This window comes from Anabrus simplex, chromosome 4, assembly GCF_040414725.1.
Source record: "Anabrus simplex isolate iqAnaSimp1 chromosome 4, ASM4041472v1, whole genome shotgun sequence".
In the NCBI taxonomy this organism is placed as follows: Eukaryota; Metazoa; Arthropoda; class Insecta; order Orthoptera; family Tettigoniidae; genus Anabrus; species Anabrus simplex.
In genome coordinates, this window is record NC_090268.1 from 198,136,429 (window position 1) to 198,208,517 (window position 72,089).

Sequence of the window (72,089 nt, forward strand, 5' to 3'; positions counted from 1 at the left end):
TCTACCTAGTGATGTAGTTACGCGGTTTGGGTCTCGTAGCTGCCAGCTTGCATTCGGGAGATAGTGGGTTCGAACCCCATTGTCGGCAGCCAAGAAGATGGGTTTCCGTAGTTTACCATTTTACACGAGGCTAATGCTGGGGCTCTACCTTAACCCTTTATAAGGCGGTGGGAATTATTTTCCCACCTCGGTTTTTTGCCACTTATGGGCGCTGGGAGTTTATTTCCCATGTATTGATGTGCGCTGCACTCTTGGGAATGTTTGTGGAACCATTCTGATCTCCTTGAAATCTTTAGTTTCTTTGGAAAACATCTGAAAAGCGATATTGTGCCAGCGCAACGCCTGATGTGAACAAGATTTATGAAGTGAAAATAGGGTAAAAATCGACATTTTATAAGTCTATATACTATTTACATGAATTTTCCTTGTTTACTGTGCATTTTTCTCATTTGGTCTGAGATTATTTACTTCGTTTTACCAACTGAAGAGTTCTGAGATATAAATTTCTTTCACACTGTATGTGAGAATATGCCTCCCCTAGCCCACATAGGTGTCCGAAATATTTTTGCTAAATTAAAAGTGAACTAACTGAACTGAAATTGTGTCCGTAGGTGGGAAATATGTTCCCACTTCTGAATGGCAGACAGCAGGTGGTGGGAAGTATGTTCCCATCTTATTACTCACCTCGTGAGCACTGGATTGTTTTTTTCTGTCAAATTGTATTATTTAGCACTTATAGAGCCTGTAAATAAAGTTATTTAGAAAGGAAAGTGTTTTATTGAGTACTGCCTTATAAAGGGTTAAGCAGCACGATTTGTCCTGGACGATTTGCGACAAAAATAAGTATAACGTTACGAAAATGTCGCGAAATTTGGGCTGGGAAGACTTAAGAATACGGAGACAAGATCCTTGACTATGCTGAATAGAGGCCTTGTGAGGGATGGGAAGATTGGAAGGGATAGGCAAACGAAAGGGAAGAAAGCGGCCGTGGCCTTAAGTTAGGTACCATCTCAGCATTTGCCTCGAGAAAATCTGAGGGAATCACGGAAAATCATTTCGAGGGTGCTGAGGTGGTAATCGAATCCCTTCTACTCAGCTCACCTCCCACGGCCCCGTTCCAGTCCTTGCACCACTTTTCAAAATTTCCTGACAGAGCTGGTAATCAAACCCGGGCCTCCTGAAGTGGCAGCTAATCACAATAACCATTACAACGCAGAGACGGACGGATATAGCTTCTGTCATACTAAAAATATCAAAATATGATTCAGTATTGCTATAAAGTCTCGTAGCTCTATCCAATTACTCAAACCAAACAAAAGCATATCTTCCTGGCGTTGCACTTTCCAGTTTGTGTGCTGTAATTAAGAAAACGAAACCAATTTCTCGTGACTACTGCTGATATAAGAATTTATATGCCTGTCTCAAGATCATGTTTACTGAAGATGTATGAACATGGGATGTCAGCCAGTAAACAGACACACATTAATTAACTTTGGCTATTTGAATAAACCATTAATATTGGCTGGAGGAGAAAAAAAAAGCGGATTTACTACGTGAAAATCATACCAATTGCATGTTTCAGACAAGCAACTTGTTGTAATAAGTTGTTTATCTTGGCAGCCAAAAGGAATTTACTCCGATAATGACACGAATATTTCGGGTAGGACATTCATTGGTTTGACAAGTTTTCACATGCACTGCCTCTTCGGACAATGTGTATGTATGTTCAGTCTTCAGCCCTAAGACTGGTTGGATCCTCAACAGCTCTGCCATCAGCTGTCAAATATGGCCTAGGCATCAGTGAAGATGCGTACTAGGGAAATGAGGAGTGAGGTAGTTTCCCGTTGCTTTCCTCACCGAGCCAGAAGTTGCTATTACATATCAGTCTGCTAAGCCCACTGAAATGCATGCACCAACCAGCCTTATGAGCAACATTTTCACACCATTCTGGCTGCAGAAGGAATGGCATTACTAGCATCGCTCCTACCTCAGCCACTTTCTTATCGTCAAAGCCAAGGATAAGGCAGTGACAGATCAATGGAAGTAACAAAATTGCTCTAGCCCATACCAGAAGACATAGTGCACTGTAAACACTAGGTCCTGCCAGCAACGGCATCTTCGGACAATAAGCTACAATAAAATGTTTCTAAAGAGTGGAAATAAAGTTGTTAAAGTTGTCAGCTGTGACCGACATTCAGGGTTACCACTGTAGCAATATTTTAATAACATAATATGACTGTGTTGTGTTGGCTACGTTGTTTGCGTCACGCAGCTGTTAGCTTGCACTCGGGGGATGGTGGGTTCGAACCGCTACTGTGGGCAGGCGTGAACATGATTTCCCGTGGTTTCCCATTTCCACACCAGATAAATGATATAGTTTTTCCTTAATTTAATCCACGGTCGCTTCGTTCCCCGTTCTAGCCCTTTCCTACCCGTCTGTGTCGGTCATACGTAAATCAAACGGAATAATAATGCCTCCTTTGTGGTGTAATGATTAATGTGATTAGCTACCACCCCTGGAGGCCCGGGTTCGATTCCCGGCTCTGCTACGGAATTTTAAAAGTTGTACGAGGGCAGGAACGGGTTCCAATCAGCCTCGGGAGGCCAACTGAGTTGACGGGGATTCGATTCCCCCCTCAGTCATCCTTGAAGAGGTTTTCCGTGGTTTCCCACTTTTCCTAATTGCAAATTCCGGAATGGTACCTACGGCTTCTTCCTTGTCTGTCACTTCCAATCCTACAACCCCCCACTCCCACCAAGGACGCCGTTCAGCATAGTATGCGAGGTCGCCTGGGTTATGTACTAGACCTCCTCCCCAGTTGTATACCCCGACCCAAAGTCTCGCGCTTCAGGACATTGCCCTTGAGGCAGTAGAGGCTGTATCCCTCGCTGAGTCCGAGGAAAAAATCAACCCTGGACGGTAAACAGATTAAGAAAGGAAAACAGAAAAAAGAAAGAAAGAAAGAAAGAAAGAATAAATAAATAAATAAATAAATAAATAAATAAATAAATAAATAAATAAATAAATAAATAAATAAATAAATAAATAAATAAATAAATAAATAAATATCAAGTTTTTCCGAACGATTGGCCCTGTCGCTAGGGTGCACAGCTGTTAGCTTGATTTCGGTACATATTGGGTTCGAACCCCACTGTCGGCAGCCCAGAAGATGGTTTTCCTTGGTTTCCCATTTTCACATCAGGCCAATGATGGGGCTGTACTTTAATTAAGGCAACGGCTGCTTCCTTCCCACTCCTAGCTCTTTCCTATCCCTTCGCCATAATACCTATCTGGGTCAGTGCGACTTAAAGCAACTAAAAACCAAATGCTCATATTTATTGATTTGAAGAAGGAATACGACTCTCTCGACCAGGAACCACTAGAGAACGTTCTGGAAGGGACTGGGTCGGTTGACACGTCCAGAAACATGTTCAAACAGAAGCTCATCAACACAGTGTCGAAAGTGCAATCCATGGAACCGTTTATGATCAAAATAGGCCTCAGATGAGGTGACGGACTGTGCCACTCTTCTTCAACTGTGTCCTGGAAGGTTCATTGGAGAGCGGAGGAAAATGTTGAGCCAAAAGGAAACAAACGGAGATCGGTTCTTGGTCCCAAATCCAAAGTGGTGTACATGGACTCCCTGGCCTTTGCGGATGATTTTTGCAAACGACATTGATTTTGCTTTTTACGTGCCGCTAACTAAGTTTTGACGGTTTTCGGAGGTGCCGGAATTTTGTCGCGCGTGAGTTATTTTACGTGCCAGTAAATCTACCGACACGAGGCTGACGTATTTCGGCACCTTCAAATACCATCAGACTGAGCCAGGATCGAACCTGCCAAGTTTGGGTCAGAAGGCCAGCGCCTCAATCGTCTGAGCCACTCAGCCCAGTTGATTCAGCGATCAATAAGATCAATAGCATGAGAGAAATAGCCGAGGGAATAGGAATGTAGATTTCCTTTGAGAAAATATGACGAACATCAGTAATGGACCAGACTGGAAAATCTCTCAGTAGGCCTATGGGAAGATTAGACGAGTGAAAAATTTTAGATACCTATCTGGATGAGGTATTTATAGACTAATGGCGTGTGTCAAAACTCACGGGCTGAAAACTCACGACTACAAACTGGTAGCTAAAGTAAACATTCTAATCAGTCTCAAATTCACGACTCCGGACAGCAGGTGCTTACGATGATCGCAGGAGGGATGAGGTGCGTGGTGACTCACGCTTCCCTTTTTAGTCGCATCTTACGACAGGCAGGGGATAATGGTTGGTGAATGAAACAGACCGAGGTGTATTATTTTTACTGCTAATAAAATATTTTTCTCTTGTCTTAAAGCTAATGTAATGTTTTTTTTTTCCCCTTTCACATAAATTTATAATAATGAAGTGTGGCCTCCGGAGAGGTCAGGTGCAGGTCTTTAGAGTTGACGCCGTATAGGCGACCTGTATGTTTGTGAGGGTGAGGCCTTACATAAGATGAAGTCTAATGCTGAAGACGGCACGAATTCCCAGTCCCCGAACCATGGGAATTAACCAATGAAAGTTATAATGCCCGACCCGGCCGGGAATCGAACCCCAGACCTCTTGGACCAAAGGCCAACACTCTAACCACTTAGCCATGGAGCCGGCTTAGATGAGGTAATCCATCAGAATTGGTTAGAAGAGAAAGCTATTACTGTCAAGATACAAAAGTTAGATCGGGCATACCATTTCACGAAGAGCACGTACAACAAGAGGACAATGAGTATAGGAGCCAAGTTCAGGCACTACAACACAGTTGTTCAAAACGGAGGGATTATATACATCACAAACCTTGACCATGAATAGATAAGGATAAGTCAGTTAACTCGAGAAAAGGGAACACAGGATATTAATGAAGATCCTAGTAACAGATGGACAGGTACGATTGAGATCTAATGAAGAAATGTACAACAAGACAGACCCAATCACAGCATCGATTAAGAAGAAGTGACTGCTATTCTACGGACACATTTTCAAGATGTCAGATGACCAAATAAGAATAAGAATGTGGACTTTCATCAAACCAAAGTTAACAAAGCCGAGGTGGTTCCAGGAAAGTGGGGGTTACCAACGCCAGGAGAACAAGATAGACACTGAAATAAAACTGGTTGTTATCTCGTAGTCCATAGACACTCATCTCGATACCAAATAGTAATTATTTATTATTATTTAATGCCTGCCTCTGTGGTGTAGTGGTTAGTGTGATTAGCTGCGAGCCCCGGAGTCTCGGGTTCGATTTCCGCTTCTGCCATGAAATTTCAAAAGTGGTTCAAAGACTGGTCCGCCTCTGTGGTGTAGTGGTTAGTGTGATTAGCTGCCACCGCCGGAGGCCCGGGTTAGATTCCCGGCTCTGCCACGAAATTTGAAAAGTGGTACGAGGGCTGGAACGGGGTCCACTCAGCCTCAGAAGGTCAACTGAGTAGAGGTGGGTTCGATTCCCATCTCAGCCATCCTCGAAGTTGTTTTCCGTGGTTTCCCACTTCTCCTTCAGGCAAATGCCGGGATGGTACCTAACTTAAGGCCACGGCCGCTTCCTTCCCTCTTCCTTGCCTGTCCCTTCCAATCTTCCCATCCTCCACAAAGCCCCTGTTCAGCATAGCAGGTGATGCCTGGGCGAGGTACTGGTCATTCTTCCCAGTTGTATCTCCGACCCAGAGTCTGAAGCTCCAGGACACTGCCCTTGAGGTGGTAGAGGTGGGATCCCTCGCTGAGTCCGAGGGAATATCCGACCCTGCAGGCTAAACAGATAAAGAAGAAGGTACGAAGACTGGAACGGGGTACATTCAACGTAGCGAGGTCAAATGAGTAATTGGGGAGAGGGGTCGATTGCCACCTCAGCCATCCTCGAAGTGGTTTTCGGTGGTTCCCCACTTCTTCTCCAGGAAAATGCCGGGGTGGTACCTAAGAGAAGGCCACAGCCGCTTCCTTCTCACTGCCTTGCCTATCCTTTCCAATCTTTGCATCCTCCACAAGGCCTGAGAGAAGTACTGGTCCTCCTACTCAGTTGAAACCCCGAACGAATGTCTCACGCTGCAAGACACTGCCCTTAAGGCGGTAGAGGTAGGATCCCTCGGCTGAGTCAAAGGGATGGTAAATGGATCACATTAATAAATAAATAAATAAATAAATAAATAAATAAATAAATAAATAAATAAATAAATAAATTAATTAATTAATTAATAATACAAAGATACCGGGTGGACCAGAAAAAATATTGCAGTTGAGGGAGTTATCGTTATATAGAGGATTTAGCACTAAGCCATTCTCATTTCGATAGGTATATAGGAAACCATCCTATAGGTGTGCTACATAAATTACCTCACAAATAATCACATTTAACTCCGAAAAACCAGATTTGGGTTCAGAAAACACGAAGCATACACAAAAATTAGAAGCTTACCTCATGGTCAATTGGCAGTAGTGAACTGTACGCTATTATTTGCTATGTTAACTCGCTTTTGTTCTGTTTGATCAAACTTGTTTTTCATATTAGCAAAGAACTACAATATTCACAGTATTTATTATTGTTAGCATTGCTCAACACTACCGCAAACATTAGAAATGACTGGGTTTCTTTCACATTATTTACAGACAGGAAAACACACAAAGAACTTATCGCATCGAGAGTCGTCAAATTATTCTGCAGAACACAACCAAAATTCTAAATAAAAATCGTTAGTGCTTTACAAGAAGCAATAGCGTCTGCCTGAAATAGCGTCGGTTCAGTTAGATTTCTGCTTTTCAAGTGACGCCGACATGTTTTCCTGACTCTTTCACGGTTCGCACTAGTGTAATACTGGGAGGAAAGTACGTCAGCAGGGTGTGAAAAAAAAACAGCCGTAATAGAGAGATTGTCCACCTCTGTGGTGTAGTGGTTAGTGTGATTAGCCGCCACCACCGGAGGCATCGGGAGGTCAACTGAGTGGAGAGTGTGGGCAGGGGAGGGGAGGGGGTCGACTTCCACCTCAGCCATCTTCGTAGTGGCTTTCCGTGGTTTCCTACTTCTCTTGCAGGCAAATGCCGGGATGGTACCTAACTTAAGGCCACGGCCGCTTCCTTCCCTCTCCATTGTCTATCCCTTCCAATCTTCCCATCCCCCACCAGGCCCCTGTTCAGCATAGCAGGTGAGGCCGCCTGGGTGAGATACTGGACCTCCTCCCCAGTTTTATCCTCCCGACCCAAAATCTCACGCTCCAGGATACTGTCCTTGAGGTGGTAGAGGTGGGATCCCTTGCTGAGACAGAGAGAAAAACCAACCCTGGACGGTAAACGGATTAAGTAAAGAAGGAGAAAATAGAGAGATTTATCGTTATTCAGGGTATCATTAAATCGAGATGAATTTTATATTGAATTAATGGATGGTGCCGGAATATTTTACTGTTATAAATTCGGTAATCGCTGTACGGATATTTCACTTTAATAATTATAATAATTTCGTGTGGCTATTTCTAGCCGGGTGCAGCCCTTGTAAAGCAGATCCTCCGATGAGGGTGGGCGGCATCTGCCATGTGCAGGTAACTGCGTGTTATTGTGGAGGAGGATAGTGCTATGTGTGGTGTGTGAGTTGCAGGGATGTTGGGGACAGCACAAACACCCAGTCCCCGAGCCAAGGGAATTAACCATTTAAGGTTAACATCTCCGACCCAGCCGGGAATCGAACACGGTGCCCTCTGAACCGAAGAGCGCTGCGCTGACCATTCAGCCAAGGAGCCGGACCATTTCACTTTAATAATAAAACCAAACCCCATGGCGCAACAGCCCCGAAGGCCTGCAGTTATGAGGTATCGTGTAGTCAGCACGACGAATCCTGTCGGCCGTTAATCTTGGCTTTCTATACCGTGCCACTATCTCACTGTCAGATAGCTCCTCAATTCTAATCACGTAAGCTGAATGGACTTCGAACCAGCTCTCAGAACCAGAACTGCGGCATCTACCTTCCTCTTGTTACTTATAAAATTCTCTCCAAAGCCTAACCACTACAGCCATAGAACAACTTGACTCACAAATAGGTGAATATCAAGCCGGCTTCCGAAAATCCAGATCCTGCGCAGAACAGATCCAAAATCTAAGTATGATTATCGCCTACCTGAAACTCAGGGCCAGGTCATTTGTCATCACTTTTGTAGATTTCCAGAAGGCGTATGACTCGATTGACCGCACAATCCTTTTCGAAGTTCTCCTAGAATTTGGCCTAGACAACAAGACAAGGCAGATCATCCAAAGTACACTCACTGGTACGTCTTCCAAAGTGAAATTCAGATCTGAGATTTCTGAAGCCTTTCAAATCCGAGCAGGAGTTTGGCAGGAGGATGGACTATCACCATTACTCTTCATTTGTGCTCTCGAGAGGGTTATCCGGGAATGGAGACGTGTTCTCCAATCTAAAGGAATTTCTATTGGAGTTCAAATAGGCCGAACTCGTAATGATATCAGTATTGACTGCTTGCTTTTGCAGATGACCTCGCTTTCCTTACTTCATCTCCTGAACTAGGTACTCAACAATCAATTACCTGCATGAATGCGCAGTTAAGATTGGCATTAGAATCTTCTATACCAGAACCCCCTTCATTTCTAACATCATACATGCTCCATCACAACTTCTGACTACATACGTGAGAATCTTGAAAGTAGAAAGATACAAGTATCTTGGTGAATGGGTTAAATCCAACAATATTGAGAAGTTTGAAACAGCCTTCTGGCTCATTCAAAACATATATAACAAAAAGTCCTTTTCTCGAAATGCAAAAATTCGACTTTATCAAACAGTAATTAGAACTGAAGCATTATATGCAGCAGAATGTTTAACACTTCGAGTCTTTTTGAAAAAGTGGCAATTAAAGAAAGGAGGATTATCGGAAAAATTCTTGGTCCCAGCCTCAAAGATGGTGGTTACAGACTTCGGAGCAACTTAGAAATATACACCCACACCGAAGGTAATCCGGTCAAGAAGGATAACTTTTTACGCCCACCACTTCAGATTGTCAGCTGAAAGAATCTATAAACATCTGTTATCCTACTTCAGTCCGGCTCCATGGCTAAATGGTTAGCGTGCTGGCCTTTAGCAACAGGGGTCCCGGGTTCGATTCCCGGCAGGGTGGGGAATTTTAACCATCGTTGGTTAATTTCACTGGCACGGGGGCTGGGCGTATGTGTCGTCTTCATCATCATTTCATAATAATAACAATAATAATAATAATAATAATCATCATCATCATCATCACGACGTGCAGGTCGCCTACGGGAGTCAAATCAAAAGACCTGCATTTGGCGAGTCGAACATGTCCTCGGACACTCCCGGCGCTAAAAGCCATACACTATTTCATTTCATCCTACTTCAGAAGTCTCAAAACGTTTCCTCCTTGGCTGGTGGAGATTTAAAGTATGGAATCTCAGAAACAGGCATTCACTTCCGCGCACCACTTAAACACAAACTTAGACAGCTTCACCAAGAAGTCCCAACTCCACTGAAGCATGTCCATTCTGATGCACGGAAGAAAGCACACTCCGAAAGGATGAAAACTTGGTGGACCCGTAAGAAGACAAACAGATGAGATCTCGCGGCCCTTAGTGGCCCTAGAGATTAATAATAATAATAATAATAATAATAATAATAATAATAATAATAATAATAATAATAATAATAATAATAATAATAATAATAATAATAATCTTTCTTTTTTAACACGTTTCCCCTCAACGGTTAGTTTTTCCCTCGGACTGAGAGGAGAGATCCCATCTCTACCGCCACAAGGCCAGTGTCCTGGAGCATGAGACTTTGGGTCGGGGATACAACTGGGGATGAGTACCAGTACCTACCCCAGGCGGCCTCACCTGCTAATCTGAACAGAGGCCTTTGGAAAGGGGGGGGGGATGAAGATTGGAAGGGATAGACAAGGAAGAAGGAAGGAAGTGGCCGTGGCCTTAAGTTAGGTACCAACCCGGCATTTGCCTGGAGGAGAAGTAGGAAACCACGGAATACCACTTCCAGGATGGCTGAGGTGGGAATCGAACCCATCTCTACTCAGTTGACATCCCGAGGCTGAGTGGGCCCCGTTCCAGCCCTCGTACTACTTTTCAAATTTCGTGGCAGAGCCGGGAATCGAACCTGGGCCTCCGGGGGGTGGTAGCTAATCACGCTAACCACTACACCACAGAGGCGGACAATCATAATAACAATAATCGTTGTTATTAAAAAGTCCTCCTATTGGCCCCACCAATCGCACTTAGGTGCGATAAAATGATAGTGATTAGAAAAAAACGATACACTTTTGGCGATACACAGTTGTTGATTGGTTTAGGTTCAGATATTCTTCTATCATATTTATCATTCGACCTATGAGTTAAATAGTCATTCACAATGCCTGATTTTGCAACAGGCTTTCGAAAAGATTCGATAAAAGTAAAGGTCATCCAGTATTCTAACGCCCATCTTCGCGTGAGATCTTTTCTTCACAATTTTGAATAGTATACCTGTGGAGAGTTGGCAGCACTGTGGTCAAGGCTGAGCTGTTATGAATGGGTGAAGGTGACTTAACACTGACAGGCTACATATGAGTGGAGAGTGTTAGTTATGCACGCTCGTATATCTTTTTAGTATTTACAACGTTCAACAAAAGAGTGCTTTAAACGAATTAGCACGCCCTTAAGCTCTTTTAAAAACATAGCATTTACAAGACAAAGATAAACCTTTTAGTTCGTTTGTCGCATTGCGTAAATCTCGCCAGTAAGCAATGCGGTCATCCACGTGGATCATATTCAAAATCAAGTTCTGCTTCAAGCTGGTGCAACAGAGAAACTTTCACGAATAACACAAATTTAATATACTGTATTATACGTCCACCTCTGTGGTGTGGTGGTATTATGGTTAGCTCCCATTCCCGGAGGCCCGGGTTCGATTTCCGGATCTGCCTCGGGTGGTCAAATGAGCAGAGCGGGTCCGATTCCCACCTCGTCCATCCTCGAAGTGATTTTCCGTGTTTTTTCACTTCATCTCCGGTAAAATGCCGGCATGGTACCTGACTTAAGGCCACGGCCGCTTCCCCCCTCTTCCTTGCCTATCCCTTACAATCTTCCCATCCGCCACAAGGCACCTGTTCAGTCTAGCAGGTGAGATCGCCTGGGCGAGGTACTGATCCTCCTCCCAAGTTTTATCCCCGACCAAATGTCTCACGCTCCAAGACACTGCAAATGAGGTGGTAGAGGTGGTAACCCTCGCTGAGTCCGAGGGAAAATAACCCTGGAGAGTAAACGGATTACATAATAATAATTGTACCCCGGGGTACACCTTCTCCGGCCAGATAAACTGCGCGCCTTCTGCAAAAGCCATCTATGTAATCTAACTTGAACTGAGGTATTACCAGATATTTTGGTTTTCAGCTGTTAGATGTCTACCATAGCTTTAATTGCTCCATCTTGCGGGGTAAACTACAATTACTCCATGAAGAAATTTGTAATGATGATGTTTTTCAACCTGGTTCTTAGGACTGTATTTTTATGTATCACAAGTTGTCTACACTTCTGCTGGTTCCTTCTTCAATTGTAATCGATCTTTCAGAAATTTGTAAATATTTTCTCTAGCCAATCAAAATTGGGGGTATGTACAGGAATCCAGCCTAAAAAGTAAAGAGTTCTGGTATCTTTCCCTAAAAATACTATAAAAGCTGGGAGCTTTAGGGGCGTATTGCCTTCTTGAGTGCGGCGTGTTCTAACGGAGGCAGGGGCCGCGGGCGGTGTTCGGAAGGCAAAGAAAGGTAGTGGCAGAATTTCCATAAACATTTGGTAGCTCCTGCAGATAGCTTGAGGGGAAGGTTTCAACTTCTTTTACTTCATATAAATTTCTAAATCTAGTGGTTTAAGTGTAGTATTTTTTGGCCAGTCTGAGGGCTCAGTTCTATTCTCTACTGGGAAATATGTAATGAAGGGAACAAAGAGTGATTACCCTCTGTTGGTTCCCATTCAACATGGCATAGGGTGACCAAAGTTTTAATACATACATACATCATCATTATAGACCGTTATGCCTTTCAGCGTTCAGTCTGGAAGCCTCTGAGAATTTACTAAACGTCGCCACAATCCTCCATTTGCAACTAGTGTTGTAGCCTCATTTAGTTCTATACCCCTTTAAATCGTTAGAAACCGAGTCTAACCATCGTCGTCTTGGTCTCCCTCTACTTCTCTTACCCTCCATAACAGAGTCCATTTTTCTCCTAGGTAACCTATCCTCCTCCATTCGCATCACATGACCCCAAAACCGTAGCCGGTTTATGCGTACAGCTTCATCCATCGAGTTCATTCCTAAATTAGCCTTTATCTCCTCATTCCGAGTACCCTCCTGCCATTGTTCCCACCTGTTTGTACCAGCAATCATTCTTGCTACTTTCATGTCTGTTACTTCTAACTTATGAATAAGATATCCTGAGTCCACCCAGCTTTTGCTCCCGTAAAGCAAAGTTGGTCTGAAAACAGACAGATGTAAAGATAGTTTCGTCTGGGAGCTGACTTCCTTCTTACAGAATACTGCTTATCGCAACTGCGAGCTCACTGCATTAGCTTTACTACACCTTGATTCAGTCTCACTTACTATATTACCATCCTGGGAGAACACACAACCTAAATCTTGAAATTATCGACCTCTTCTAGCTTTGTATCACCAATCCGACATTCAGTTCTGTTGAATTTCTTACCTACTGACATCAATTTAGTCTTCGAGAGGCTAATTTTCATACCATACTCATTGCACCTATTTTCAAGTTCCAAGATATTAGACTGCAGGCTTTCGGCACAGTCTGCCATTAAGACCAAGTCGTCAGCATAGGCCAAACTGCTTACTACATTTCCACCTAACTGAATCCCTCCCTGCCATTTTATACCTTTTAGCAGATGATCCATGTAAACTACGAACAGCAAAGGTGAAAGATTACAGCCTTGTCTAACCCCTGTAAGTACCCTGAACGAAGAACTCATTCTACCATCAATTCTCACTGAAGCCCAATTGTCAACATAAATGCCTTTGATTGATTTTAATGATCTACCTTTTAATTCCATAGTCCCCCAGTATAGTGAACATCTTTTCCCTCGGTACCCTGTCATATGCTTTCTCTAGATCTACGAAACATAAACACAACTGTCTATTCTTCTCGTAGCATTTTTCTATTACCTGGCGTGTACTGAAAATCTGATCCTGACAGCCTCTCTGTGGTCTGAAACCACACTGGTTTTCATCCAACTTCCTCTCAACGATTGATCGCACCCTCCCTTCCAAGATGCCAGTGACTACTTTGCCTGGTATACTAATCAATGAGATACCTCGATAGTTGTTGCAATCCTTCCTGTTCCCTTGCTTGTAGATAGGTGCATTTACTGCTTTTGTCCAATCTGAAGGTACCTTACCAACACTCCACGCTAATTTTACTACTCTATGAAGCCATTTCATCCCTGCCTTCCCACCATACTTCACCATTTCAGGTCTAATTTTATCTATTCCTGCTGCCTTATGACAATGGAGTTTTTTTTACCATCCTTTCCACTTCCTCAAGCATAATTTCACCAACATCATTTTCCTCCTCCCCATGAGCTTGGCTGTTTGCAACACCACCAGGATGATTTCCTTTTATACGGTGCACTGTAGATTAAAGATGACGGATGACAGCTAACGAAAGAGGGCAGCTGACGAAATTGCCCGCATGATAGCAGCACGGTGCTCTGCTGTAGTTTAAAGATGGCAGATGACAGGTGACGAAATTGCTCGCATGATAGCAGCACGGTGCTCTGTTGATTAAGAGGGCAGCACGGTGCTCTCTGGATTAAAGATGGTGGATGACAGCTGACGAAAGAGAGCAGCACGGTGCTCTCTGGATTAAAGATGGTGGATGACAGCTGAAAAGCACGTGGAATTTGTTTCCAAACAAGAGCACGTGGAATTTGCCGCAACCACATTTCAAAGGTAAGTAGCTAAAGAGGGCAACACGGTGCTCTGGATTAAAGATGGCGGGTGGTAGCTGTCAAATAAGCATGTAGCATTGTTTCCAAACAAGAGCACGTGGAATTTGCCGCCACCACATTTCAACTAGAGAGTGCAGCACGGTGCTCTCTTGATTAAAGATGGTGGATGGTAGCTGTCAAAAAAGCACGTGGCTTTGCTTCCAAACAAGAGCACGTGGAATTTGCCGCCAAGACATTTCAAAGGTATCTAGCTAAAGAGGGCAACACTGTGCTCTGTTGATTAAAGATGGCGGATGACGGCTGTCAAAAAAGCGCGTGAGTTTGTTTCCAAACAAGAGCACGTAGAATTTGCCGCCACCACATAGAGGGCAGCACGGTGCTCTCTTGATTAAAGATGGCTGCTGTCACGTGGAATTGCCTGCCACCACATTTCAAAGGTATCTAGCTAAAGAGGGCAGCACGGTGCTCTCTGGATTAAAGATGGCGGATGATAGCTGTCAAAAAAACGCATGGGTTTGTTTCCAAACAACAGAATGTAGAATTTGCCGCCACCACATTTCAAAGGTATCTAGCTAAAGAGGACAACACGGTGCTCTGTAGATTAAAGATGGCGGATGACAGCTGACGAAAGAGGGCAGCACGGCGCTCTCTTGATTAAAGATATCGGATGACAGCTGCACGTGGCTTTGTTTACCGATTCAAATCTCGCGCTAGTTAGGTTAAGTTGGTAGCACTAAGGTTTGAGGCTCGTCAAGATGGCAGTACTGAGGTTAGCGATGCGTTGTTGTCGATGACAGCTGTCAAAAAGCACGTGGCTTTGTTTACCAATTCAAATTTCCCGCGAGTGGCGGAGTGGGCCCCTGGGAAGGCCTCCCGGGTGGTGGTGGTGGTGGTGGTGGTGGTGGTGGTGGTGGTGGTGGAGGAGGCCCCTGGGAGCCGGTGGCGGTGGCGGCCGCCGAACCATCCAATTATACTACTTACACAGCAAGCGACAAAGTCGCGGAACACGTGTATCGCGACAAGTCTCAGGGATGTCCTGCGACATTTTTTTTCCGTGTTTGGGACTGTCGCGATACAGATGTTGAATGTCGCAGTTCTCCCATTCGAAATGGGATACATGATACAAATGTTGCGCAACATGATGTAGTCTGGACGTTTCGCGAGACTACGCCCCGAGACACGCCGATGCCAGTGTGCAGATTGCCGCCACATGTTGGTGTTGTGTTGTGTTTCGTGTTCTGTTGTTGTGCGATGGAAACTACTAAAAAAAAATTGAGGATTTACACACCCTCCCTTGTCTTTGGAATATTACGTCTACCGAGTATAAAAATAGAGACAAAAGGAGGGAAGCAATGGAGTCTCCGGCTAAAAAGTTCACTATGTCCATTCACGGGATGTAGAAAAAGATTCACAACATTACATCACAATTTAGGCGAGAGCACAAAAACTTACGGAATCCAAGAAAAGTGGCTCTTCCCCCAAGAAGTCTAACTGGTTTGGTTGACTGCCTTTAATGTTTTTACTGCAAGGGATGGAATCGAGAGGAAGCAGAAACACTGACGGCGATGAAGGCGGGGATAGTCAGACAAGTAATGAGGTAAGTACATTTTATTTTCTTAAAACAATTACATATTATTATTTACTACCGGTACACGTTCACATTTAGTAACACTCATTACAAAATAGCTAATGTTCGGAAAATTGAAGTACAAATTTAATAAGAATAAAAATTAGTTTGTATTCCTATACAAATGTAATGTAAATATCATAACGGTGCTTTCATAGATTGTTTTGCCAAGGTAACGCTCCTTCTGGAGACAAAATGATCTCTAATGTTATGTACTTGGGCGAGTGCACGTACAGATATGTTTTATAAAGTTATCAAACCATTTTCTAATTCAGATCTCCATTGTCCATGTTCCAAATTACCATCTGCATCTTCCAGATCAGGGGTTTCCAATTTGTAAGGGCTCGAGGGCCATATTGGAAACCTTAGTCATGATCGCGGGCCGCACTTGAATAATGGGCCAATTTTCGTAAAAATTCTGCATATAGTAGGCCAACAGAAGTACCATTGTGAAAAAAATAATGTGCATAATTCAACTGAAATAAAGGTTTGATAATTTTAATTACTTGGGTAAAACATTATTTTACAATTGCATAAAAGAGTGAAATTTGGAGACAGGCTGAGTGGCTCGGATGTTTGAGGCGTTGGCCTTCTGAAGTTGGTAGGTTCGATGCTAGGTCATTCCGAAGGTGCTCAAATACGTCAGCATCGTGTCGACTGATTTACTGGCACCTAAAAGAACTCCTGCGCGACAAAATTCTGGCACTTCGGCGTCTCCAAAAAATATGAAAAGTAGTTAGTGGGACGTAAAAACCAATCATTATTATCTGAAATTTAGATTTTAAATTTTGAAACATAAAAAAATTATCCATTGAGATCAAGTGAATTTTTTTTAAAGAGGAAATAATATTAAAGAATGAACTAGTTCGGACTTGGGTCTATAACGAATATAAAAGTTAATACATTTTTGAACGACCTATATAATATTATTTTGTAACTATTGCCAACGGCCGTAGCCGTGTTGAAACACCGGATCCCGTGAGATATCCGAAGTTAAGCAACGTTGGGCGTGGTCAGGAGTTGGATGGGTTGCCACGCGCTGTTGGTGGGGGTAAGGGAATGGAGGAGCGGAAAGGAACTGGTCACCCTACCGCACGTAAACTCCGGCTCAGGAACACCTCTGCGGAGGTTCGGACCTGCCTTCGGGCAGAATAACCCTTACCTGATCTTCACATTATTTATTAAAATATTCTCGGGCCACATGCGCCCGCGGGCCGCCATTTGGAGACCCTTCTTCCAGATCAAATGATCCTTCTTCTTAAAAGGTTGTGTATGTAAATGATAGTTAAAACCACTTCTTCCACTTTATCAGGGTGAAGAGCAATAGGTTTCAAAAGTACTCAAATTTGAAACTATAATACACAATATATTTTCAATAATTCGTCGCGCTCAACATAACCTGTAATTAAAAATCCTTTCTACTGGTGACACACACAATCGAGCTGGATAAGGTTTCATTACATGGCTGATTAATGAAAAAGCATCATCTGCGACAAATACATGCGGGACAGAGTTCGACCTACTTGGCAAAGCTTTTTCTGAGGGATATGTAATTTATTTTCCACCACTTATAAAGAGGTGTAGATTTTAAAACACCGCCATCCGATATTCGGCCTTGACATCCTACATCTGCATACATATATAGGATTGTAATTGGCATCACCATCTCCAAAAAGCATTATCTGAAATTTCCTTTGCAATTATAATGCACTATTTTCTGGAGCCACAATCTGAACGTGTTTGCCGTCCATACTACATAAACAATGAGGAAAATCCCATCTTGCTGAGAATTGCCCCGCTTCTTCTGTCCGTTCTGATTCAGTTTTTGGGATCTGAAAAACAAGAAACACAATGCAATACAATAAATAAAATATAATAAAAGAACAATAACATTAAATTATTACAAAATAAAATTGAAATTAATAAATTGAAATAATGTGTTTGTCCCCAGGAGGTCAACAACGACGAGGAAGAACAGGGATATCAAGCAGCAGAAGAAACTGTTCCACCTCAAGAAGAATTTAGAAGTCCACCGATACCCAAAAGAAAGAACAGCGTTGATTAAAATTACATCGCGAAGGAAACTGTTAACTGCATTAACACGTTAACAGAGGTGGTTACTCGAAGAGATGAATTTTCTGTTTACGGTGAGCATATTGCTTATAAACTGAGAAACTGCGGAAAGAGTCCAGTAGAAATTTAATTAGCTCATCGTGAAATTGATGATATAATTATTAAATTGCAAATGGGAAAGCAGAGCACAGACCAGTCAACTTGGGCAACACTGGACTTATTAACCCATCCAATCAATAGTTCATCATCAACAACCCGTAGCATAAATAGCAATCACTCAGTCTAGTCAGGTTCCTTTTCACCATCTTCCGAAAGTGTCTCTACCCCAGATTCAGATGCGATGGAACAAGACCAAAACAATACAGATTTTTTTAACCGCTTTTAAATGATGAAATACCACTAAACTTGTTACCAATATTGCGTAAGTTGGGAGAAATATTTCATTCATTATCATGTTAATTAGTTATCATGTTTAGCATTGATTTTTCATTAGCGCGGACAGAATTGAGTCGATTTATTGTTACCAATATTGTGTTATTCTGGATACATATTTATAGTTTCATTATTAAATATAAATTACGTATATAGTAGGTAAATAAATATTTTATTATATCTTACCTTTACAAATCTTTTAGAGAAGTAATTAGGGCCTCACAGACTTCCAGAACGATATGTGAAATAGATTATTTTGAAATTCGACAGGTAAATGATTCACCACTAGCAAGGAACCGCAGAGTGACAGCAAGCCTCACAGAAGGTGGAATGGTATCTCGAAATACATTATGATTCTTTGAAATTTTTCCTCCAACCATTTGCAAAAGGATTTCAAAATCGGCTGAGTTTACCCTTAAAAAATTACGATATCCCATGCCATCTTCTAGTTTCAATCTTTGAAGATTAATGCCGACGGCAATACCTCCTGGAAAAAGGTTTTCCTCCAGTACCGCTTTTTAAAGTTTTTTCTTTGTACGGACAATACGTAGTTTAAGCACATAAAGCAATTTCTTGCGCCACTTCGCGCCGATTCCTGTGGTGCAACTGGCTCTATAGATGTGGACGCGAGACATTGTATCGCGACAGTCTAGGGACAGTGTCTCGCAACTGTCCCCATACAATATCACGCGACTTTGTCGCTAGGTGTGTACTAGCCTTTACACAGCGGGGCCGGGGCAATTTAGCCCAGTCAGTTTTATTTTTCTCTTATCATTCTCCTGCTGGATGACTGTGTTATGCTGAGTTCTTCTGGACTGGTATGAAGATTTTATTTCAGTATAGTCCGACCTTGGCTGAATGGTCAACGTAGTCGCCTTCGGTTCAAAGGGCCCCGGGTTTGATTCCCGAATCGGGAACCTTATGTTTGTACCGTCCCCAACATTTCTGTAACTCGCACACCACACACAACATTACCTCCACTAAAATTATACGCAGTTCCTCAGATCTAGGTAAAATTTTCCTCACCTGTCCGAGACTCGAACCCGGGAAAGAGGCAGGTACGCTGTCCTTACACCGCGGGGCCGGAGTAATTTAGCCCAGTCAGTTTTATTTTTCTTGCGATCGTTCTCCTGCTGGATGACTCTGTTACGCTGAGTTCTTCTGGACTGGTACGAAGATTTTACTTCCATATAGTCCGGATCCTTGGCTTAATTGTCCTCTTCGGACGGTCTGCCTTACAAGGGCTGCACAAAGCGAGCCGAACATGTCCTCGGATACTCCCGGCACTAAAAGCCAGACGATAAATAAATAAAATGAACTTCAGTATATGCAGGTAATGTCACCACTCCACGTTTCCTTCCACGATCACCAAGCTTCCCACACCTGCAGCACTCATCCTCCCCGGCAAGCCACGACTGTTCAGGCGTCAGGTATTTGTGGTATGACACCATGGTTATTGGTTCGAGACCGGTTAGCGGAAAAATATGTTCACCCTCGGAATTTTGGCCGGCAGCGTATGAGAGGTGGTGATACACAAATTCTAATCACCTGATTACATTTCAAAAAGTCGGGGTTCAATTACAAACCCCTTCGCGGTGTTCATATGTAGTAAGGGTATATTACGCTGTTGACGGTGATTTGTCCGTCGGATGGAGACGTTAATTCTCCACCGGACCCCTGGGTGTTATTCGACAGGTGTAGACTATGAGCCGACACCGGGTTTCGCCACGTCATTACTCACCCCCATCAGAAAGGTCTGCACCGCGCGTCGCCAGAGGTTACAGGAATACTTTACCACCTACTCCACCTCTACCATGTTTCACTGTCGGAGTCAGGTTTTTGCTCCGCTACTGCTGGTTTGGCTTTCGCCACATAATTACTCTGCCATCCCACTCAAATAATCAAAACTCATTTTCGTCATTTAATATTATGGAATAACAGAAAGCTTATGATTAGTTAGCATGTTGCTTAACGAATGCTAATCGTCCCTGTTTTTTCATCCTTCTTTCTCCGAGGGATTCGGTCTCCCCATCCGTTTAAAAAGAATGATACTGCGAATAGTCTGAGGAACCAACTTGATACCGTAATCCCTTTCAACAATGACTACCAAATGGATAACGACTAACAGACTGCGCTCATGAGGTTGGCATTATTATTATTAAGTTATGATTATATTACGGTATTATCATCATTATTATTATTATTTCTTAATCCGTTTACCCTCCAGGGTTGGCTTTTTCCCCTCGGACTCAACGAGAAATCCCACCTCTGCCGCTTCAAGGGCAGTGTCCTGGAGCGTGAGATTTTGGGTCGGGATACAACTGGAGAGGGGGACCAGTAGCTCGCCCAGGCTCTCCCACCTGCTATCATGAACAGGGCTTTGTGGGTGGATGAGAAGTTTGGAATGGATAGACAAGAAAGAGGGAAGTAAGCGGCCGTAGCCTTAATTTAGGTACCTTCACGGCATTTGCATGGAAGAGAAGTAAGAAACCACAGGAAATCACTTCGAGGATGGCTGAGGAGGGAATCGAACTCCCCTCTAATCAGTTGACCTCCCGAGGCTGAGTGGATCCCGTGGCACACTTCGTGGCAGAGCCGTGAATCGAACCCTGGCCTCCGGGGGTGGCAGCTAATCACACTAACCACTACACCACAGGGACGGACAATATGTATTTATTATTCGCTAATTGGCCAACTAAGGACCTCGATGTTTCATTATACATCCTGGCATTTATTAAATTTCGTTCTATCCAGCAGGTTTTCATTAGTTACCTGTGTCGAGCACGGTGGTGCAATCCAAAAATATCCGAACATGAAACTGATAAGAAACATGTCTGTCTGTTAGGTCATCAGCCCGGAGGCTGGTTGGTTTCTCAAATAGCACCACCAAAGGCTATGCAGTTATAGGGAAACTGCAAAAACCAATAGCAGAGCCCAAATGAGGCGTACTAAGCAAGATGAGGAGTGAGGTAGTTTGCCATTGCTTTCCTCACTGGACCAGAAGGTGCCACTGCAGCACGACTGATCCTATGAGCAACGCCTTTCATAACACTCAGACACTAGTTGTGCTCCAAATGTCATTACTCAGCACCCCCAGCAGCTTCCATATTGTCATAGCCATGGATGAGACTGGGACTTCGGTGGAAGCTACACTTTGCTCTGGCCTGTGCCACAAGAAATATGTAGGCGAAATACAGTAGCTACTGGGTCTCAAACTATCCGAGAAGTCATTAAAGTATGAAGGCTTTCACGGCCGGTGTCAATATAATAAAATTCTTCCGGGCTGTTATGCCGTGGTCCACTCCTCTCGCTTCTCCCAGACGTTTCGACTACTGCTGCGGTAGTCATCTTCTGTGGCATCGTGTTGATACGCTCTCCTGTATCCCGCTGGCGACAATTTTATTATATCCGAGAAGTGTAGGTAGCTGCATATATGACAGACACCTTAAAATAAACAATTCTTAAGTTTACTAGTAGTCGCCAGCGGGATACAGGAGAGCGTATCTACACGACGCCACAGAAGATGACTACCGCAGCAGTAGTCGAAACGTCTGGGAGAAGCGAGAGGAGTGGACCACGGCATAACAGCCCGGAAGAATTTTATTATATCCGAGAAGTGTAGGTAGCTGCATATATGACAAAATAAACAATTCTTAAGTTTACTAGCAGGGAGCCCGTACTTCGTTACTTGAAGGGTGTAATTATTATTAACTTTAATTGAAAGATGTTTTAGATTACTTCGACGACCAGTGGCTGGACAATCTACAAATGCCACTTGAACTGTGGAATTATCATGGAAAACGACACCGAACAAACAATGCCGTTGAACGATGGTATTCTAAGTTCAACCGTCTAATAAAAAGACCTCATCCTCACTTCAAGGAGCTGGTATCTTGTTTGTTAAAAGAACCTGGAACATCTGATTTTCAAGTAACCAGGATGGATGTGAATCTCGACGGTTCAAAGAGAGGAAAATAAAATATTGAATTTTAAGAAAAAAAAGGGCTAGTCCGACTCCTTGGCTGAATGGTCAGCGTTGAGGCCTTCGTTTCAGAAGGTGCCGTGTTCGATTCCCGACCGGATCGGAGATTTTTATCGCGTGTGATTAATTCTCCTGGCTCGGGGACTGGTTGTTCGTGTTTGTCCCAACACTCTCCTCGTCATATTCACACAACACACTACACTATCAACCACCACAGGAACACGCAATAGGGCATCCGGCCGTAAAACAGGGCCAAATCCACATGTGCGATACGGTTCGCTCCTGCGACTCCACACCGATTTTTTCAGAACACTTACGTCATCAAAATGGACTGAAACCTGCGGCAAAATAACAATTTATTTAACGTGGCACTGACATAGATAGGCCTTATGGCGACAACGGAATAGGAAAGGCCTAGGAATTGGAAGGAAGCGGCCGTGGCCTTAATTAAGGTACAGCCCCGATATTTGCCTGGTGTGAAAATGGGAAACCACGGAAAACCATCTACAGAGCTGCCGACAGTGGGACTCGAACCCACTATCTCCCGGATGCAAGCTCACAGCTGTGCGCCCCTAACCGTATGGCTAACTCGCCCGGTGCTACTTCTTTCAGCATTCTTCTGTTGAATGTTCAAAATCCTCTGTCATTATTGTTTGTTATTGTTAATGTTCGAGATTACATTCCAGTGCTTCCGTACGGTCTGGGAAACGTTTCTCCGAAGTATATCAATTTCCTACGGCGTCTAAAAATGGCTTAATTTTCTGGACCTCTGTCGTTCATGGAGTCGCTGTGGTCTTCCAGCGTTTGAGAACCACAAGTCCCACGTAAGTGAATCACGAACAGCTGAGAGAATGCCTCATAATCGTATCCTGTTTACGGTTTTCAGGTCTTGTGTGGCTTTGTGGTTAGATCCCCTGTTACCTGCTTGTTTGCTTTGGGCTCCAGTAATTGGAGTAGCGAGATGGGTATAGCAGGTATCGTTGGGAGGAGATCAGCGCTGGTCTCGACAGAATGCATGGCATGCTACCTATAGCTGCCCCTACCTCCAGGGTAAAAAGTACTGCCCTATTAAAGAAAAAAGAGGTTGATAAACATCTCGAACTGGTGACTAAATAGACAATGCAGTGTCGACCTAAATAACGACCTTGAATACTTGACTGCTTCATATCAGTGACGTGCGACTGAACAGGTTAACTCAACGCAATATAGCTACTAGCTCTGTACACTGGAGACAGGTGGGTTCGAGTCCCTGCCTCTCTCAAAGCCGTGACTGGAGGTCTGCAAATCACCTATGGTTCATTCCACGTTAAGAAAACAGTATTGCTCTTATGACAACAGAGTTGCCATATTGAACGGCTCTGCGCAACACAATCACGGGGCAACGGCGGCACATAAATCGGTGAAATTCATTATTTAACAAGCGGAATAAACTAAGCCGCAAATTATTTGTATGAACTGACTCCAACTTGGCAGGTTCGATCCTGGCTCAGTCCGGTGGTATTTAAAGGTGCTCAAATACGTTAGCCTCGTACCGGTAGATTTACTGGCACGAAAAAGAACTCCTTCGGGACTAAATTCCGGCACCTCAGCGTCTCCGAAATCCGTAAAAGTAGTTAATGGGACGTAAAGCATCAATTATTATTAAATTTCCCTAGGCAACGCGGGTACTACTGTGCTGTCGTCTCGCTTAACAGAAGACAATAGTAAAAATTAAATGCGGTCTTAACTGTTGATAGATACTTGTGACGCCTATATATAAAGTCCTCTCTCTCCTTCAAACGAGCTGAATTCCCTTTCTTTTCGTACTGGCAATCCCCGTCTCTCAACAAACGATACAAAGTTCTTCTTTTGAACTCGGGAAGGTCTTTATCATTATTCACAGACTGTAGGACTTGCTTCAATGTTGGAGGTTGGTTTTTAAGGAAAAACTCGTGCACCTTACGCCTTACACCACTGCGAACAAAATCATTGAACTTGACTGACCTGCTGTCTTTTCGTGGTGCTTTACGTTCTTTTGTTTTAATCGGAGAAGCCAAACGTCCTGTAGTGGCTGCTGACCGCACTTTATAAACAGTCCTCTCAGAAATGCCTGTTGCTTCAGCAGTTTCTTTAACCACCCAGCTAAGACTTTTATCTGGATTCTTTCGAGAAAGGTAATTTAGTATATTAAGCACAGTTGCTTTTGTTTCTTCCTATCTTTTCCTGCTTATTTTTATGGACGTTCTCACCCATAATGCAAACAAATCACTATTAATGATCACTATTAATGTTAAAAGAAAGAAATCGCACACGTAGGCTAATCACATAACACTCACTGAACAGAATACAATTAGGCCTCTACACTGATATAAAGGCTGATTTTTTTTCTATTTGCTTTACATCGCACTGACACAGATAGGTCATATGGCGACGGTGGGATAGGAAAGGCCTAGAAGTTGGAAGGAAGCGGACGTGGCCTTAATTATGGTACAGCCCCGGCATTTGCCTGGTGTGAAAATGGGAAACCACGGAAAACCATCTTCAAGGCTGCCGACAGTGGGACTCGAACCCACTATCTCCCGATTACTGGATACTGGCCGCACTTAAGCGACTGCAGCTATCGAGCTCGGTAAAGGCTGAAAAACGCACGCAACAAATAAATACCGTAAACGACATCTCTACAAAGGAAATCAAGGTATTAATGTTAAAAGGAAGAAATCACACAAGTAGGCTAATTAATCACATAACACTCACTCAACACAAGACAAGAACGCACTGATTTACAGCCTAAAAACACACATGCAATAAGGAAACATTGTACGTGACTTCACTACAGAAGTAAACTGCCCGCGGTTCACAGATGCTTGTACCAGAACAACATAGAAGGCAAATGAAGCGAGGCAACGAAGCGTTGGCTGTTCCCGCCGTTGTAATTCCTCCCTACGAATGTATTTATAAAAAATAAAATGTTATATAGTTATTTTAATATCTTAAGGGCAAAAATGCCTCATCCCTTTTATCTATCATTCATAATACATTACGAAGTACAGTACACTATCCCTTAATCACGAGGAATTATGGGTGTCTCAGAGGGGATATGTTCACTCGTTGTAGGTCCGTAAGAGCAATACTGTTTTCTTAACGTGGAATGAACCATAGTTCATTCCCTCACTCTCCTTTGACCCTCATACGGTGGACCGCATGACACGTTAGTAGACACCAAACTTTAATTTGCACCGTCTTTCACATCGTTACAAAAATTCACCATTATTGTTTTGTTTGTCAGGGGCGTACGCAGAGGGGAGGGGTGATGGTGAGATAAATCACCCCGCCCCCGAAGGTTTGAAGTTTAGAGCTTGTGATTAATTGTGGTAACCATGTAAGTGAAGATTTTAAGCAGCTCGTTGTTTTGCTTTTTATTTGACCTACGTATTTACCAACAGTGTGTTGATGCTTCCCTTGAAATATATATATATATATATTGAACCATACTGTTCATGGGACAATTGTATTGATTTTAGTATTGAATATTGGGATTACACAAGGCCACCCACGAAGCCATTGTCTTATAGTATATTTCATAAAGGAGTCCAGAAGAAGCGTTCTTGTGTGAAGTGAGCTAGAGCGTCATTATGAGAAATCTCCAGAACCTCATTAAAGGGAGTTATGTCCCAAGCCAAGCCTCTTGATGAAGATTGGGGACGCTTCCTAGATCCCGGCAAAACTTATATTAGGAGGGAAGAAAGAATTAAATTAATATCTTTGGTTACGGAAGAGTTGCTTTGGATTTTATACAAGAATTGCAACCTGCATAATTTCTGCTTAATTTTGATATGCATTAGGGCTGCATTCATGAATGCATTCATTAAATGGAGTACTTGGCGGGAGTTGCGCGGGGGAACGGCAAGTCGCGGGCGCGCGTATCTTGCACGCGATCAAGCGGCGTGATGACGCTAAAACTGGATTATAAAAATAAGGCCGCCTGGCATATCAGTCTCATTCTTTGACCGGAAGGCCGCTTGAACGAGTCGTCATACTGCGTGTTGGTACTGAGAACAACGCTTTGTCGTCGAGCTGCACATACTACGAGTACTACTGTATCTGCGAGGAAGTAAGTAATCAACTTGATTATTCAGCTGCATTTAAGATTTTACCTGTGAGGATATGCTATGGGGAGATGAGGTACTGCCTGTAAGAGACGAATGAACTAGTAGCTTCATATTTCTGTGAGGTCAAGGTTTTACTGACGAAATGCTAGAATATATATTGGCTCAGGATAGTAATTCAAAACGACATGTTGTCCGAGTGACGGGATGAAATAACAGTGACTAAAAGTAGTGAAGAAACTGTGTACCAGGTTTAAAACTCTGAACGAGACTTGGTCAATGTGACGTGTGAGACACGATAGTAGTGGAAACAGGCATCGAGTTTGGATAGTCTGTAATGAATGAATTTGTTTTCAGTTACCCCAGCATCAAGTCAGAACGAGTGTTTGACATCATCATTGCGAGGAAGCCACAACCAGGAGCTGAAGCCAACACGACAACGGGCATCGATCCAGGAACGTTGGGAGCACCTGATCAGCGCGACGCCGAAGGGGACATCTTCCAGCCACATAGGGAGCTGTACGAAGGAGCCACACAAGAAAGAATGTCTCCAAGTGGTCAACAGTATCTGATGCAAGCGCCGCAGTCTATCATGATGTGGTAAACTCAGTGGTCCACAGGGAGGGCCGCTTCGTCATGTCATCGATAACATAAGGTCAGAGCTTTCCAATTCTGTTCCAAGCATGTCATTTAAATTTAGATAGGAATATGGGGGCCGTCAGTCAACAGATTAGTTATGGTAGGAAATTTTCTTGGTAATGATGAGCTAGGCCTCAAGCTCGAACCCCGTACATTAGGGTAGATGATATTTTGTAGATTCCTTGTTAGCGTGTTTATATTTCATTTCGATTGTATTATTTTTACGTACGTGTGATTTTTATGGGTCTGATCGAACTCCTTTGGTCATAGTAGGTTAGTCTAACAGACAGGCACTTTTTATTATATCGCATTTAGGCATTTGTCTCTGCAGACGTAGATGTGTATAGTTGTGACCAGGATGTAACCCGTAATTCACCCAGCTTCACTGATAGAGCGAGCGAGTCCGAATATTTGAGAGATATGAGCCCATGAGAGGCAGAAGTAAGATTTGCGATTGATATGAGAGAGCCCAGCACAGTTGAGAGTATATTGGATCTATTGGAGATGCCTAGTATGGCCATGTGACTATCGCTTAATGATTAGTGTTTTGTAGCACCAAGGTTGAGCCCGTGAGAGGCGGAAGTAAGATTTGCGATATTGCTGGTGATATTGAGACGAGGGCAAATCGCCCAGGTGTATTTAAAAGAGTACTTTTTAGCAGCCAGATTACGTGAGGTGTTTTTCTTTTGAAAGGCGAGATTTTTTTAGCCTACAGACCAGATGAGCTCGTAAATTATGTGGACTGTCGCTGGTGAAGTGGTTGGAGGGAGAGGGTCGTTAAGCCTGACGTCACAGTCTTGAAAATTGGTGATATTGTCGTCTGCAGCTTGTCAAGTGTGCCAAGCGGAAGAAACGACCTTCATGTTTTGAAGGCAGGAAGAGATCTTTTTTATGTTCTATTTGTTCTACGTTAATTTTTAACACTGGCCCGCTTGATATTGACACCCGTGGATATGTTGGTTGTGTCCTTTTTATATAGTTTGCATATGATTCTTTTACGCCTTACTCGTCATGGGACTAGGGTTCGTGACCGAGCCAGGTCATTGTACATTCTGTGTTGATATTTGTTAGCACCGGGGTTCGACGGTACGAGGCATAGTAAATTTTATGGGAATCACTGTTTGATGTGTATTTCAGCAGATATCCGTCTTTCTAGAGTTCGTTACTTACACTATTGTAACATGCTTGTTACAGCACAGCTGTTTTCGTGAAGGCAGTGAACTGGTTGTCATCGGCTCAGCATTATCTTGACCCAAGCATTTTAAAAGCTATTATATTTGTAAATAATTCAATTTTATGTAATAAATTCCTATTTGTTAAACTTTGAATGCAGCGATGTTTTCTGGTAGATATTTTATTTTATTTTAATTTAGCGAATTCTTACCTGAGTAGGCACATGTCCTAGTGTTTTATCTTTATGTTGCCCCGTTATCCCCATGTTATCCCTGAGAAGAGCGCTCTTATCCGGCTGAGTGAAGAGGAATGTGTTCAGGTAAGACTATGTGCACCAGCTCACGTCTGTGAGAGTTCTTTCACTACTGTACTCTGGGTTCGAGACCGGCTTTAGCCTGGCCGGAACTTTAGAGGCCAGTAGGGCACAATATATATATATATATATATATATATATATATATATATATATATATATATATATATATATAATACGGTTTTGTTCTAAAAGCAATCATCCTGAACCAATGGGCTTCATTTTTGCACTTAACATTTTGCGACAGTGATATTTTCCCAACAATACATAGAGTACTGAAACTGTTTGCTGTCTTACTATAGATCATTCCATGTCAAGAAAACAGTATACATGTTATGGCGCACCCCCCCCCCCACACACACACTCTTAGACACGCAAAATTCCTTGTGATTAAGGAATATTATAATGTACTTTATATTGTATTATGAAAGAATGTAAAAGGGATGAGGCATTTTTTGCACGTGCTTTATTTAAAAAACTGCAACATTCACAGGGAGGAAGTACAATGGCGGTAACAGCCATCGCTTTGTTCCCTCCTTCATTTTCCTTCTGTGTCGCTCTGATACATGTAAACGCGCAAACCGTTACTATGTGAATCCTGGCAGCTTAAGTCGTCTTTTTATGTGTTGCCTATGTTTTTTAGTCATTATATCAGTGCGTACTTGTCTTGTATTGAGTGAGTGTTTTGTGATTAATTAGTCTACGCGTACGATTTCTTTCTTTAACATTAATCATCATCATCATCATCTGTTTACCCTCCAGGTTCGGCTTTTTCCCTCGGACTCAGCGAGGGATCCCACCTCTACCGCCTCAAGGGCAGTGTCCTGCAGCTTCAGACTCTTGCTCGGGGGATACAACTGGGGAGTATGACCAGTACCTCGCCGAGGCGGCCTCACCTGCTATGCTGAACAGGGGCCTTGTGGAAGGATGGGAAGAGGGAAGGAAGCGGCCGTGGCCTTAAATTAGGTACCATCCCGGCATTCGCCTGGAGGAGAAGTGGGAAACCACGGAAAACCACTTCCAGGATGGCTGAGGTGGGAATCGAACCCACCTCCACTCATTTGATCTCCCGAGGCTGAGTGGAACCCGTTCCAGCCCTCGTACCACTTTTCAAATTTCGTAGCAGAGCCGGGAATCGAACCCGGGCCTCCGGGGGTGGCAGCTAATCACGCTAACCACTACACCACAGAGGCGGACTCTTTAACATTAATACAGTGATTTATTTACTTTATGGATGAGGCTGAGGAAGAAACAAAATTAAACTGCGCTTAATTTGCAGCTTATTTTCTTCCCCTTTTATATTTTTTTCACAAAAATTTATGCTCTGCCGTTTTCTCGTTATGTTTTAATCGACAAAATTAGCCCCCTCTAAACCCCCAGGCCCCTTGAGTTCATAAACATGATTTTCAGTTTAGTTTCTTCCGCCTTTTATCTTGAATTGAAATACTGAGTTTCAAAACTGTACATGCCAAATATTTTCCAGTGATGCTGTTGACCAGAGCTGCACGATATGGCAACGCTGTTGTCATGACAGTAATAGTCTACTGTTTTCTTAACATGGAATGACCTATAGTAACCAATGCCACTCCAGAACGCTCTTTTTGATCCCTGAAGTATTTAAAAGGGCATTTGCAGAATATGACTGCACAGCAAAGATTGAATGTGTTTATAAACTTTCTTTCTTTCTTTCTTTCTTTCTTTCTTTCTTTCTTTCTTTCTTTCTTTCTTTTCTTCCTTAATCCGTTTACCCTCCAGGATTGGTTTTTCCATCGGACTCAGCGAGGGATCCCACCTCTACCGCCTCAAGGCAGTGTCCTGCAGCGTGGGACTTTGGATCGGGGTGATACAACGAGGGTGGAGGACCAGTACATCATCCAGGCTGTCTCATCTGCTATGCTGAACAGGGGCCATATGGGGGGAGGGGGATTTGAAGGGATGGACAAGGAAGAGGCCGCGGCCTTAAGTTAGGTACCAGCTCGGCATTTGCCTGGAGGAGTGTGAAATCACGAAAAACAACTTCGAGGATGGCTGAGGTGGGAATCGAACCCCATCTATTCAGCTGAACTCCCGAGGCTGAGCGGACCCCGTTCCAGCCCTCCTACCACTTCAAATTTCGCGGCAGAGCCGGGTGTAGTGGTTAGTGTGATTAGCTGCCACCCCCAGAGGCCCGGGTTCGATTCCCGGTTCTGCTACGAAATTTGAAAAGTGATACGAGGGCTGGAACGGGGTCCACTCAGCCTCGGCAGGTCAACTGAGTAGAGGGGGGTTCGATTCCCTCCTCAGCCATCCTGGAAGTGGTTTTCCGTGGTTTCCCACTTCTCCTAACTTAAGGCCACAGCCGCTTCCTTCCCTCTTCCTTGTCTATCCCTTCCGCACTTCCCACCCCCACACAAGGCCCCTGTTCAGCATAGCGTGTGAGGCCGCCTGGGCGAGGTACTGAACATCCTCCCCAGTTGTATCCCAGGACGCAGAGTCTGAATCTCCAGGACACTGCCCTTGAGGCGGTAGAGGTGGGTCACTCGCTAAGTCCGAGGGAAGAACCGACCCTGGAGGGTAAACAGATTACGAACGAAAACAAGAGAGGGATAGGATATACTGTCCATGGGAAACGATTCAAGTCCAACAACTGAAAATGTCAGGAAAGGAAAGAGAACATCTTTGCACCCTATTTTACAATTTTGGAAGCTTTTACAGTATTTAAAAATTTCATCTGATGTATTGGCGTGTGAAATTATGATATTCTGTTAATAGGAAAAGCATAACATGAAATGAAATTTTCTATGTCTAGATAGGTGCATGCAATTCTTCATCGGGATAGATAAATGTATCAGAAATCACCACTGAATACAAGAACACCTGATGCACTAAACCATTACATGGAACATACATTGAATAAGGGTTATTTTTACTTTATCCTGAGCCTACAGTCATCTTCTTCTTCAACTTCTACCTTTGTCCCATATTTATGGAGTCGCGGTTGTGAACTGTGCCGTACATGTAGATTTGACCCTGTTTTCTTAGGCAGATGCCCTTAATTTTCTCAGGAGTAACATTTTAGACTTATGAGTTTTGTTTGTGAACCCACGCAAATATTAGCGTTATTAACTGCCAGCCCCGGAGGCGTGGGTTCGATTGCCGGCTCTGCCACGAAATTTGAAGAAGGAGTACGAGGACTGGAACAGTATCCACTCAAGCTCGGACGGTCAGCTGAGTAGAGGGGGTTCGATTCCCATCTCAGCCATCCTCAAAGTGATTATCCGTGTTTTCCTACTTCTTTTCCAGGCAAATGGCGGGATCGTACCTAACTTAAGGTTTCAACCGCTCTCTTCCTTCTTCCTTGTCTATCACTGCCAATCTTCCCATCCCTCACAAGTCCTCTATTCAGCATAGCAGGTGAAGCCACCCGGGAGGGTTACTGGTCTTCCTTCCCATTTGTATGCCGGACCAAATGTCTCGCGCTCCAGGACACTGTCCTTGACGCGGTAGAGGTGAGAACCCTCGCTGAGTCCGATGGAAAAACAACCCTGACGGTAAAGAAAGAAAGCAAGAAGAAAGAAAGATTAAAGCCAGTGCAGAAATGTATATTATTACACTGTATTACATTACAATAATTAATTTAAAGAAAAAATACATTATAAATCATATTAATAATTATTATACAATTAAATTATTTATATTTAATCCGTTTACCTTCCAGGGTTGGTTTCCCCCCAGACTCAGCGAGGGATACTACCTCTACCGCCTCAAGGGCAGTGTCCTGAATTGACACATTTGGTCAGGGATACGACTGGGGAGGAGGACGAGACCCTCGCCCAGGCGGCCTCACCAGCTATGTTGAACAGGGGCCTTGTGGGGGGTATGGGGATATCGGAAGAAATAGACAAGGAAGTGGGAAGGAAGCGGCCGTGGCCTTAAATTAGATACCATCCGGGCATTTGCCTGGAGGAGAAGTGGGAAACCACGGAAAACCACCGGGATGGCTGAGGTGGGAATCGAACCCACCTCTAGTCAGTTGACCTCCCGAGGCTTAGTGGACCCCGTTCCAGCCCTCGTACCACTTTTTCAAAAATTTCGTGGCAGAGCCGGGAATCGAACCCGGGCTTCCCGGGTCCGCCTCTGTGGTGTAGTGGTTAGTGTGATTAGCTGCCACCCCTGGAGGCCCGGGTTCGATTTCCGGCTCTGTCACGACATTTGAAAAGTCGTACGAAGGCTGGAACGGGTTTCACTAAGCCTCGGGAGGTCAACTGAGTAGAGGTGAGTTCGATTCCCACCTCCGTCATCCTGAAAGTGGTTTTCCGTGGTTTCCCAATTCTCCTCCAGGTAAATGCTTGGATGGAACCTAAGGAAGAAGAACCATCCGTATCCGTATCCCTAGGCCACCATCCAGATAAGTTAGTTCATAATAAATAATCTCAATAACATAAACCGGTTACTGTCCAGGGTTGATTTTCCCTCGGACTCAGCGAAAGATCCCACCTCTACCGCCTCACGGTCAGTGTCCTGGAGCGCGAGAAGGACTAGTACGTCCAGTAGGAGTGTGTCAGGATGGCCGAGCGGTCTAAGGCGCTGCGTTCAGGTCGCAGTCCACTTCTGTGGGCGTGGGTTCGAATCCCACTTCTGACAAAGTTTTTTGTTTCATGTTGCAGGGTGAGACGTAGAGCCCTAGCTATAACTAGGGCATTACCAATTGTGAATTGCAAATTACTTCAAGAGACTCGTCGTAAACCTACACCATATGTCACGAAGTGTTTCAAAGTGGAGCAGCGAAACAAGTCAAGGAGCTGGCATGACTCCAACTTCTTACGTGTGAAGAAAGTGGTCGTGACGTTAATTAAGGTACAGCCCTGGCATTTGCCTGGTGAGAAAATGTGAAACCCTCTGTAGGACTGTCGAACAGTGGGTTTCGAACCCATTCCTAAGCCCTTTCCTGTCCCATCGTCACCATAAGACCTATCTGTGTCGGTGCGACGCAAAGCAAATTGTACTAAGGTCATCATGAGATACTACCGAAAAGAATTAGGGCTACTGGACCAGGCACAAGAGTAGTTGAATGGCTGGCTACATTTCTAGAAATAGACTTCAGGTGAAGAGTTGGTGGGTGGGCGCAGGCCAGTATTGTTGGGTCTTTATATTTTCTGATATGATGGACAGCAGACAATGGCATGATGGCAAACGGGATGAAAAGTTAGGTTGTAACTACTGCAAGGTCCTCTCAGGTTTAATTTCTGTGGTGATGGTGTGTAAGTACCACACGGAGTTCTCTCTAAGTATTTCGGTGTTATATAAAGAATTAAGTTGCTCTAGGTCGCACTAACACAGATAGGTCTTAAAGCGACAATGGGACAGAAAGGGCTAGGAATGGGAAGGAAGCGGCTGTGATCTTAATTAAGATACAGCCCCAGCATTTGCATAGTGTGAAAATGGAAATAAATATCCTCATTGGTGTAATCACATTAACAAGGTTGTAAATAAAAGTAACAGATCTCGTCATATGGTTATGCGAGTGTTTAGGGACTGCAGTAAGAATGTAAAGGAGAGGCCGCTTAAGTCTCGGGTAAGACCACAAGTAGTGTATGGTTCCAGTGTGTGCGACCCATTCCAGGACTGCTCGATGTGAGACCTGGAAAGGATCCAAAGGAAATCAGCACGGGTCTTCCAGGGCGATTTCCGATAGAAGAGTAATGTTACGAAAAGGTTGTAAAATTTTCTTTGGGAAGACTTGAAAGTAGGGAGACGAGCTGCTCGACTAAGGTGTAGGTAATGTTCCGAGCTGTCAGTGGAGAAATGGCATTGAAAGACATTAGTAGACAAATAAGCTTGAGTGGAGCTTTTAAGGGTATTAAATATATGAAGGTAAAATTGGATTTGAAGAGGACAAATTGGGACAAATATTCATTCATAGGACGACGAATAAGGGTTTGAAATAATGTATTCAGGGAAATGCTCAATAAGTTTCCAAGTTTGTTTGAAAACATTTAACCAGTACACCACAGAGGCGGACGATCTGAAAATATAGTTGCGAAATTATTTAAAAGATGGTATCTCTTCATTTCTCGCTCAGTCACGGCTAAACGGATACAGCTCGGATATTCAGTTTAAACATGAGCCTATTGCCATTCTTTAGTAACCATTGTTTTAATGGCGGCCATAATATGTAAGCATTTACTGAACTCCCGCGTGTCAAATCCAAGGAGCTAGAATCTAGCTCATTGGTCAATTCCGTTAAAACCAAAATTGTTTTCTACAAAAATAGTCGGATTCATTTTCTTTTAAACTCTGATTTTCCAGGGAATTCCCCTTTTTATTACATTTGTCCCAGAGACGGCGGCCTTCTGAAGGTATTATTTGGCTTAAACTGTCCGCCGTAGCTGCCTACTGCTATTCGAGACAGACGTGTTGTCACTTCTGAAGATGCGGAACAAATTCTCCGCGAAACGTAAATAATTTATCTTTGTTTCCTTTGTCAGGAAAAAAACCTAAAATATTATCATGTCCAGGAATGTGGTAGTGTATTAAACGGGAGTTAAGCAAATGTGTTGCATGCCGTGAGACCGGATTTCTCCCGAATTAGACGATCCTTCTTTAATTCAGTCCATCCTTAGAGTGATCACAAATTTAGATGTTGTGTTCCTTGTCGTCTCTTTTGTTAAAGAAGGATCTTACTTAATGTGCTAGTGAAAAGCTTGGCACATAATTAAGTCGTTTTGTTCGGAGCAGCGCGGCAATATCTAGCAACAGGTGGCTGGCTGCCTGTCTTTTATATTGTCATATACCGTACGTGCAAAAACCTATAGGGGAACACAGAGATACAACTCCAGTGGATGTTAGTGAATGTGTGCGAACAATGGCAGAGGAATGCGCATCGCAGAGTGGAACATGCAGATGGAGAAAGAGTTCCTGATGGGAACTTGAACCTTTGATATTCGGTATGTTTATTTTACAGGAGTGAGTTACCTAAAACAGCTTGTAACTTTAACTGTGCTGTTAACTTTAATGAGTTTCCGGAGACTTAAATCCAGATTTATAAGCCCTGGTAATAGACAGTACAGTTATCGTTATGTTTAGTATGCCCTGTCCTCTAATAGATGTATCTACGCAAATGTTTTTAGGATTATTTTGGTAATATCTAGTTACTTTTACTAGCAGAAGCTTTCTACAATGAAAAATGGTTGGAAAATATGTACACAGTCATGTACGTTACGATCAAATGATGCAAACATTAGGTATATGTTATTTTCCCTTCTTTCTTATTGACAGTATGCAGACATCGTCTTAAATTTCACCTTGATTGTTGTCGTCAGGAAAATTATAAAAATACACCGCAATTACCAAACAGATCACTTTTCACTGATCCAGAACACAACAAGCGTAACCTACGCTGCAACTGTTGCAGATTTTTTTTTTTTTTTTTTTTTTTTTTTTTTTTTTTTTTTTTTTTTACACTGACCACGCAACATGCATTGACAAAAATACTCTCGTAACTGCTGACATGAAGTCCACTTGAGAATTTCAATCGAACGTAGCGAGCTAACCCTGACTCAGGGTGTGAAGTGTGTTGAAACAGATAAGAAGGTAACATAAACTACAGCTCCCTGCAAGATTTTTAATTAAAGAAGTCCAGGTGTTTTATGTTTATTGGGAGTCTATGAGACCTCACGTCACCGGTTAAAGGATATAATAGCATTTAGAAAAGCAATGAAGAATCGATATGTATTATTCTGCAGGTTTACATTAAATGCTTACCGGTACCTAAGATATTTATTATTTGGTACAAATCTAAATATTAATGGTAAATACTCCATAATTTAGAGCCTCCGTGGCTCAGACGGCAGCGCGTCGGCCTCTCACCGCTGGATACCGTGGTTCAAATCCCGGTCGTTCCATGTAAGATTTGTGCTGGACAAAGCTGAGGCAGGACAGGTTTTTCTCCGGGTACTCCGGTTTTCCCTGTCATCTTTCATTCCAGCAACACTCTCCATTCTCATTTCATAGCATCTATCAGTCATTAATAAATCACTTTGGGAGCGGCGACCCCATCGTACTAATAGCCTATATCTGCTTCATTCATTCCATCCCTGCCCCGGTCAAAGACTGGAAAACAGGTTGTAGGTTTTCATTTTTCACTCCATAATTTCAGATTGTGTTCACTAACTGTTGGTGGGACTCATGATTCAAAGCCTGACGAAAGAGATGTGAACATTATAGCTACAATGAAAGATCAATTAGAGACTGATGATAATCCGCTACCCTCCCCTAGCTCTCAGGGGAAGGCAAAAATCTAATGTAGTCAGGTGTCTTCCTTTCAAGAATATGATTTAAAAGTCGGTATTACGTGGATGTGGTAGTACCGCCCTCCACCAACAGGCGGGGGATACCGTCGATGTTATTCTACGGCGGAATACAAGTCTCCATTCATCTTCCAAGATATTAAAAATACTAAAAACCCAGCTCTAGGCCCCCTATACAAACTTTCATATGGGCGCCCATGGGCGTCATGCTCCGAGGAGATTATAACCTAAACAGCTGGGACAGATGACACCATACAAGTGGAATCATTGACTAAAGCAAGTGATAACATGGAAGTAAACGTACTAACCGAAATATTGTCGAGTCCAGCACACCCAAGCACGTTAAAACTACAATGAATTACTGTAAATATATTATAACCAGTTCATTATCACTTTCTAATGTTTACGAAACTAATATAAGGCCTTGTACGAAACGGTATGGAGTGGCGCGTCATAGCAGTATTTGTTGGAAACAGTTCTAACATAGAGGTAACAACAGCACTAGCTGCAGTTACCAGTCGTTCCGAAAACTGTGAAGAAGCCGATAACTGTTGTTTCGGAAACTCATTTTAAACGTATCACCACATTAAGTCACTGATAACTACGCATCTACAGATAACTGTCATTGTAGTAAACGGCCACTAGCCTTCCATGATCCTCCCAAAATCCACCGCGCATTCTAATATAACAGTCATGACAGTTTGTAGGGGAGTCCTAGCCTCCCCTGACCCTCCCAAAATCCACGCTGATTCTAATAAAATATTCATGACAGGTTTTAAGGTGTTCTAGCCTCCCCCGATGCTCCCAAAATACACCGCTGATTCTAATATTCATGACAGTTTGTAAGCAGTCCTAGCCTCCCATGATCCTCCTAAAATCCGCCGTTCTAATAGTATATTCATGACGGTTTGTAAGGAGTCCTAGCGTCCTCTGATCCTCCCAAAATCCGTTTTTTTTTGTTGGTTGCTTTATGTTGCACCGACACAGATAGGTCTTATGGCGACGATGGAACAGGGAAGGGCTAGGAGTGGGAAGGAAGCGGCCGTAGCCTTAATTAAGGTACAGCCCCAGCATTTGCCTGGTGCGAAAGTGGGAAACCACGGAAAACCATTTTCAGGGCTGCCGACAGTGGGGTTCGAATCTACTATCTCCCGAATACTGGATACTAGCCGCACGTAAGCGACTGCATGACAGTTTGTAAGGAGTCCTAGCCTCCCCTGATCCTCCCAAAATCAACCGCTGATTCTAATAGAATATTCATGAGAGTTTGTAAGCTGTCCTAGCCTCCCCTGATCCTCATAAAATCCACCGCTGATTCTAATAGAATATTCATGACGGTATGTAAGGACTCCTAGCCTCCCCTGATCCTCCCAAAATCCACCGCTTATTCTAATAGAATATTCATGGCAGTTTGTGGGGAGTCCTAACCTCCCCTGATCCTCCCAAAATCCACTGCTGATTTCAATACAGTAGAATATTCATGACATTTGCAAAAAGTCCTAGCCTCCCCATATCCTTAAAAAAACCGCCGCTGATTCCAGTAGAATATTCATGGCAGTTTGTAGGAAGTCCTAGCCTCTCCTGATCCTCCTAAAATGCGCCGCTGATTCTAATAGAATATTCATGGCAGTTTGTAGGAAGTCCTAGCCTCTCCTGATCCTCCTAAAATGCGCCGCTGATTCTAATAGAATATTCATGGCAGTTTGTAGGAAGTCCTAGCCTCTCCTGATCCTCCTAAAATCCGCCGCTGATTCTAATAGAATATTCATGACAGTTTGTAGGAAGTCCTAGCCTCTCCTGATCCTCCTAAAATGCGCCGCTGATTCTAATAGAATATTCATGGCAGTTTGTAGGAAGTCCTAGCCTCTCCTGATCCTCCTAAAATGCGCCGCTGATTCCGGTAGAATATTCATGGCAGTTTGTAGGAAGTCCTAGCCTCTCCTGATCCTCCTAAAATGCGCCGCTGATTCTAATAGAATATTCATGGCAGTTTGTAGGAAGTCCTAGCCTCTCCTGATCCTCCTAAAATGCGCCGCTGATTCTAATAGAATATTCATGGCAGTTTGTAGGAAGTCCTAGCCTCTCCTGATCGTCCTAAAATGCGCCGCTGATTCTAATAGAATAAGTTATTCGTGGCAATTTGTAGGGAGTCCTAGCCTCCCCTGATCCTTACAAAGTCCACCGCTACCGAACCTTGAAGTTGATCACTGCTTAGTAAGTTTCCTTTGTGTTCAGCCTGTTCCGTGTATGAGAATGAAATAATCTGAGACGCTTTAATAAATGGAGAAGAAAAACTGAAGACACATCATCCTGGCATCCGTGACTAGAGTTCTCGCTACTATCTCGTGTTCAAGATTGTCTCTACAAGAGAAGCCAGCTGATCATCAATCATCATCAACCACCCGAGTACCGAGAAATATTCAGACGGAGAGGTCATTGTACAAGACTAAGATCTATTGTTCACTGACCATAGGTTCGAGCACCCGAAGTTTAATTTTCCAGTTACGAATTTGGCTGGCTGAGTGGCGTGGACCATAGAGCACTGGATTATGAGCCCAGGTTCGCTCGTGTCCCAGTCTGGTGGTATTTAAGGGGCTCAAATACATCAGCTTCGAGTCGGCAGATTTGCATAAAAGAACTTCTGCGGGACAAAATTACGGCTCCTAGGTGGCCCTGAAAATCATAAGATTAGTTAATGGATCGTAAAATCAATAATATTAGGGGAAGATTGCCTGAATCGAACCATTTTTATTACAGATTTTCCTACAATTTAATGGTGATTTACGGAGTTATTTCGGAAGGAAAAGTGTAAACTCTATTAAACTTGGAGGAATATCTCAATAAAGTCCAGTTCGGAGTTAGCCGCCAGAAAGATCCACACGGTAAATTTTCTGAAAACTGCAGTCAGTAGGAGAGGCATCCATTTCCAAACAGTCTCTTGTCCAGGGGTACATTTTTTGGCAAACTAGAGAAAACTGTTGGAATGCTCTTTTTCTGATGAACAAGTTCATTCCAACGTAGTTTGTTACTAAAGTCCTATATGACCTAACAAGACAGTTTCTTGGGTAATGCAGTGCATATTCAGGCCACAATCATTACAAAACATTTGGATAAGGGTCATTTTGAAACTGCCTAACGGACAAGGGGCATTCTGGTTCTGTATGATATGAAGAAGGCCATCTTTGTTTCTGTATTACATAATTTTCATCTATATGACTGGGAATATGGATATTCCTTAATCTCAATAACTCAAGAATTTTAGTGCAGAACCATGACCGAGAGACATAAAATAATTTTTGCAAATGGGAATTTTCTTTAAATTTTTAATTTAAAGGATGAAATTTCAAACTAACTGCATATATTAAACAATTAAGAATAACAATAGTCTTCTGAATTACTTAATAAACAATGTTTTACTTAATTTGAAAACTAATTTATCCTTGAAAATAAGAAATCTAAATAATTTCCTAAACATATTAATCTTCATTGAAGTAATTTCCTTAAGGGAACATCTCCATCATGTTACACCATGTCATCAATATCCTCATCAAATCACCATCACTTTTAATCTTCTGAAATGTTTTCTTTATCTTGCACTGTATTTGCCAGAAGGAGGATTTTGTATAACTGGAGTGTTGGAAGGTTTTTCCATGTAGGACCAAAGTGGAACTGAAGTAGCGTCCGTACATCTTGTCTCTTGGGCTGCTTCAGTAGAACACCAGATGGAATAATAGCTGGCTGAATATCTTAGCATTTTTTCCTGGGCGACAAACTTTCCTATCTACACCAGTATAATTGTTGTAGGATGCCTCTCTACGTGCAAACACTCGGGCCGTTGGTACATTTCCTCGCATCACAGTACACTAAATCTCTTGCAGGTGGCTTCTTCACAATACCAACAGAAGGGTCTTTCCAGGCGTACATTCGAAAGTCTTCTCTTCTCCTGCTTTTAGAACAGTCCCATGTTTCCTAAATACTTCACAGTATTTTTCAACCTAGACTATTGTGTCCTTGTTTAACAAGTCGTTCTCAATACGGCAAAAGACTCGATCAGGTGGCAAGAATGAATGCCCTGGCAATGGGAAGAATAACTACACGTCACGAATATTTGGCGCAGCATCAGAGTCTAACCACTTTATCAGCATAGAAATCATTGTACTGTTTTCATTCTGACCTCCACAACCATCTGCGAAAAGTCGCACTACCAGTGGCGGCGATAAGGACCGCACAGACTCCGCTGGCCGCGGGGGCCCGTGACCTGTGAGGGGCCCATGACTGTTTCTTAATTTAGTAGCTTAAGAGTAATTTTACATATTAATAAAGCTACAGCATACTACGTAGTAGTATTATTTTTTGTATTACAGAGGGTTATTCCGACCGTAGGCCGTCGTAGTGCTGAGCTTCTTTCGTCAATAGGAGTACGGTACTTATTTCTGAAAGAATGTGGCTTACCCAGCCTGTTCTAATAATAACCATTCCTTGCTGCCACTCACAATAATCAACAATACTTTTGAAGTAATTAGCCAGTTCTAAGAACCCAGTAGGATACGATAACAAAGACACCCTCCTTATGCAATCTCTAAGTAGTGAAATTTCGAGCCTGTTTATAACTCTCGGCAGTCAGTGTAGCCAAGTAGGCCTACGATGGACGGTTGGGTTGTAAATGGTAGTAAATTATTTGGTTCTAGGAACGAGATTACTTCTTAATATTGTGACGGTCAGCGAATTTTGGTTAATATAATTGGACTAGGCAATTGTGTGTGTGTGTGTGTGTGTGTATGTTCGTACCATATAAGTGTATCATTTTAATTCCTTCGAATTTGAAAACTAAATGGTGTAACTTATTATATATACATTCGTTTAGCCCCTTAAGGAGCACGTGGAACCATTAAATAGCACTGGTATTCTTCATCTTCTTGTTCTTCTTATCTTCCCAAAACTTCCTCATCCTTTCACTATGGGCCTGCCGTCTTTCTTGTGTCCACGAGTTTTTGAGTTTCAAGCTTTTCTCAGATGGATTCTTGGGTGCAAATTTATGGCTGTTGATCTTTTGTCTGTATGTATTCCTTGTGGTTGCCATTGGATCAACGTCGACTTCTGCGAGGTCCTTTTGTGCATCCACTAGCCAGCGAGCTTTGGATTGTCGGTTTCCATTGATAATAAGAAATATCTTCTTAGTCAGTCGTGAGTCATCCATTCGTGTTAATGTCCATAAAATTTCATACGCCGTTTGCGTGCGACTGAAGAGAATCGCTCAGTTAATGCATAGAGTTCTTCCGAGCTTCTTCGCATCCATTTACCCTCTTGAAACTTGGGCCCGAATATCTTCCTCAGTACCTGTCGTTCAATTTTCTCAATGTCCTTGATGTTAATGGTAAGTGCTGATGTCTCAGTTGTGTAGAGTGCCTCAGGGAGGACAACGGTGTGGTAGTGTCGGAGTTTGGCTTTTGTGGATATTGATTTCTTATTGTAGAAGTTCCAGGTGATTAGGTATGCTTTACGTAGTTCTTCTGCGCGCATTTTGTTGGCTGCTTTTTCATTGCCTGAATCACCAATAATTTCACCCAAGTACTGGAATTGTTTGACTTGTAAAATGTTGCCATATTTGGTCGCTAGTGATGTTAGGTGTATGCACTTGGAGTCCATGTATTGCGTTTTTTCATAAGAGATGTGGAGACCAGTTTTTATTGCAATCTCGTGAAGCTTCTTTATTATTATTATTATTATTATTATTATTATTATTATTATTATTATTATTATTATTATTATTATTATTATTATTATTGCTGTTCATTGTAATAATATACAGTCTTGTACTACGAAATAAACTTGTAACTTTCCTTGTCAGGAAAGGAGGACCCATTTTCAATTATTGCGGGGGGCGGGGCGGGGGTAGCGCCACTACTGTGCACTGCTTCATATTCACTTAAATCAGTGTGAATGAGTCTATGATGAATGGCAGAGGCAATTTCAGAAGACCCTTTGTAATGATCTACTTCAGTCCAAGTGATTAGAAATACCTTGTCTCGAGTTTGTGAATCCTTCGATGTTCCTTGAACGATGCCAAAGTTATACCTAGAGTAATGAGCAGCTTGGTCAGGTACCTTAGGTAACGGCATATTCTTTTGACAGTTAAAAGAAAATTATGACGGACTTTTCAACATGTCTACGGGAGGTGTTCGAAGAATGCATTGGCTTTACGTTTATGGTACTCAAATTCAATCTCCAAGGACCTGTTATGTTCCAACTTAAGCCTCTCTTCATATTGAATGCACTTGGAACATTTATCAGTTGCTGGAGTATTGAAACTTATGTTATATTCATTGCAAAAAAATATTTCCGAAGGACTCATAGTTTACTTTTAGGTCGTCATTAGCACAGGCACTGTTTTTAAGCACCCCATAGTCGTTGAATGGTTAGAGTGGAATCAGGGTACATCTTCTTAGTGTGTTTATTCCGGCAATAATGGCTGTCAACAGGCACCAAGGATTCAATAAACATGACACTGTTATGTTTATCAGTGTGTAAATGACAACGCTCGTCGCCACCTCGATTTTCTCGTGCAGGTAGTCCTGTTTGAGAGTGGAAAATACTCTGCACGCTTTTTTTGTCGATGTTAAGAATATTTAAAAAAACACGTTGACAAATCTTCAATAATCACACTTGATGGGCATGTAGTACTTGTGCCAGTATTGAGTGTTTTGCGTACGTTCTCCCCTGCTTCTATCATGTTTAGGCGGTTCTTTAAAAATATATATTTTAAAAATATTATCCTCATCAACTTCAACAGTTTTATAATCACATTGGTCTGGGAAGAACATCTGGTGGAACTTACGTACATCTTGCGTTATCATAGAAGAACGCTTAATGGTCACACTTTGGAAGATTTGGAAGTCTTTGAGATGAATGTCTGTCCTTATCACTATTCTTTCTCTACGCAGCATGGTTTCATTTTCTTTTTTTCTTTTTGCGTCCTTAGCCTTGTCACCCTGTTTCTAACAAAGTTGAGGTCCACTGTTAGAAATGCCTTCGTTCATAGTCACAAACTCAACAGTAATAAGAACAACACAGAGAATTACTTCCAAAAGTTAAAACGCTGAGAACTGTTCAAACATTCACGGTAAATAAATAATACATTACAGCGCGAAGTGCACTCACAATCAGAGAGGTGCACTGTTTACATCAGCTCACGGCATATCCGATCGTCAGAATTTATCCCTGTCTGTTATTTAAGCTAAAAATATTATTACCAACATCTAAACAGAAACTTACTCTCACAAAAGGACAGCAAATTAATATTCAGAAGCAATTTTATGACAGATGCTGAAACTGCTTTATATACTGGATAAGGGTCACTGTGGAAATGGCGTCTCTCATTGTATCACAGTGTTGCATGGACAAGGGTCATTGTGCGTCTGTATAACACCAGTGATTTATAACCCGCCATACTGAATGGACAAGGAACATTTTGGAAATGGACAAGAATTTAAAACTCACATTTAATGGGCTTTGTGTCGTTTTGTATAATTATGTAGAATGCACATATTTCAAAAGAGGAGAATGAGAGGAAGACGGTTTCAAAAATGTTGGGATAAGATGCTGTTTGGAAATGGAGCCTCATGATACAAATTAGAAAACTGCTTTCCTAAATTGTACCACTGGGTTCGTAAATTGGACTACAATAATACTATGAGTTGCATGTTCGTCATGCAACTACAATACTTCCGTTTCTCTTTTAGATGTCGGAATCGGAAATAAAAGGAAAGAGCTTCATTCGGGTAATCACATTAACTAGATTGTAAATAAAGGTTGCAGATCTCTTCATATAGTTATGGGGGTATGTAATAGTTGTAATGAGGTTGTAAAGGAGAGAGCGTATGAGCCTCTGGTAAGAATCCATTTACAGTATGGTTCCAGTATATGGGACCCCTACCAGGAGAAAGAGAAAGGTCCCAAAGGAAAATAGCACGATTGTTCTGGGTGATTTCCGACAAAAGAATAGTATTACGAAAATGTTGCGAACTTTGGGCTGGGAAGACTTGGGAGTAGGGAGACGAGCTGCTCGACTAAGCTGTTTTTTTCTAGTTGTTTTACGTCGCACGGACACAGATAGGTCTTATGGCGACGATGGGACAGGAAAGGGCTAGGAGTGGGAAGGAAGCGGCCGTGGCCTTAATTAAGGTACAGCCCCAGCATTTGCCTGGTGTGAAAATGGGAAACCACGGAAAACCATCTTCAGGGCTGCCGACAGTAGGGTTCGAACCTACTATCTCCCGAATACTGGATACTGGCCGCACTTAAGCAACTGCAGCTATCGAGCTTGGTATGACTAAGCTGTATGTTCCGAGCTGTCAGTGGAGAGGTGGCGTGCAATGATTAGTAGACGAATAAGCTTGATTAGGGCTTTGAAAGGTAGGAGAGATCATAATATGAGGAGAAAGTTGGAATTGGGGCAAATTTGGGAAAATATTTCTTTATATCAAGATGAATTTGTCAACGGAAATGTCCGATAAATTTCGGAGTTCTTTGAAGTCATCTAAGAAAGATCTAAATAAACAATTAATAGGGTAACTGTCAAGTGGGCGAGAGGCCTAAATGCAAATCAATGATTTATTTATTTATTTATTTATTTATTTATTTATTTATTTATTTATTTATTTATTTATTTATTTATTTATTTATTTATTTATTTATTTAATTTGAACGTTTGCAGTCATGTTTCAAATGTACGCATCCATTTTTAGATATAGTCACTCTGCTGCTAAGGGGAACATTAACAGAGAGTTCATTACACATCCGAGGATTCGTTGTGCTGACCACACAACACCTCGTAATCTGCAGGCCTTTGGGCTGAGCAGCGGTCGCTTGGTGGGCCAAGGCCCTTCAAGGGCTGTAGTGCCTTGGGGTTTGGTTTGGTTTGGTTTATTACACATCCTCTGCCTCTTGTTAATGATCGCTTGTGGAATGTATTGACCAGAGGCACCGACACTGCACTGCTTTGTTCACCCCACTTTCTCCACTGGAGATCAAATCAGCTTGCTTTTATTTTATCCTTTTAGAGCAACAATTTCTTGCAGTCTTCTCTGTACAGATACTAGAATATAAGGAACTCAATTTCATCTCCGTTGGGTATTGTGGGTTGGATGTAGCCTAAGTTGTGTCTATCACACAGACTTATCAGAAGATCGAATGGTTTACACTCTCGTCCCCCATTGAATCCTCTCACCCGAGCCATGGAAGTTGCTTCCGGCTGCCTTGTTGGGAAATGAGAGTTTCTTCTCAGGAATGTAGAGCATCATTTTTACCTACCAGACCTTGGCCGTGTTCTAAATTATGTACAGTTTAGGAATCCGAAATAGATGGAATTTAGACATGATATAAGTTTTTGTATTTTATTATTCTTTTTTTTTTTTTTTTTTTTTTTTTTTTTTTTTTTTTGCAATTTGCTTTACGGCGCACCGTCACAGATAGATCTTATGGCGACGATGGGATAAGAAAGGGCTAGGAGTGGGAAGGAAGCAGACGCAGCCTTGATTAAGGTACAGCCCTCGCATTTGCGTGGTGTGAAAATAGGAAACCACGAAAAACCATCTTCAGAGCTGTCGACAATGGGGTTCGAACCCACTATCTCCCGAAAGTAAGCTCACAGCTGCACGACCCTAACCGCACGGCTACTTGTTCAGTACTTGTGCTTTTGTCGTATGAAGAAAACAAGGTGTAATTCTTTACGTTTCGCAGAGAACTTTGCTCTTCGTCTTCAGATGAAAATCTCGACTATTCACAAGGAAGGCTTCTCCATTAATAAGTATTTCACCTTGTTTTCTTGACATGTCTACAATTACGGGTCGTGAATAGCATCAATTTAAACGGTACAATTTAATTTTACCGCCTCTGTGACGTAGTGGTTAGCGTGATTAGCTGCCACCCCCGGAGGACCGGGCTCGATTCCGGGCTCTGCCAAGAAATTTGAAAAGTGGTACGAGGGCTGGACGGGGTCCACTCAGCCTCGGGTGGTCAATTGAGTAGAGGCGGGTTCGATTCCCTCCTCAGCCATCCTGTAAGTGGTTTTCCGTGGTTTCCCACTTCTCCTCCAGGCAAATGCCAGGATGGTACCTAAAGGCCACGGCCGCTTCCTTCCCTCTTGCTTGCCTGTCCCATCCAATCTTCCCATCCCTCCACAAGGCTCTTGTTCATCATAGCAGGTGAGGCCGCCTGGGCGATGTACTGGCCATTCTCCTCAGTTGTATCCCGACCCAAAGTCTGAATCTCCAGGACACTGCCCTTGAGGCGGTAAAGGTGGGATCCCTCGCTGAGTCCGAGGGTAAAACTGACCCTGGAGGGTAAACAGATTACGAACGAACGAACAATTTATTTTGTCTTTGTCAGAATCTTGAGGTCAAACCCGAGATCAGCCATGCCAGTATCACGTGAGAATTAGGAAATATTAATGCATTTTCAAGTCATATAAGCGAACTTCCTCCGTCAATTTCCGACCATCGATACCATAATATCGACCGCTTAGTGGCTTCCGAGAAAGAATACCTCACGATGTTGTTACTACACGGCAGTTTCTGTGTACTGAACCCGACAGGGGCATGATCCAAGGACCTTTGGTTGATATCGATCTCCGTAATTACGCACGCAATACTATTAAAGGGAAAGAATGCTGAAAATGATTAATATTCATATCATTAATAGAGGTCATACCGAAACTAATTAATATTCATACCATTGAGATAGATAAATTGTGTCTTTTAAAATTATTCTACGAGATTTCTTTGTCTGCGACTTATTGCGCAGTATTATCCTTTGTGTAGCGGGGGCCCCGCAGATGAAGCCAAGCCAACTTAGACCCGGGAGGGGTTATGAATGGGGATTCCCTGTGACATCACTCGAGAGAAGACATCCCTCCTCAAGACTCACAGAATGAGGGGAAACTAACTTTTTCGAAACGAAATACAGGAGCCATCTTGGACTCGGACTGGCCAACTTAATTACCTACGATCTAGAAAATTAATGAAACTCGAATTAGGGGGTCATCTCCCGATTTAAAAGGGATAAATGTCACTGGGACATTTATTTAGAGTGTTTAATGTCCTCTTCCGTGATAACTTTCAGAAGAAGAAAGAATACTGTGCGGTTTCTGCGTGGAAAAGTACTGGGCCATCTGTTTATTCTCACGACACCTCCTCGAGAAAGGGAGTTCACCACGCATGGTGGGGGAAGCAGAACAGATTTTAATTAATTTAAAGAGATTCACCGAAGGATATTTGAGTGGTTATGTCTCAATCGCATCAACTAAAGGGTGGTCACCGATTAACCGTACTATCATACCTCGAGTACGCCGGGAATAGGCGCTACGCAAATTAGTGGAAGGGGTATTGCTCCCTTGTAAAAACTACTGCAGTAAGGGACAAGCGTCAGTCGGGGTTAGCGGCTTATCGACGGCGAAGCTATGCTCGGTTAAGCCCCCGTTAGTTCTTTGTTCAAGTGAAGTTAACTCCTATTTTAAGTGAAATAATACAGTTCGCATAAACAGTGTATAGTTTTGATCTCTGTGACGGCTGTGTTAACTTTTTAGAAAACCGTGATGTGTAAAGTAATATTATTATCATTACGATAGCATAATAATTTGACGTAGCAGCAGACTGAATAGGAAAACCGAGAGATAGACGAGATTCGGTACTGAACCGCGGACTACGTAATAGCTTACGAGATCGTGACCGGACGTTCACAATGAACGCTGTTAACCGAAGTGTGAATTAAACAGTGACGTTGTGTGTGTACAGGATTAGCTGCCAAGGGCTCCACCAGCATCGAACAATGGATCTTCAACTCCAAGATGGAGTGGAAAATGAAGTAATCACCGTGGTGCCCATGGAGGAGGAGTAAGCTCAGGATGGACCTCCTGAGTTGACGAAGGTGTCATCATCATGTGATAGAGATGAGTACAAAGTTCTAATATCTGGCATGCATAGAAGGGATGGGAATATTTATTGTAAACTGACGCTATAAGAGATTACAGATGTAGTCCTGTTGAAATAGAGCGCCGGAATGGGCGCGTACTTATTAATTCTTAGTTTAGGAAACCGACAACAGGTCTGAGTAATTGAGTGTAAATAATTTAGGGAATATAATACTCTAGCTTTGCATGGGATAGAGATTCATTCGATTATTTCTTTCTTGGGAGATTCTGTTTGTTTATTTCCGTCAGAAGACCAGGAATAATTAGTTTATGGGAGTGCAGTGAGAGTAGTTATTAGAGTATTCATTAATTTGATAAGTGTATGGTATGTAAAACGGTAAGTACTACAGTACGTAAGGCACGCAGCTACGAGGCTCAGCGGCCGAACTGACAGCCACAACAAAAACTCCACCCTTTGAAATACTTAGATAGGGAGTGATAAGATTAAATTGATTATGTGATTAAATTTACCAGGAAGTGATCATAATACGTGTGTCAAATATCGATTCGTGTGAATATTATTTAATTAATGAATGTATTGCCGTGTGACGATAAAGTAGCCATGTGCCGACCATCGATTAATTAGCAGTCAGTAATCAGATGTTAATTGCCGCGCGAGTGCTTAATTGTGTTGTAATTGCTGAATAGATTCCGCACGATGACCATGTAAGAGTAAGGTAGCGGGTAAGCTATGTAGGACGGCAATAATAATAATAACAATAATAATTGTACCGGGCGGTACACCTCCACGCCGCTAATTTAAAATGTGCGCCAGTTGAAACTCCTCTGCTGGAGGAAGTCTGAACTTTATTGACGGTATTAATTTTCTACTTTCTCAGAAGATGTCACTACCTGTAAATTTTGGAGTTTTAGAACTGTGTCATTTTTGATGTGTTTTTGTTTTGCTTGAAGTAAGAAGTGTGAACTTTCTCTTCTAGAGGACACTACTGAAGAACTACAATAGTGCACCCTAGTGCGAAGAAAAAGAACTGTTCTTTGGAGAAAATTTTATTTCAAAAGTTTGTTCTTTGTTAAATTTCTTTCAGTCATTGGTTAAGTTGGCAATATTACCCCTTTCTTTCCCCTGGTTTTAAATCTAGCCAATCCCGAATTTCTGAAATTAATTTTCCACCAATAATGTGTTTCTTCTTCATCTTGTGTAGGGGTTTCTCTTTATTCTCCAATAAAGTGATTGTGGGCGGGTGTTCTCATTCCCCTAACGCCTAGAACCTTCCGCGAGGGTATATAAACTGCTGATTTTAGGGTCTCTGCGCCACTTCTGTTCCATCTTTCAGTGTGTAAAGTACATAGCAGGGGGCGGGAAGCGCCTCTTTCTTCGGCAGCGGTCAACAACAAGGTAATGGCCAATTAATAACTTCTTTCTTTGCTAGCTCAGCAGTTTAACTCTCGGGGCGGGTCCGAAGCTTTTTCCATTATGTAACCTTCCTTAAAATGTAAAGAAACTTGTATCTATTTCATCTTTTAAACTGCATATCGGGATAGAGAGTGCTTAACCCTCTCGAGCTCCCAATCATATTGTTTTGAGGTGAACTTATTTTTCTCAACCTATTCTTCGTTAATATAATGTATTTGTTCTTTTCTGAAGTCACCTCTGTAGTATGGGATTAGCCCTTGCATTAACGGCCTAGTGCCAAGTAGGTTTTAAATAAAGTGTATTAGGAGTGCGGAGAGCCTCCTTTCAAGTTGGTATTTTAGAGGCCATATAATTAACCTTTTCTCACTTAATAGGCCTCAGTAGATTGGGTATTTTACCCCTGGGTTTATGTCCGTTGAGGACAGCTTGAAGGTGGAGTTTGGTGTGGCCTGGGAGAGGCTTAAAGTTGAGAGCGAGTAGTTTTTTTTTGAAAACTGAGTGTTGTATGCCTCGAGGAGGCTTTACTGTGTAATTTGGAGCAAGTGCTCCAGGGTTTGATTGGGGTCTTCTGCCCCGTTGTTGAAATTTGTATATCGTAAAGTTGGGCTAGTTGCTCAAGAATTGTGTTTTCAGGGCTCGAAGCCCAAATCCTGTAAATACTGTAATTGTACTTTGTTGCCTTGCTACTCCGTACCTGCCATTCTTGTTATTTCTGAATTTTGGAAAGAAAATATAACCTTGTTAAATTTTACATTAACTTTAATTCCGTACTTGGAGACCTATTCACACCCGCACCTTCTTTCACCTCTACCTACCACGGAAATCTCCGTAACAAGTGGTAGCAGAGCGTGGTTGAATGGGTCTCAATTTAGCCCCTTTTGACGGCTAAACCTCGTTTTGTTCCGAACTCTAACGATTTTCTCAGTTGCTGGAAATTTTGATTTTTCCTGTTTCAAAATTGTTCTGTCATCATACCCGGCCCTCGCGACGTTCTCCATCTTGGGTATTTGCGCAAGGAGGAGTTAATCTATGAATTAACTATTAGAAATGTGCAATCTGGAGGCACGGTTGCAGTAGACACAAACAAGCTTAGAGAGTCCCTTGATTTGCCCATTTCCATCCCCACTTTGGGAGAGAAAGAAATTGACGACCCTCTTTCCACGATCGTCGAGAATATTACGGGGCTAGCTTCTGTAGTTAGTTTTTTTGATGAAAATGATCCTTCTCCTAATCAAATTAAGCGTGTGCAAGCTAGGCTGTTTCATTTTTCAAATAGAGTTAACGATCTGTTGTCTCTAAAGTTGAATGACGTTCAGAAGAAGGAAGCTAGTACGCTGCTTGAAAATATTTCTGAATTATCTAGCAAGGTCACTCAATTGTTAACTGGGGAAGTTCCTCCCAAAACTGATCAACCCGCCACGATGAATGCTGGGAGCGAGGAAGAGCCTCCTAAGGGAGAAGTCAATAGGATAACCGTTGCTGCTCAAACTATCTCTGCCCCATTAGACAACGAGTCTGAACGTCGTAACTCATTGACTAATGTACGTTCTGAATTAACTTCTTTGCCACTTAAACCTTTACCGACTATGTCACCTGGGTTCAGTAGTTTGCCCCATCCATTGGCAATGTTGCTCAGGGGTATCTCTAAGTTTTCAGTTAATACCACCAGTGAAGTAATTTCATTTTTAAGATTTTTAGTTGAATTTCAGGATCATGCCCTTGTTTTTTCTCTTTCTCCGTGTCAAATTTTGCAAATAATTTATCCTTATGCAACTGGTATTCTCTCAGACAAAATAGTAAGAGCCATAGCCGAACAGTCATCTATTGAAGATTTTCATGCACATTTGCTTGCAAATTTTATTCCTGCTCGCGCGAGGTCATCTCTGATTCAGAAGTACTATTACCGTGTACAACGCTTGGATGAAAACTTGGCTGATTTCATACAGGACATTAAGTTTTATACTAGGGTGTTTGCTCTTCACTTCCCTGAGGATCAGTTTATACAAGCCATTGTGGAAGGTATTTCACCATCTTATAGATCATATTTGTGTTTCGCGGCGTGCCCACAAACCTTCTCTGAACTTGAAGCATTGGCCGTCTCAGCGGAAGGAGTTAGATACGCCGATTCATTGCGTGTCGCGAAAGAACCCCCGCCTTCTTTTAGTAATAATCGGCCTCCACCTCGCCGACCAGTCACACCCCGTAAATGCTATGCTTGCGGGTCGCCCGACCACCTTCGGAACAAGTGCCCATTGCTCAAATCTAGTGTGACAAGGAATGGAGCTGGTTCATCACAAGGCTGTTTTAAATGTGGGGCCTTCTCACATATCGCCAAGAATTGTCCCAATTCGACTAGCACCCCCTCCTGCTCAACTTCTGGTGCAACTTCCAACGACAATATAAAGTGACTAGTGCCTTCGGCTGAGTCGATTAATCCATCTTCCCGAGACTCAGCCCCGGGTAAACAGAGCGAAAAATCAGGGAAATTTCAATCTTCAAATCCATCCCTTGAATACCCCAAGCAGTGTCTTGGGATTGCGGCGGATACCCCCGCACGGGTTCCTTTTCTTAAGATTGAGTTCAATAATGAACCTGTAACAGCTCTCTTAGATTCAGGCAGTGTTTGTTCGATTATTTCGGCTGAATGGTATTCTAAATTGAAATCTGTTTGTAAACTACCTGACTATGTCTCATCTCCTGTTCAATACGTTTCGGCTAATTCATCTCCATTAGAAATTCTAGGTTCCGTACAGGTCAAAATTCGTATTTTTAAATTTACATGGAAAACCAAACTGTTTGTGGCTAAGCATTTGTCTTGCCCCATCATACTGGGAGCGGACTTTATTTCTCACACTGGTCTTGTGCTCGATCTTCAGAGTAAGTCGTGCACATTCAAATTTGCGTTCAATTGTAAAATTCCCTTGTTAAAGTGTAATTCTGTATCATGCTCATCTATTTCGCCTACCCAGGATGAGATGTTGTTAGACCTTAGACATCTACCTGAGGAGCAGGCTGATAGTATTCGTAAATTATGTCAGTCATTTCCAGAGGTGTTCTCTGATACTCTTGGTGTTACTGACCTTATTGAATACAAAATTGAGGTCACGGATTCAATTCCTGTCCGTTTTCCACCTTATAGGCTATCTCCACCTAAAATGAAGGCTCTGAAAGAAATCATCGATCAGATGTTGAAGGACGGTATTATTAGGCCCTCTAAGTCGGCGTATTCGTCACCTATCTTTCTAGTCCCGAAACCCCAAGGAGGCTTCAGGCCTGTCATTGATTATAGGGCTCTCAATCGGAAGGTGGTGTTGCAATCTGTGCCCCTTCCTGACCTTCATTCTTGTTTTTCATGGTTTCGTAAGGCCAAGTTCTTTACTATCTTGGACTTGAATCAGGCCTATAATCAAATTCCCCTTGCCGAAGAGTCTAAACATCTTACTGCGTTTGCCACGGATTGGAATTTGTATGAATACAACCGCGTGCCTTTCGGGCTCCCCACGGGAGCAGCTGCACTCACTAGGCTACTAGATAGGGTCTTCTCCGACATCAAATTTGAGTACTTATATCACTACTTGGATGATGTCGTCGTATTTTCGGAAACTTTTGAAGAACATCTAGATCATCTGCGAGAAGTTCTCGATCGCCTTCGTAAGGCTGGGTTAACTGTCAAATTGTCCAAGGTCGCCTTTGCTAAGCCCTCTTTGTCATTCCTAGGGCATATTGTGTCACCTGATGGTGTAGCAGTCGATCATTCTAGAACACAGGCCATCCGTGATTTTAAACCTCCCAAGGACATTAAAGGTATCGCCAGGTTCATTGGTATGGTGAATTTCTTCAGGAAGTTTATTCCTAACTTCGCTAATAGAGCGGCGCCCTTGAACCTTCTTCGTAGGAAAGGCATCAAATTCGAGTGGGGTCCTTCTCAACAAGCCGCTTTTGAAGATCTGAAATTAGCTCTCTGTAATGCCCCTGTCCTTGCTATGCCTGATTTCTCAAAGAAATTCATCGTCCAAACGGACGCGTCGTCGTCAGCAGTAGCTGCAGTCCTTCTTCAAGAGACTGAACTAGGGAGGCGACCCATCGCCTATGCATCTAGGACTCTGTCGGCTCAAGAAGCAAAATACTCCATATATGAGCTCGAAGGTTTGGCAGTCTTATTCGCCTTAGAGAAGTTCCGTCTCTATCTGGAACATGTCAAATTCGACCTGGAGACAGATAATCAAGCCTTAAGCTGGGTCTTAGGTAGGCCGCGTCGTACTGGTCGTATAGCCCGTTGGGCTATCCGTATTTCTGCCTTCCAATTCGATGTCAGGCATATCCGAGGTACCGAAAATGTTGTCGCTGATGGACTCAGCCGTATGTTTTCCAACGACATTGAGAACCATGAACCGGTCGATAGTTCATCTCCTCCCGAGTCCATGTTATCTGATGTTAATGCCATCTTAACAGATGCCCCCATGCTTTTTAGGGATATCGAGAAATACCAACGTGAAGATCCGACGCTGGCTCCGATAATGGAAACCCTTTCTTCTGGGGAACACGTTGTCCCTTATGTTCTGAGGAATGGTGTTTTATGTTGCCCTTCGAGGCATGATAAGATGATGAAAGTTGTCGTTCCAACTGTTCTTGTACCTATGATCTTCAAGTACTATCATGAGACCCCATTAGGGGGGCATCTTGGAATCTTTAAAACTCGTGAAAAGATTCGTGAAAGGTTCATCTGGAAGGGTATGGACGGTGAAATCCGTGAACTAGTGAAGGCTTGCAAATCCTGTTTGCTTAGTAAACCCACTATGTCCACCAAGGTAGGCCTTCTGTCTTCGCATCAAGCGTCGCGCCCCATGGAACGCCTGTATATTGATTATGTAGGACCCTTCCCCCAGTCAAAGGGAAATGCTAACAAGTTCATCTTTGTGTGCGTAGATGGTTTTACAAGATTTTCCTGGTTATTTCCGACTAAGCTGGCTACCGCTCAGTCCACCATTACTTGCCTAAATTCTATTTTTGCTTCTTTTGGTCCGTGCCAATATGTTGTGTCTGATAATGCTAAGGCGTTCACATCAAACCTTTTTCGTAAATTCTGTTTTGACTTGTCTATCTCTCATGTAACTACTTCTGCTTATTACCCTCAACCATCGCTGGCTGAACGGGTTAACTGTAATCTCAGGTCCGCGCTTATTGCCTATCATCATGAAGATCATTCCAGGTGGGACACGTCCTTGCATTGGTTAGCTTTTGCTTTGAATTCGGCGGTTCATGAATCACATAAGTTTACTCCAGCCTCTTTGATGTTCAAGTTTGTTCCCAACACGCCGCTCTCTAACCTCTGGTCTCTGAGTGACATTCTACCCGAGACAATAGATCCGGACAACATCAAAGATCTTTGGAAGAAGGCTAAAGCCAATCTTAAAGTCTCTCATGAAAAGGTTAGGGAATGGTATGATCGTGGACGGAGACCCACCCCTTTGAAGGTAGGTGACCAAGTAATGGTCAAGAACTTTGTTCCCGCGGGCAAGCTTGCCCCCAGATTCCAGGGGCCGTGTGTCATTCTTGATTTCCTTACGCCGGTTACGTTGTTATTAAGTAATCCAGCCACCGAGAGGATATTTAGGGTTCACCTGTCACAGGTGAAACCAGTGTAAATTTTGTGTTAACTTGCTTCATATAATTTGAAAGGAATATGAAGGTTATATTTTTTTGAGTTTTCACTTTTAAGGCATTCTGCCCGTTCTATAATACTTTGTTTCATATGTAAGTTTTTGTAAACCCCTCCCGCACGGTTAAACTGCCATTCTGTCCTTACCACGGCCATTACCACGCTCCCGTCTCCTGCTATACACACTGTGGCTTGCTTATATTAAATGCCATGGATATCTGCACGCCGCTGGCCCCTCAACCTCTCCACAAAGTCTGTGCCCTCAAAAAGATGATGGTCCAACAATATTCTGCCGCCTAGCTTTAATGTTTCAGTGCCCCCGCAGCCGCGCGGCGCTGTGCCGCGACTGGGTTTGAGGATGGGCCCCCTCGACCCCAGCGAGGACGACATGTGCACGGCGAGCCGGAGCTCTCCTCCCGGCCAAGGCTGATGTGCGGCGCACGACCTGCTACTTGCCCGCAGCCTGTATATCTTCACCGCGGGCGCGGCGTGTTTCAACACCACTGCTCCCCTCATGGTGCGGGCGAGCGGTATCTCAGGGTATTTGAGGGGTCCGAGCGGCCTCTCCTGGACGCAAGCGGCAACGGCCGATCTGGCCATTCAACTTAGTCTACATCAACTACATGGACATTCCAGTTCGACATTACTACCTCCTCTTGGAGTTTTCTGCAATACCTGGTGGACTTAGACATTTTTTTTCCAACTTTAAAAACTAAAGTTTATCTTCTGAATTCAACTTCTACAAGCATAAAGACTTTACTTCATCTGCAACAACAAAAATTTTGAAACTGAATCAAACCATATTAAGAAAATCTTAAATATACTTCTGCAATTAATCTCCACATCTACATCAAAACTTGGACCTAGTTTTCAAACAAATTTCATGTGTCACCCCTGGAGGAACTTTTGGGGGGTGGGGAGGTCTGTACCGGGCGGTACACCTCCACGCCGCTAATTTAAAATGTGCGCCAGTTGAAACTCCTCTGCTGGAGGAAGTCTGAACTTTATTGATGGTATTAATTTTCTACTTTCTCAGAAGATGTCACTACCTGTAAATTTTGGAGTTTTAGAACTGTGTCATTTTTGATGTGTTTTTGTTTTGCTTGAAGTAAGAAGTGTGAACTTTCTCTTCTAGAGGACACTACTGAAGAACTACAATAGTGCACCCTAGTGCGAAGAAAAAGAACTGTTCTTTGGAGAAAATTTTATTTCAAAAGTTTGTTCTTTGTTAAATTTCTTTCAGTCATTGGTTAAGTTGGCAATATTACCCCTTTCTTTCCCCTGGTTTTAAATCTAGCCAATCCCGAATTTCTGAAATTAATTTTCCACCAATAATGTGTTTCTTCTTCATCTTGTGTAGGGGTTTCTCTTTATTCTCCAATAAAGTGATTGTGGGCGGGTGTTCTCATTCCCCTAACGCCTAGAACCTTCCGCGAGGGTATATAAACTGCTGATTTTAGGGTCTCTGCGCCACTTCTGTTCCATCTTTCAGTGTGTAAAGTACATAGCAGGGGGCGGGAAGCGCCTCTTTCTTCGGCAGCGGTCAACAACAAGGTAATGGCCAATTAATAACTTCTTTCTTTGCTAGCTCAGCAGTTTAACTCTCGGGGCGGGTCCGAAGCTTTTTCCATTATGTAACCTTCCTTAAAATGTAAAGAAACTTGTATCTATTTCATCTTTTAAACTGCATATCGGGATAGAGAGTGCTTAACCCTCTCGAGCTCCCAATCATATTGTTTTGAGGTGAACTTATTTTTCTCAACCTATTCTTCGTTAATATAATGTAAATTGTTCTTTTCTGAAGTCACCTCTGTAGTATGGGATTAGCCCTTGCATTAACGGCCTAGTGCCAAGTAGGTTTTAAATAAAGTGTATTAGGAGTGCGGAGAGCCTCCTTTCAAGTTGGTATTTTAGGAGCCATATAATTAACCTTTTCTCACTTAATAGGCCTCAGTAGATTGGGTATTTTACCCCTGGGTTTATGTCCGTTGAGGACAGCTTGAAGGTGGAGTTTGGTGTGGCCTGGGAGAGGCTTAAAGTTGAGAGCGAGTAGTTTTTTTTTTTTTGAAAACTGAGTGTTGTATGCCTCGAGGAGGCTTTACTGTGTAATTTGGAGCAAGTGCTCCAGGGTTTGATTGGGGTCTTCTGCCCCGTTGTTGAAATTTGTATATCGTAAAGTTGGGCTAGTTGCTCAAGAATTGTGTTTTCAGGGCTCGAAGCCCAAATCCTGTAAATACTGTAATTGTACTTTGTTGCCTTGCTACTCCGTACCTGCCATTCTTGTTATTTCTGAATTTTGGAAAGAAAATATAACCTTGTTAAATTTTACATTAACTTTAATTCCGTAGTTGGAGACCTATTCACACCCGCACCTTCTTTCACCTCTACCTACCACGGAAATCTCCGTAACAATAATAATAATAATAATAATAATAATAATAATAATAATAATAATAATAATAATAATAATAATAACAATCGGGCAAAGATTACCATTATGATACGGGAGTCGCGTTGTAAAAATGACATGATACTGTTGGGTAGATATGTGTTTAATTCAAAGTGATTTGCGCGAGTCTTCTAAGACCGGAGTTTATTGGAGATGTACCTCCGAATGATATGTTACGGTTCCCTTTGGAAAGGGAATGTTACGCGTGTTATGTGGGTGTTGACCCCTGACGGTGGTGAACCGCCGTCTGGCCTTGGCCCAGTGTGTTTCTTTTTTTGTTTGAATGTCCCGTAAGCGGAGGAAGGAGGGACATGGCTGTTAAAGGGAAGTTGGCTTCTCTGAACGGCGAAATAATGTGATTTACCTAACACAGCAGAGCAGTGTAATAATTAACAAGCGACCCGGCTGATAATGATAATGTTTGCCAATGAATCGTTGTTAATTGTGCGAGTATCATTAGATAGGGATTACAGGACCCTGCCTTCATCGCAAGAGGTTGTCAGTTCGACGCTCAACGTAGGCATTGGAGGCCTACAGCGTCAGAAGAAAGATCAAGTGCCTTTTATGTATTTTTCTTGCATATCATGTACCATTTATGTTCTTTATGTCATGTGTGGTTGTACATAAGGTCAGTGGTGGTTCTGTCCATCAGCTTGGCGATGTCCAGAATAGCGAGGGTCGGTTCGAACCCAGGTGTTGTATCATATGTGTATTTTATTTTACGTCATTTCATTGGGAAATCTAGGTCTTTATTAGAATAGGGATTGCTCAGACGTGTTGTCGGACGCATGTTAGTTTTATGTGTTAGCGATAATATAGCCTCAGTGTTATGATAAAATTACCATTCGCTATATGTCACGATACATCGCTTCGCGATAAACGTACTCGTTCCTATCACGTATAACGGACAGATATTCGTCAAACAAACTACAATAAACATTTGTAAATTTTAATGTAATTCATTAGTGTTATTTAGTGCGTCATTTCCCATCATCATTAAGGTTCAATAAACCGGTTTGTGAGTTAAATATTTTAATTCGAATGTGTTCTCATTTTTAGTTATATGCCCCGCTTCTCCTCCCCTGTACGCCTCTAAGCTTACTTTAGTTCAGCGCCTATTTATTTCATACTTCTTGACCCGTGTGCGACCCTGTAGATTCCATGCCGGTGTCAGTTAGGTAGGGGGCGGGTGCAGTACAATGTAATTTTTACTAAGGTAGTACATTTAGGTACCCGTACAAATTACGAAACTGTCTCCTGTTATCCAATTATCCACTTTTGTCTCAAACTAAAAATGTTGCCATTGTAGATTCATATCGAGATCTTGATACTTTTTCTTTTAAGGTTTCGGCAATTGTGATGCTGTAAGGAGGAAAACAACGAGACTTTTTAAAACATTTAACCAACTGTTTAGATTGTTAACAGTTAGAACGGACGTTTAGCCGTCTGCTGTAGAAAATGAAGAAGTGTCCCATGGAGAATGATGGTATCGGCTGAAGAAAATAAGCAAGTAAGCTTGTAGATTTACATGACTGTCAATATCGTGACAATTGCCACGAGACCTTGAATTTTGTGTGGAATTCGAAGCATAGGACTTTTCATTTCAAAAGTCTTATGTACTCTGGCCGTAAATCGAACCGCAGCTTCCACAGTCAACAACAACAGTGACTCGGAGGAACATCCACCTTGGTGCGAAGCCACAGACTATGCAAGTCGCCTTTCATGCCTTAGTTAAACGGAAGCTGAACAGTGAAGAAATCAAATGGATAAGTGAACAGTCATTATTCTACTGGAAGCAGAGGCCACAGTTGACCATTGTGTGAACGAGATGGAGAATAGTGCGTGTCCTTCGCGATCTCAGCTCTGCGCCTGATAGCTCCGCAACACGCCGCAGCTCGGATCTTTCCAGACTCTACAGGTGACTGCAGTGCGCTTGCTTGTGACGTCAGCCAGCACTATAAAAGGAGCAGCATTCCGCTACTTCCCAGGACTCCCCAGTGTCCAACGCCAGATTACACTGAAAGTCGAACACGGAGGCTATCCCTCTTAAACATGTGTATCGAACAGGTGGACTGAATTCTGGTTGTGAGGTTTCACCTCTGGCACTGCCTCACCTCCCGCTTCCTGTAGCCACGTCGAGCCCCGATGCCAGTATTCTACTCATCCCTCAGTCCTCACTTATGCTCCGACATCAACATTAGTATTCTACTAATTGTGAATATTTATGTCAGTTCCTGACAAGCCTACGGCAATTACTAGCATTCTGTTAGTGCGAACTTTCATTGCAAGTTACACTAATAATTCTACAAGGCAGATAGTTTTCGACTAATTTGGTGACACATCTACAGTAAACACCAGATTTAAGGAATACGTCGTAATTACACTCAAAGTGTTGAAGGTACAGTCAAGTGAAACAGTGAGGGATATATTTTGTATAAATTATTAAATGTCCGGTCAAGAAGAATTCAAATTCATGCCTAGTTTCTTTCAGTTGCGATGTCATAATTTCATATTCTCATCTGTTTGATCGCTACAAGACTCACTATTTTTTATATATTATTTAAAGAATATATTTTGTTCTATCAAATGAATTCATAGTATTATTTCAATGACAGAATTATATAACCTCAAATTTATTGGGGAAATTGAACGCCAATCTCCTTTTCCCAGAACTTATATGGTATGTTGTCAAAAGTAAGCTCATTACCCCACACCCTAGAGATAGTCAATATTCTCATTCTATTATTGCTGCACTGAGTGGTAGCTGGCGCCCTTCAAATAACGTATGTGTAAGTAAGCAGGTAAGAAGTGTGAGTACAAGGTTCGACGATTGTATATATTATTTAATGAATATTAATTTTCATAATTTCTATTTTAAATGCAGATATTCCGATTTTTCAATATAAATTAAGTTTAATATGTTTCAAAAGATAGTCAGAGAGTTAGGAACATCTTACAATCTTACACTCCTTCCGGGGTCTTTTGAGCTCAGTACAGAGATAGTTATGCTGTCGGGTTGATCCATTGAAAATTCCATTTGAAGTATCCGGAATTTGTACGTAGGATATTCAGGTTGGAATCGGAGTGGCTAGACTGTGCCACACTCGTTCGAAGAAAATTATAAATTGACTGAGCTATTGTATTGGCTGCTTTTTTATTTATTTCTGCATGAATTAACACAAGACAATGATGGTAAGCAAAGAAAATGATGGATATGGGAAAACAAGCTATATGAAATTTTAGAGTTCTGTTACCTTAGAAGTATTACCACCGACTATAACGGAAGCATGAGAGAGTTTAAAAAGAGTATAGCTATAGCTAAGAAAGAATGTAAAAATATAAAGAATTTGCTAATCAAGAACAACTTACCTTGAGATCAGGAAAAGGTTTGTTAAATCTTATGTGAGGAGCTAAACATGAACCTTCGGGAAGAAAGAATAGGACAGGCTAAAAGTAGCCGAGATGTGATTTTAGAGACGATTAAACCGACTAAACTTGAAAAAATGATACAGAAGCAAACGAAAGGAGAAGTCTCCTTAGACAAGAAGGTGAAATTGTTTGGCCACGTAATGACTCACTACAGTTCAATTTGCAAGATCGTGGAAGGGAAAATTTCTTCTAAAAAAAAAAAAAAAGACTTTCATATATCAAGAACCTCATGATACAAATGAATGGGGCACCTATGAGGAGATGAAGATGCTAGTAATGGATAGAGAAAGATGATCATGAATTAACTTACATATCTATATATTAAAAAAAATTATGAAAACTAAAGTCAGTCAGTCCGGCCATTCTATCCGGTAGATTTCCTTCATTTTTGTTTTAACTTAAAGGTATTCATGCACAAATTTGTCATCGGGTACTATAAATCACTTAACTTCCACCTTCCTCAAATTATTTCATTTTTTCAATTTTTTGTATCTTTGAAGCAATGATATATTTGGTTCTAATTGAGGTACGGAGTTCGTTTTGGCCTAAGAACACTCAGTGGATCAGGTTCTTTCATTTCAGCTCTTAACTATTCAAATATGTTCATTCTGAGCAAAGTTATGAGTGCACATTGAATTTGACGTCTCATTTCTTCAACATTTTTTCTCATTGAACCAATTATATCTTTCGTTCTAATTGAGGTACGCAGTTCGTTTTGGTCTAAAAACGCTCAGTGGATCAAGCGCTTTCTTTTGATCTTTTGAGGTAATAACTAGTTACATTGGTAGATTATTAGAAATGTTATGAGTACATTTGTCTCCATGACGAAGATCTTTGAAGGACTTTTTAATAGTTCGGCGCGTAGTGTTGTTCCAAGGAACGTTTAATTCAATTTCTTTGTGTAATGTATTTTCAAGTCTTTTCTTGACACAATATTATATTCTATTTGCAAATACATCCGTGAGGATAGTAACGAACAACACCATACATTGCACATTGCGGGCGGAGCCAGCGGGAAACTGCTAGTTTATAATATGAAAAAAGTTATGTGTGATCAGCATTCTAAACTGCTTTACTTGGAATATACGTCACTTTGTAATTTATTATACCGTAACCGAAATGTGGTTTCTAAGTTGAATAGTTTAGCCTTCATAAACCACATGTATGTGCAAACTAATGAATCTTGATCTCTTTTTAACAGCCGAGTGTTCAGTCTGCTAACGCGCTTTTGTTTCAAGTCTTACATTTAAACAATAGATATTACAACTGGTAATTAAATCCACCACTCTCCACGTTTCTTGTCACCCAAGATATCATTATTGAGGTATCCTGTGAAGTAAATGAGACATTCGCCTTTATGTCAACGCACTCAGCATGCTGTTAATCACAAATATTTCAGTGTGATATTTATATTTCATTGGTTTCATTCATAACTGGTGCTGGTTACTAATTTATACACTTGTAGTAGTATTCTGGATCCTTGCGTTCACCCGTGATTTCAGGCAGACCCTAGATAGGACATCCCGGAATTTTGACTAGGCCTACTGCGATTTGTTGTTACTTTACGCGCCAAATGATTGACCATTGCAACAGCTTCATAACTCATCAGAAATTGCCGTCATGTGTCCTGTTCCGTAATCTCTTTATAAGTGAAGAAATTCTTATATCAATCTTCGAAGTTAGCAAATTTATTTTCTTAAGAGAGGCCTTTCTTGTTTGAGTCAACATTCTACGCCCACCTCAGTTCTGCTATTGTTAGTTATTCTAGAAAATGAGTACCGCATCTTAAGTATTACGAGCTTTTACCTTCACGTACTATAGTTACAGAAAGGTAGGTTTCCTTAGAGAATGGTATGCAGCTTATGTTTGTGATGTATAATAATTTTCCAGGGAGTTTTGGTGGATCTCCCCAAGAGGAAGCTGGATCCAGGGTATGAAAAGTGAAATAGATCCTCCTAAGCAGGGGCGAATGACTGCGTCATATTGCAGTCAGTGTCACGGGCGTATTACGAAGAACACCCAACAAATCATTGTACGAATTGTTTCCGACAAACAAAGTTGCTGTGTGTGATTATTTTTTGTGTGGAATTTGTTCAAGAAAAAGAGAGACTTAGTGGCGGGATGAGGACGATTTGCCACATGTAAGCTACTTACGAGGGGCGAAGGACGTTATAGCGCAGTTAGTGTCTAAAAGGGGAGAAATCGTGTTAAACATGGTGAATAGTTATTGAATGCGACATTTTTGTAATATAGTGATGTCCCTGTAGCAAAATAATAAGTGGAAAGTTAAGAAAATATTACGTGGTGTTGTGTCTATGTACCACTGAAGTACGTTTTCAATAAATAAATAAATAAATAAATAAATAAATAAATAAATAAATAATTAAATAAGCCATTTAGGGCAATCACCAAGGGGGCAGATTTCCTATAAGTTTTTTACCTAATCTTAGATAATTTCATTTCATAATTTATTGAACATTTCCCGTGGTAAATTATTCCAATTCCTAACTCCCCTTCTTATAAACTAATATTTGCCCAATTAGTTCTCTTGAATTCCAACTTTATCTTCTTATAGTAATCTTTCCTACTTTTGAAAACACCATCCAAACCTTACTTCTCTAGCAGGTGGGTTCCGTGGTGTAGTGGTTATCACGCGTTCTTCACACTTCTCTAACAAATGTCATTCCACACCCTCTCTCCACTGACAGCTTGGAACATACGGCTTAGTTGAGCAGCTCGTCCCTTTACTCCCAAGACTTCCCAGCCCAAAGTTTGCAGCAACATTTTCGTAATACTACTCTTTTTATCGTAAAACACCCAAAACAAATCGTGCTGCCTTCCTTTGGATTGTTTCCAGTCCTCGTATGAAGCAACCCTGGAGTGGGTCCTATACACTGGAACCATACTCTAATTGTGGTCTTAGCAGTGACTGCCCCAGGGGCTCTGAAATTTGGAGCGTGGGTTAGCGATCACGGGGCCCTTAGCTGAGTCCTGGCATTGGTTCCACTTGTTCCAGGCTCTTCACGTTCATCTCTCCTGTCGACCTCTCTTGGTCAACTCTTGTTCTTTTCCGACCCCGACGGTATTACGTATGGAGCCCTAGGGAGTCTTTCATTTTCACGCCCTTCGTGGCTCTTGTCTTCCTTTGGTCCATACCTTCATTTTTTGAAGTGTCGGATCCCTTCCTTTTTTCTCTCTGATTAGTGTTATGCAGAGAATGGTTGCCTAGTAGTATTTCCTCTTTAAACAATAATCACCACCATCTTAGCAGTGACTTACATACCTTCTCTTTTCATCCTTACCACAACCCATAAATATCCTCATAACCATACGAAGAGAACCGTAACCTTTATTTACAATCCCGTTCACCTTTTCACAAAGAAGGAATCTCAACCCTCCTGGAGAAAAACTGTACACGTGTCAAGAATGTAATAATACGTTTTCGCGAATTGTTGATCTCGAAAGACAGAACTGCATCCACTCGGAGGTGAGACTGCACACGTGTACGACGTCCAGTAATATGTTCTCGCGAAACAAACTAGGAAATAACCTGTATAATAATGCTCTTCAGGACCTGCTCACCTTGCCCTTGCATTGCAGAGTCCATAGCTCTTAGAGGATTTACAAGGCTATTTATTTATTTATTTATTTATTTATTTATTTATTTATTTATTTATTTATTTATTTATTTATTTATTTATTTATTTATTTATGTGATTATCCAATTGAAGATATTTCCACCGAACGAGTTGGTCGTGAGACTAGGGTCGCGCAGCTATGAGCTTGCATTCGGGAGAAACAACAACTTACAACCTTACTTTTCACTCCGTTTACATTCACACCATTGTCTCCTGTCCATCTCACAACATTGTCTAGGTCTATTTTTAGTTGCTCCCAATCCTGTAACTTATTTAAAATTTAAATAATATTTAATATATACACTCACAGTATAACATTATCTCTGACTGCAGTACTTTCCTCGTATAATTTATACAACCTGTGACAATAAAGTTCGGTGAATGACGTCAGAACGGTCGATCCGGCAACACTGGTAGCACACAACGCTGCACCTGCGTAGCAGCAGGTTTTGACCATCTGCTCCCAACGTTGTTGAATTGAGCATCGTGTGTGTGCCGTGCAAGACCTGTGCGTGTTTAGTGCGTTGATTCTGAACTGCGAACAGGAACATGAACGACCAAAAGATCAATGTAAAGTTTTGTTTTAAGCTTGGCAAGACAACGAAAGAAACGCATGCGATGCTGGTACGTGTTTATGAGATCAAGCACTGTCCTTGAAGTGTGTGGACGAGTGGTTCGCCCGTTTTCGAGGAGTCCGGGAAAGTGTTTCTGACATCCTCCGTAGCGGAAGACCGGCGACCGCCGTCAGTGACGAAAACATTGAGAAGGTGAGGACATTAATCACGAACGATCGGCGATTAACTGTGCGCATGATAGCGGATGAACTGCAGATTAACCGTGAATTCGTGTGACAAATCGTTACCCAGAAGTTAGGGACGAGGAAAACGTGTTCTCGTCTTGTGCCACATCACTTGACTGATGATCAGAAGCAGGCACGTTTAGAGGTTTCACAGGATTTTGTCGAAATGGCGGATGCGACACCAAATTTCTTGATCTTTATTGTCACTGAGGATGGAACCTGGTGTCTTAGGAACAACCCTTAAACGAAACGGCAAAGTATGAAATGGCGTTCTCCGGGATCCCCTCGTCGGAAAAAGGTCAGAGCCGAAAAGTCACGCATCAAACTCGCCTTGAAAGGAGAGAGATTTGACGATATTCCTGACATCCAACGAAAAGTGACGAGGCTTTTGAACACCATCCCAAAGGAAGCCTTCTTGCAAAGTTTCCAGGACATGTACCGCCGATCTCAGCAGTGCATAGTTATGGGAGGGGACCATTTCGAAGGACAGTAAGGTCACTGTCGTGCATTGTTCATCTTTGTTGATAGTACAGGACTATTCACCGAACTTTTTTGTCCCAGGTTGTAAAAATAATACAGTAAATTCGTGCCCTCGTCCCGAGGTGATCAGCTCTTTTTTAGGCACACCTATAATGGAGGTGAGCTCCACGTACAACTTTAACCTACATTTTAACGTACATTTCTGGCAGTACCGGAAATCGAACCCGGGCCTCCAAAGAAAACATACATACATCATACATCGTCATTATAGACTGTTATGCCTTTCAGCATACAGTCTGCAAGCCTCTGTGAATGTACTAATCGCCACCACAATCCTCTATTTGTAACTAGTTCTGCGTTACCGTTACAAACAGAGTATAACGATCTTCGTCTTAGTCTCCCTCCACTCCTCTTACCCTCCACAACAGAGTCAATTATTCTACTAGCTAACCTTTTCTCCTCCATTCGCCTCATATGACCACACCGCCGAAGCCGGTTTATGCGTACAGCTTCATCCATCGAGTTAATTCTTAACTTGGCCTTTACCTCCTCATTCCGAATACCCTCCTGCCATTGTTCCCACCTGTTTGTACCAGTGATCATTCTCGCTACTTTCATGTCTGTTACTTCTAACTTATGAATAAGATATCCTGAGCCAACCCAGCTTTCACTCCCGTAAAGCAAAGTTGGTCTGAAAACAGACCGATTTAAAGATAGTTTCATCCAGGAGCTGACTTCCTTCTTACAGAATACTGTTGATCGCGACTGCGAGCTCACTACATTAGTTTTATTGCACCTTGATTCAATCTCACTCACAATACTACCGTCCTGGCAGAACACGCATCCTAAATACTTGAAATTGTCTACCTGTTCCAGCTTTGTATCCCCAATCCGACATTCAATTCTCTTGGGTTTCTTACCGACTGAAATAAGGGTCAAATGATACTGGCTTGAGGAAATCCCCTCGTAATCATTACAATATCACCTACTCTAATTCTCTGAGTTCTATTTTCTAAAAATTTTGAACAAGTTGATCAACAGTTCCATTATCTAATTCGTATGCAATCTGTGAGGCGGTAACTCAGTCTTGTCGTTGATCCTTCACTGAACACATTGGTCAACAGCCCCATGTACTTAGTGCGTACCAGGCGACTTGGCCGTGCGGTTAGGGGCGCCCAGGTATGAGCTTGCATTTGGGAGATAGTGGGTTCGAACCCCACTGTCGGCAGCCCTAAATATGGTTTTCCGTGGTTTCCCATTTTCACACCAGGCAAATGCTGGGGCACGGCCGTTTCCTTCCCACTCCTAGGCCCTTCCTGTCCCATCGTCGCCATAAGACCTATCTGTGTCGGTGCGATGTAAAGAAAAACGTAAAAAAACTTAGTCCTTGTATAACCTGCGAGGCCGTAACTCAGCCTATGGAGATGACGAGGATAAATTGGGAACACCTCTACCTGACAATAACAGGTTCTTCAGCTTATCCTTCTACATTTTTCTTCTTTCTTTTCTCAATTTTATTTGTCGTCTCTAGAATAAATACTTGGCAAAATTAGGTGTAGCAAATTCATGGCACGGACAAGATAATTGAAAAATCAACTTCTAGACATCTATTCCAACTGTCCTGCCGGAAGTCTACGTATAGCAAGTTCATTGACTTTACAACTGGTCGAACAGAGTCTGTCCTTACACTACACCGTAATGCTTTTTCATGTACCAGAAAATTATCATTATTAATATGAAATTATACGAAAGTCACCTTTAGGAAGCCATTAAAATCCCATATCAATTACAGCCGTGTTTCTTACCGCTGTCACCGACGAAGTGCTTTTAAGAAGCAAGCTTCGTCAGGCAGCAGACAAATGAACAGAACCAAAGAATGACGCATGTGATGAGACGGGAGGATTTATGAAGGATGTTAGAACTTACTGATTAATGTGAAAGTTCTTTATATAACTAAATTTAAAAGGGCTATGATAAATTGGAAGTTGACTGTAAAATACTCTTAATGCTCGGCTGCGGATGGGTTAAATGAAGGTAAGGTTGCCAAATTTCCAAAGAGACTCCGCGAAATACTATTCATTTTCTGGTTTATTTAAGGGGAAACATGGGACACAGTCAACAGCTATCGTGTGCAATTACTTATGTAGTTACTATTATTATTTATTATTATTATTATTATTATTATTATTATTATTTATGTATTTATTTTTTATTTAAATTGACGCTTTCTTTCTTTCTTTCTTTCTTTCATTCTTAATCGTCCAGGGTTGGTTTTTCCCTCGGATTCAGTGAGGGATTTCATCCATACCGCCTCAAAGACTTTGTCCTAGAACTTGAGACTTTGGGGCGGAGGTACAGCTGGGGAGGAGGACCAGTACTTTACCCAGGCAGCCTCACCTATTATGCTGAAGGGATAGATAAGGAAGTGTCGGTATTTTAGGTACCACACTTGCATTTGCCTAGAGAGAAGTGGAAAACCACAAAAAACCATTTCAAGGATGACTAAGGTAGGAATCGAATCCCCCTCCACTCAGTTGACCTCCCGAGGCTGCGTGCACCCCGTTCCAGTCCTGGTACCACGTTTCAAATTTTGTGATAGAGCCGGGAATCGAACCCGGACCTCCGGGGGTGACAGCTGATCACGCTAACCACTACACCACAGAGGCGGACAGATTGATGCTTTCATGGCCCGTAAATGGGTTTATGCCGTGTCAGTAAACAAGGCGAAAGTCTTTGTGTTTAAATGACTATGTCGGGCCGTTAATTGTTCTTCTCGGCGTTGAAATCGCTCTAGTTACGTCATGTTCTCTACTGTAGTGTCAGCAGGGGTGTAGCGAGTAGGGGGTTATGGGGGTTAGAACGCACCTCCCCCATAGAGTTAAAAAAATAAAGTGACAATAAACAATAAACTAAACAAACATTCAGAGACATAATTGGAAAACCATCAGAACTGAAAATAAAAATCCACAGCCTCTTTCCAGTCATTCGACCTGGTCAGGAATGGAATGAATGAAGCCCCCATCCAGCGGCGAGGATAGGAATTGTGCCGGCTGCCGAAGCCTGTTCCACTCCCCTGGGGCAATGATAAATGACTGACAGATGAAATGAAATGGTAAGGGAGAGTGCTGCTGGAATGAAATATGACAGGAAAAACCGGAGTACCCGGAGAAAAATCTGTCCCGCCTCCGCGTTGTCCAGCACAAATCTCACATGGAGTGACCGGGATTTGAACCATGGAACCCAGCGATGAGAGGCCAGCGCGCTGCCGCCTGAGCCACGGAGGCTCTAACATCCATCTGTTGAGTATATTTTCTAAGAAGCCTCGAAAATTGGCTTTTAATTTGTAAAAGTGAACATACAGTTCGCTGTAAAACATTTGATCTTCATCGTATTGTTCCTATTCCGTATTTTAATGTAAGATTTTGCAGTGTATCGGAACTGCGATCTGAATATCAACATAATTCACTTGTATCAGTGTACTTAAAATTGCAAGTCATGTATGCGCCCATCAGACATTCACAAGCACCTTCATTAAGTTCCAACAGCATTTTATAACTAAGTTATAACACCCGCCATCGGCTGATCCTGGTTACGCTACTGGATGCCAGTAAGGAAGCCCGATTAATAATATTAACTGTACTAGAGCCAAATACACAGTTCGAATCGATGCATTTCTAACCCAGTAGAGATTTGCGGATAAATCTTAAGACTCTGTATGCTTTGCACTTTACCTCCTCCTCAGGCATGTTCCAATTTAAACTACCGACAGGCTCCTCATCTTTCTCCTCTAACCTTCTACTGTGGATCAGTGGTAGTAGAGTATCGGCCTCCAGATCCTAAAACTGCGGTTTGAAAACCAGCAGAGGTAGTTCGATTCTGAATGCGAAGAAAACACGTCCATTGGACACTCCATGTCGAATGATACGGGCAAGTAAAATATCATTGATGTCATATTCAATGTTTTCACCATCATTCACTAAAACTATATGGAGGTAAAAGATTGGAAGATTTAAAAAAAACAGAGAAGTTCAAATCCCTGGCTGAATGGATCCTACCCAACGGACTGGATAAAGAGGCAAACAAGGCAGAAGCCGGAAAGTTAGATTTGGTGTACAAGCTAACACAGAACAGGTATAACAAACGGGCAATATCTTACAAGGCCCATTATAATCTTATAAATAAAGTTGTAGGGGGCCCGCTGTCTGTAATTCCTTTTGTTTTGCCAAATTTTCAAATATTTATCCGTTTTAGGTCAACTCAAGACCGAATCGGTGGTTTTTACTTTTCGTGTCTGTTTGTCTGTTTGTCTGTTCCACCATCACGCCGAAACGGCTAGATAGATCTCAACCAAACTTCATATTTAGAGTATACTCATCCCGGGGAAGGTTTCGATATGCATATCATTTTAAAATCTTTGAAAAGACGGGGATTTTATAGGAAAACCACAACGGTTTTCCTCCATTTTCTCTTATACTATTGATTTTCTGTAAACTCTGTGGACCGTAGGTGAAAGGTCTCTTCATTATAAACAACTTTTGTTATGTTCATAATTTACCTTACTCTTCAAATGACGAAGAAATTTACTATTTTCTGTCGATACCATGCTCTGCATTGAGTGACCGACATGGGTTACCATGGCAACATCTCTGACTGCTTGCCAGCAGGGAAGTAACGTATTGCCATTTTCCTCATCATTCCTTTAAATTCGTGGTTGTTCCTTGGGTAGAAAGCAAGAGAGTCGTCAATCGGCCATTCTGCGGGATATTGGCGGAATATCATTGGAGGTTATAACCGTCCTCGAATAGCTTAAGTAATAACACAAATATTCATCTTCTTATCTGATTACCTAAGAATCCCTACGTCTAAATTTTTCTCCGATTACCGCTTTCTTATATCCATAACTCACACCGGCATAATTTATTGAGGAGCATTTGATTTTTCAATACATTTACTTGGTATTTACATATTTGTCGTCATCCGGATGTCCTGTTATAATCCATTTTCTATTAATTTCAACTTACTAAACTGTATTATTTTCTTCCTTAATTACCGCGTATGTATGCGAGTGCTAATCCCGAATGCTGGACACTCTTTTCTTTGAGGAAATATTCTAAGCTATGCTAATGTATAACTTTTGGCCCAGGAAAATTCCGAAATATGGATGCAATTTTAACGACGGTGCAGACCTTCGTTTCGGGGTAATTGGTGGGTAATCAGTAAGTCGTATCACAAGTCAGAAAGCAAATGGCGTTTCATTTTGGAGAGATCTACAACTTTTGTCCTATGACTTTTCGTCGTATTTCTATCCCTAATACGTTAAATACAGCTGTATTTCTCGATTTCAAATTGATTTTGTACTTTTACACGTATATGTTATCATTTGGCACACTTATAGGAAAGGTAGAATCATGACATTCGGCACGCACATTGACATGACCATTGGCCATGTTATAGCCAAATTTTATGATTCTAGCTGTCACATGAGTATCAAAGATATAAAGTAGTATGTGAAAACTGTACAAAATTTCACCCCCTTCAATGACTCTAACTCAATCTAACCCATAAATATAGAAGAAACGAGAAGATGTCATAGGACCAACCATGTAAAGCACTGAAAGTGGCGTCTGATGGTGAAGTCCGTTTGTAGATACGTCGTACAGTTTCAAAGCAGTAACTATCGAAACAAAGGTCTGCATTTCTAGAGTGTGTCTGTTG

General features: G+C 42.2%; 1 non-coding gene across 1 annotated transcript; it reads left to right on the forward strand.

Annotated features, from left to right (window-relative positions):
• The first annotated feature begins 32,831 nt into the window (after positions 1–32,831).
• On the forward strand, positions 32,832–32,915 carry TRNAL-CAG (transfer RNA leucine (anticodon CAG)). The gene has a single exon. It is a non-coding gene; the product is annotated as a tRNA-Leu (tRNA).
• The last annotated feature ends 39,174 nt before the right edge of the window (positions 32,916–72,089 follow it).